The sequence below is a fragment of the Dryobates pubescens genome, chromosome Z (assembly GCF_014839835.1).
Source record: "Dryobates pubescens isolate bDryPub1 chromosome Z, bDryPub1.pri, whole genome shotgun sequence".
Classification (NCBI taxonomy): Eukaryota; Metazoa; Chordata; class Aves; order Piciformes; family Picidae; genus Dryobates; species Dryobates pubescens.
In genome coordinates, this window is record NC_071657.1 from 20,545,120 (window position 1) to 20,608,353 (window position 63,234).

The window sequence follows — 63,234 nt, forward strand, 5'->3', positions numbered from 1 at the left end:
ACAAGGCAAACAGCTGGGAATACACAGGGAGGAGTTATGGGTAAAGCAGGTCTCAATGGGACCACCAGCAGTTCTGGCATTCAGCCAGCAGCAGGGGGAGTAAATGCAGCCCACAACAGCAGCACCTAAGATGGTGGCCACAGCATCAGCAGCCATTAGAGAGGCAAAACCATTTCCTCCCACAGCAGCAGGACCAGAGGTGACCTTAGCAACAGCTGCTGGATCTCAAAGCCTGACTGCTGACACTGCTTCCTTGCAAATCTCCCACTGCTTCTGCTAAGCCTGCTGAAAATTCAAATGCAGTGCCAGTTAAATAAATTGCAGGTTTGGTTAAAAGGGACTGGGTCAGGGCAGAGGAGCAACAAGACCAACAGGAACAGCAAGATCTGCTGGTGAGGGACCTTTTGCTGTTAAAAAGGATCCCTCTGAGGATGGTGAGAAAATTGGCATTAAAGGTATAGCTGAATTACTGAGACTATCACTGGATGGTAGAGATGCAGGACAAGATACAGGTTCTGGTAGGTCAGGAGCTAGTGAAGGTGCTTCTGAACTTAAAGAGGTCCTTAAGTGAGTAGCATTGGGATTATGGGGACAGCCTCAAGAAGAGGAAACAGATGAGGAAGACGATGACATTCAAGCAGCAAATGCCCCCAGGCAAGAGATTAGACATGTGAGAAGGTATTGCATTAGAGCAGAGAATGAGCCAATTCTAGCATGGCTTGGCAGGTGTTTTGATACAGGTGCACCAGCTTTGATAGTGGGAGACAAGTCAGCCTGTCAGCTTGGAACCCTCTCAAAGGATAGTGGAATAGCTAGACATCTAGACAGGTGTCTTGGTAAAGTTTCTCTGTGGACATGCCTTTTACTGTCAGATATTATGAGATACGCATCCAGAGATGACCTTCCATGGAACCCCAAGCCTTGGAACACCATGGATGAGGAAATTAAGCATTTGAGAGAATTTGCTGTGAGAGAGGTGATGTATGGAGACCATGGTACTCTGAATCCTGATGAAATTCCTGTGGGAACAGGTCTTCCTAAAAAGCTCATCAAATTTGCTCCTCCTAATTATGCTACTATTTCGACAAGCAGAATTGTGGCAAGAAATTATGGGGGAACACCTTCTACAGTTGGCCATTTCACTGATCAAATGAGACAACTGGAGGATAGTCTCACACGTGTTTCTTTGGTTTCAGCCATTGCAACTCTCTCTGAAAGAGCTGAAGGAGGAACTTAAAAACTTCTAGGCCTCTTTCAGATACTACAAGGCCACAATAAGGTCTTCTCGGAGCCTTTTCTTCCCCAGACTGAACAGCCCCAACTCCCTCACTCTATCCTTATAGGAGAGGTGTTCTAGCCCTCTAATCATCCTCATGGCCCTTCTCTGGACATGTTCCAGCATGTCCAGGTCCTTCCAGTAATAGGGGGTCCAGAATTAGACACAGTACTCGAGGTGGAGTCTCACCAGAGCAGCATAGATGGGGAGAATCACCTCCCTCAACCTGCTGGCTATGCTTCTCTTGATGCAGCCCAGGATGTGATTGGCTTTCTGGGCTGCAAGTGCACACTAGTGGCTCATGTTGAGCTTCTCATCCACCAGCACCCCCAGGTACCTTCTCTTCAGGACTGCTCTCAAGCCAGTCACTGCCCAGCCTGTATTGGTGCTTGGGATTGCCCCAAGCCAGATGCAGGACCTTGCACTTAGTCTTGTTGGACCTCATGAGGTTGTCATGGGCCTACCTCTCCAGTCTGTCAAGGTCCCTCTGGATGCTGTCCCTTCCCTCTAGCATGTCTGCTGCACCACACAGCTTGGTGTCATCAGCAAACTTGCTGAGGATCCACTCAATGCCACTGTCCATGTCAACAACAGAGATGTTAAACAAGACTGGACCCAGTAATGATCCCTGAGGGGCTCCCCTTGTCACTTGCCTTCACTTGCACATGGACCCATTGACAGCCACCCTTTGGGTGCAGCTGTCAAGCTAGCTCTTTATCCACTGAATGGTCCATCCATCAAACCCATACTGCACCAGCTTGGAGACCAGGATGTGGTGTGGTGCAGTGTCGAAGGCTTTGCTCAGGTCCAGGTAAATGTGTGGTAGGTTGACAGAGGGCCTAGCTCTCCCTCCCCAACAGAGTAGGTAACCACGGCTAAACTCAGTCAGAGAAAGCAGACCATATTTAAAAGCATATATGGAAAGCAGGTCATATATAACACAATATATGTAGGTATTTACAATATATATACAGAAATATACAGCAAAGAGAGAAATAACACAACAAAATTCCCTCCCCGAGGAGGGTTTCCCTCCCTGTAACTCCCTCTTTCCCCCCCCCCGCCCTTTTTTTTCCCCAAAAAGGCGTTAGAGAGAAAGAAAGGCAAGTTATTAAGGAAAAGAGTTGTTAGTAAGCTTCAAAAGCCCATGCAGGATTAGTTTTTGCTTATCTCAAGGTCAGCTCCAGCTAGTTCGCGGAGAAGCAGACAGGGAGAACAGGCTGAAACCCAAACTCCCGAACTCCAAACTGAGAAAAATTCCAACTGCTCTACAATTTAAAGTTGCATTTTGTTCATCCACCAATGAAATTCGTTTAGAATATCAGAATGTTTTTGTTCTAGTACCAAAAACGTTTAGCCAGTGTCCCAGTACTGTCTGTTTCTTAAAGGCACAGCCTCAAATGGTCACAAAATGACATCAGTAAATGACACGATGCCCTTCAAGGTGAAGGCCAATAATAGAAACTGTCTGCATTATTATCTTATTTTTCCTGGCATTCTTTCAGAATCAGCCCTTCCAAAATCAGAATAGGGATTGTATCACATTAAATGAAAATTTCACTACTGGGGGAGGAAGTTTATAAATTAACATCTCCTTGTAAAATAAAATGTTGCATACTTTTGGATTTTTTGTATACTCATGAACACCTGAGTACTTTGGAGTTGCTGGATCTTGCCCTCTTTCTTCTTCTTCATAATTAACAAGAACTTTGCATCTTTTAGAAAGCCTCCTTGAGTATATGCTGCTCGTACCAAATGCACTGCACCAACAAGGTTTTTCTGCCAGCTGGTAGAGGGGGTGGGCTCCCACAGGCCCCGCCAGGCACAAGTCTCCCAGTTCTGGCCTGCCCCAAGGTCCCGTGCACTGGTCGTCAGCTCCACGCTCCCAACAGGGTGTTTCCTGGCACTGCTGGTGCTGGGGAATGTCTCAGAGCTTTCCGTCATCTGTGGGCTCTTTTAGACGTGTTTGCTGGAGCGAGGATAAGCTTCTCCCCTTCACTCGCAGTTGGCAGCGACACTCATGCCCAGCCCCACGCCCCACACCTGCTGCCACTAAACACCGACTGCCCCCATCCTGCAGGGGTCGAGCTGGCGCACCCGCTCCAGCCATGCTGCACTGGTGCGGCACCACCTGCCAGCCAGTCAGGGAAGATAAGGCAAGTGCATGTGATAGTGCTGGGGAACCAGGAGCTTGCCCTCACTTCCTCTATCAGTTCAGTTCACTAACTGCCAGTGTGGAACTGCTGCCTGCATGCCCAAGGGTTCTTCTCCTTTCCTCACTAAATTTCCCTCACGAGGTGGAACACATCCCTTCCACACCTGGGGCCTTGGGCTCCTGGCGTTGGTCACCTCACCAGCCCAGTGCCAAGGTCTCCTGTCCCCATTTGGTGTTCTGGCAGCTGTTTGGGGACAGGATTTCCAAAGTACTTGGCAGGATGGAACTCAGAGGGGCACAAACAGCTTTGGAAGCTGAGACACTAAAGCTGGTTGTAAATTTGCCTGCTCAGGCCCTGGCTACAGGCAAGGCTTGGTTCACCTCACACAAACAGCTTGCTCTACCCACTGGCCAGCCTCATGAGGCTAGATCCATATGATGCTGTCCAGAGTTGGAGAGTTTCTTCTGGAGTGGACTTTTACATTGGCAACAGCTGCCTTCTCTAAGTATTGATTTTGGTGGCAGTCAATAGATGTCACCCTCACACCTCTGCAGCTCAAGTCCTAAGACCCAGACCTGCTACTAAACATCTCCATTTTTGATCAAAACTTCCCAGTTCTGTTGCATTTATTATGATAGCTCAAATGCCCCATGAGATAATTAGAGTTACCTTTTCATATTAGTTTTCCATCTTGTAAGTGGGAGGCCTAAAGTACACATGGAGGCTCTGTTAGAAACCTTGACATAGCTAGCTAACAGGCCTATTAGATGGTAATGCAATTCACCCTTTGATCCTCTACAGATTTACAGTCTAAGCAAGTCAGGGGACAATTTAGGGGGGGTTAGTTGGGGGAAGTCTTTCAGCATAACTGTCGGCTATGATTTGAAATGAAGTCCACAGGAGGCTAGCTGGCCATTTAGTGACAAGTGGTAGGAATATATTGCATACTGAATTCTTTGAAAAATATCCTTGCATTGCTAAAAACTATTTTGAGTGCATGTGGCTAGTCACCAGTCAACGTTCTTCTCCTATACTGAGAGAATTCTCTTCTCTTGTCTTAGTACCTTTCCTCAGCAAGATCTTCAGGGCTGGGACAAACATTTATGCTTTGTTTGTCTGAAACAATATAAATCATAAACCAGATAACAACAGATAGCAAGTATTGACATTGTGCAATGATGTCTGCACATTTAGACAGGTTAAAGAAGTAATCCATGACAGCATGTGTCTACAAGTCAGAGAAGCTTTAAACTTATTTCTGTTTTAAAAATATCAAATATACCTTAACACCTCCACAGAACTGTCTTCATTCAGGAAAAAGTCAATTTGCAAATTAATTGCTGAGGTTTGCAAATGCTGTGAAAGACAAAATTTTATTCTACCTTTTTTTGTAATCACATGCTTTTTTTTCTATTTTTACTTTGAATGTGTATCTTATGTACACATAATAATGTTGCAATGCTTTCTATTATTCTAGTGTAACACATAATACTTGGGAAATTCTGAAAGCCAAGCCTCTCTGCTTTTATTGGTTAATTTCTCCCTAAAGGCTTTTTTTTCTGGGTGTAGACAGCCAGACTAGTACCACCATATTTATTTTCTGTCCTGATTTACACATGAACAGGATTATTGTATCTCACTCCTTACTATTATCTCTGGGGTATGCAGGACTGAATGCTGTCTCTTCAAACCTGTCCTGTGGCACAGCATTTTAAGTGCCACTGACTGGTAGCTTTTCCATTCCTGTATTTATGGTAGGTGGAACATATCTGCATTTAAATGCTTATAAAGGTAGAATGGCTCTTTATAGGATTTTTTCATTAGAAATTAAATGATGTGTTGCTGCAGTGGAAGCATTGCTTCACTATTTATTTTCTGGATGATACATGAAAATTGATAAAATCAACACATTTTATTTGAAAGGGTACAGAAGCAGTGAAAAAACAGAAAAAAATAAGGTTGAGTACAATTTTTGAACTTACAGCAATTGTTTAGAGTGAGATAATTATAGTTTGTATCCTTATTAATGATAGTTTGAACAAGTGATCTCACTGGCCAAGGAGCATTATGAACTCAATAAAGAAAATTCAGACTGTGTAAATATTTCACTTTCTTTGCTAGGAAACAAATTAGCTTGAAACATGTAATAGAATAAACAAAATAGATTTGGTTTTCACACTATGATCTACAAGGATTGCTGAAACTATGCAGAACTCTCAAATTCTGCCATGATCTCCCGACATTATGCACAGAAAAGACATGAACAAAACCAGAAGTTCCTGTTTCAGTAGTACAGTAAATTACCAGCAAATATGAGAAGATGGGTTGATTTGAAGTAGGTCAATATACATATCCAACTTCGTATTTTCAAGTTGTCTTACACAGTAACTGTAAAAATCAATAACCTTTTTTTTTCTTCCAAGATTTAGCAAAATTACTATCTGGTTTTCTAGTTACACCAATAAACTCTTACAGGTGCTCTTACCAAAACAGAATAAACATAAGTAGCAACTCCTAGACAGACTTTGGCTGGTGAAAAACCCAACCCATCAACCAATCCAACACCACCTAATCAACTAAACCATGCAACCAAGCACCCTATCAAGTCTCCTCCTGAACACCTCCAATGACGGCGACTCCACCACCTCCCCAGGCAGCCCATTCCAATGGGCAATCACTCTCTCTGTGTAGAATTTCTTCCTAACATCCAGTCTGAACCTCCCCTGGCACAGCTTGAGACTGTGTCCTCTTGTTCTGGTGCTGGCTGCCTGGGAGAAGAGACCAACTCCTACCTGTCTACAACCTCCCTTCAGGTAGTTGTAGAGAGTAATAAGGTCGCCCCTGAGCCTCCTTTTCTCCAGGCTAAGCAACCCCAGCCTCTCCTCATAGGGCTTGTATTCCAAACCCCTCACCAACTTTGTTGCCCTTCTCTGGACACATTCCAGCAACTCAACATCCTTCCTAAACTGAGGGGCACAGAACTGGACACAGTACTCGAGGTGTGGCCTAACCAGTGCAGTGTACAGGGGCAGAATGACCTGCCTGTTCCTGCTGGCCACACTGTTCCTGATGCAGGCCAGGATGCCATTGGCCCTTTTGGCTGCCTGGGCACACTGCAGGCTCATTGACCAGTACCCCCAGGTCCCTCCCCGCTTGGCCGCTCTCCAGCCACTCTGACCCCAGCCTGTAGCACTGCGTGGGCTTGCTGTGGCCAATGTGCAGAACCCGGCACTTGGACTTGTTAAATGCCATGCTGTTGGATTCTGCCCATCTGTCCAGCCTGTCAAGGTCCCTCTGCAAAGCCTCTCTACCCTCCAGCAGATCAAATCCTGCCCCCAGCTTGGTGTCATCTGCAAATTTACTGATGATGGACTCAATGCCCTCATCTAGATCATCAATAAAGATGTTAAAGAGCACAGGGCCCAGCACTGGTCTTTGGGGCACACCACTAGTGACTGGCTGCCAGCTGGATGTGGCACCATTCACCACCACTCTCTGGGCTCGGCCCTCCAGCCAGTTCCTAACCCAACGCAGTGTGCTCCCATCCAAGCCATCGGCTGACAGCTTGGCCAGGAGTTTGCTGTGGGGGACAGCATCAAAGGCCTTGCTCCAGTCCAGGTAGAATACATCCACAGCCTTCCCCACATCCACCAGGCGTGTCACCTGATCATAGAAGGAGATCAGGTTGGTCAGGCAGGACCTGCCCTTCCTAAATCCATGTTGGCTGGGCCTGAACCCTTGGCCAGATCCCTTGGAAATCCTGTAAGTGCTGTGTGATTGCACTCAAGATGACCTGTTCCGTAATCTTGCCTGGCATTGAGGTCAGGATAACAGGCCTGTAATTCCCTGGCTCTTCCAACCAGCCCTTCTTGTGGATGGGCACCATGTTGGCCAGCTTCCAGTTATCTGGGACCTCTCAAATGAGCCAGGACTGCTGAAAAATGATAGAGAGCAGTAGGCAGCATCAGTTTTTGGGTCAGTTAACTTTTAGATGAAGCTGTATCTGAGAACTGTCAGATTTTACTCTTTTCATAAACTAGTTTTTTTTTACAACAGTTTTTGCCTTTCTTAGACTTATTACAAATAAAGGGATAAAATATTCTGCCTCCAAAATGAACACAGACTTTGTCTATAACTTCAGAGTACCCAACATGTTTCTCCTACATAGTGCTAAGGAGGGAGAATCCTGTGGTATTTTCTGTGCAGCAACATTATGTGTAGGCAGCTGTCCTATTTTTTCTAGGGTGCTAAGAGCAGAGGCTGATTATTTATGTGGAGATGTCTGACTTGCTCCTTACCCGTTCACATGAAGACTTGATATAGATCTGCATAGAACAATTTTTAAAGATTCAGGCATTGTTTATTTTGAAAAACATTGTACTTTACTGAAAGGTATGAGACACCAGAATCTATTAAATATAAGATGCCTATTCTTGTGGTGAACAGAAGATAGCTTAAGCCTGTTTCAAAATCTGTATCTACAGGTAAGATCGCCATTTTTGTAATTATTGTCTAAAATAGGTTTATCTCCCCTTGTTAAGCCAGTATATATTTTGGTACAAATTATTGTGGACATACTTAAAAAAGTTCTTTACAGTACACAGATTCAATAAGGAAAAGAATGCTGAAGTAGTGAAAAATAGATTCAAAACATACAGACTGATGTCACTGTAGTGGCTAAGGATTCTCGAACTTCAGGAGCTAAAGACAGGGAAAAAAGAGCTTAGTTCACTATATCAAGAGAAAAAAAAAATCAGTCTTCCATTGACACAAATGCATATATCCTCACCAAAAAAAAATGGGGTTTTTTTGGTGGTAATTTCTGGACTGCTCCACACAGGCAGGAAACCGTGTGTAGCAGCTATACAACTTATACAGGTAGGGGTTTTTTCCATTTAATGAGCAAGTCTTCACCCATCTTCATCATTTTACTGTCTTAAGACACCACACTGACACTTGAGAAATTTGGTAGAAGGGGATCAGCACTGCCAGTTACAAGATTTTCCCTCACCCTTTTCGTTGGATCATTCATGCCTAGTTTAAAGCACATTGCATGCCCATGATGTACCAAGATCAAAACAACAGCTATAACTGCTACAGTAGATGTAGAGTAAATGTAAGAATAATCAATGGCTTTTCATTTTCAAGACAGAAAAAGTTGATTGCTTCTGTTTAAACATGCTGTAATTTAGGAAGAACATACATTGTAAGAAGTACTGGAATCTAGGGATATAGCAGCTTTTGCCCTGTTTGTGCATAGGCCTTCATGAATCTGAATTCTTTCCTGACAAAGAATGTTTTCTTGACTAAAGTCCCTCAAATTTCAACCCTAGTGTGTGTTGTATTGATGAATAAACAGAAATATGTTTCTGTATTGATTAGAAGTCTCAGGGCTGTAGCCATAGCTAGTAAAGTCCCTGTTTGTGTAGTAGCTTTTTGTAGAATTTCATGGGGTTTTGGAGGGGTATTATTGTTGCTGGGGTTTTTTGTTTGTTTGTTGCTGTTGTTAATTTGTTTTAAATACAGAGCCCTTGCTGCTGAATGAATGGAATTAATCAGACACTTTGTTAGGAACTTAAATGATTGCTTTTAGTTTTGTTTTTGTATTTTAACTTACAGTACTTCAGTATTTAGAAAGACTGCATACAGTACGTTTTATACTTTGTAGCCTGTGTACATCTTCGTATATGTAGCATGCATTCAGTATTCAGTCTTTTAAATGAAACTTTAATTTGCTCTCATTGCACAGGGAGGTTTTTGGTAATAATGATTTAATTTACTTTTCTGAGTTATTCTGCAAAGCTCAGTTTTTGCTAACTGTGGTAGTTTTAGGCTCTGCCTAGAAATTTTTCCACAGATCTTGAGCAGAAAGTAGCAGAATGTAAATAAATCACTATTGGATGTGAAAAGAAAAATAATGATAAATTCTAAATAATCCCATTGGACAGAGATCTTCCATAAAACTTAGACAGGTAAACTAACTCTCTTTTTTCGCTTCCTCTTCTCTGGCTGGTGCTCCTCCTGGCTTTGCTGACCTTGGATGTGTTCTTTGTTGTGGCTAAGTAGTAACAAAATCTCTGCTCCTTCTCTTGTACATTGTGTACAGGAGGGTAGGGAGAAGGGGACAGAGAGTGGGGAAGCTATTATTAGCCACCTGGCTTTGTCCTGGGGGGTTCTTGTGCTGTTTATAAATTTTAAATACCTTTAAATATATGTAAATATTGCATATTTGGTATATATTAATTGCATTTCATTTTAGATTGTTGTTCTGCTTGTAAATACAGCTTCATTTGTTTCCAGCCAGGCTAGCCTGGCAATTTTATGTTAGGGGGAATTTTCAACCCACCACACTAACCCATAACAAGAATTATCTTAGGAGGCCTGGGTAATAAGAACACGGATGATTCACTAGTACATAGTATACAAGTGATGCAAATTCCCATGTAGCATAACCCTGGAACAAGTTCCATAAAGTGGTGGTCAATGCACCAAGCCTGTAAGTGTCTAAAAGGCATTTGGACAATGCCCTGCATAACGTGCTTTATTACGGTCAGCCCTAAATTGCTGAGGCATTTGGACTACATGATCTTATAGGTTCCTTCCAACTAAAATATGTTCTATTCTATTCTATTCTATTCTATTCTATTCTATTCTATTCTATTCTATTCTATTCTATCCCATCCCATCCCATTCCATTCCATTCCATTCCATTCCATCCCATCCATTCCAGTCTAAAGTAATTACAATATAAAGGATATATTTACTAACTAGTTATTGCTGTAAACCCCATGTCTTACCAATAAAACAACCCCCATATTTGATTAGTCTTTAATAACTAGTTTAATTATTCACCCCAATTTCAGACTACAAAAGCATTTTTTAAATATCAATGTCGAGGTTTAACATCTGAGTAGCTTATCTAAACAATGTGACTTTGAACAAAATCATCCTCCATTTCCCATCTATTTTTATTTTGTTTTGTTTCAGAGGTGCAAAAAGGCCTGAAATAGTCAATAGCTTGTGCAGAAGTGTAGTCTGGGTCATAATGCCAACCAAAGAACACTAAGTGATGTTAACTATAAGAGAAAATCAGCTAGTTTAAAATCTTTTTTATATGAAGAACTATTTAATTAATTTTAAGAATGTTGTGAAAAAATGTTTTGCTGCATAGAAATTGCCATACTGAACCAAGACAAAACTTAATTAAATCTTAATGAATTTTCTTTGTAATGGAGGCAGCAATCAAAATACCTAGGGGAAGTACTCTGTACAAGCAATGCTGAAATAATCTGGTTAATCAATTAAAAATACCTTAAAGTCCCAAATTCTGAACATGGATTTTAAATCCTTCTTTCAACAATTGTTGATACAGATTTGTTATTTATACTATTGCACACCTATATATTGACATTATCTATATAAAGCATATCTATGTAAAGCATATCTTATATTTTGCTAAACACCTGTTCTTAACAGTGTATATAACAAATAATATGCTACCTTGCAGAAATACCCCTTAGCTAATGCTACAATGTGTCAGCAAAATTATTTTAGCTGATTTAAAATATTCTGCCTTCATTTTATTAAACCTTTTCTTCAGTGGCAGGTGAAGTTCAGTGTGATGGGATTATATTAACATTTTGTGTTTTAAAGAGGAATACACCACGCTTTCCCAAATTTATAGCCATCTGGATTATTGAGAGATTTAATTTGCAATTCTGTGTTGTTATTGGTGTTTTTATAGCTCTTATTAATATGACGTGATTTATTAATACGGAAAATATGATATTAATATTAATATGGAAAATTGCCCCAAAAATATCAATAGGTTCGGTGCACGCCTGTAGTATATTTACAATGGATACCTAAAGTATATAGGCAATACACTGAACCTACTGATAATCAGTGAGCCGCCGGCCTCCGGTGTCTGCAGGTACACAACCTCTGCTGATGCCAGGCACCCCGTTGGCGACAGTAAGGCCAGACGGCCCTCCTGCAGGGACAGGTCCTGCCGGTCCACGCTGGTGAAATAGCACCACTTGCCGAGTCTCCGGTGGAAACACTCCCCTACGGATACACCGACCCCGGCACCGCACCCCTCTAGGGCACGGCGGCAGCGGCGAGCCCACTGACTCGGTACTAGCCCCACAGGCCGGCATTGGTCGCTGTTTCTTCACCCCGACCAAGTATTGGCCGCGGCTGGTGCGAAAAGCAACAGGATTGGATGTAGTGGCGGACGCGGGCCAGGGAGGCAGAGGGCGGCTGCGGAAAGGCGGGCGAGCCGAGCTCGGGAGGGGTGAGTGCGGGCCCCCGAGGGGGCCGGCGTGGCTTAGTCGGGCCCTGTGGTTGAGGGTCGAGGCCGGGCCAGCCTCGGCTGAAGGCCGGGTATCCTCCGACTCGGGAAGGTAGGCAGTAGTGGAGCCTCAGCAAGGCCGCGCCGTGACCGCCTTCAGTCCCTGGCGCAGTCGCGGGGACGGACCCCTCAGGGACTGGCTTGAGGTGTCCGGCCTGGCCTGGCGCAGAGGCAGCCGGGGAAGTGGTGTGGCCACGGCCGCAGGCCGCAGTAGGTGAACTGAGGAAAAGGCCAACAGTGCACCGGGGCCGCCTCCGTGCAGCAGTGCAGGCCGTCGTAGTCTGACGTGTGCGTGAAGGACCGAAACTGGCCGACCGCAGGGAAGAGTTGCCCTTACGTTCAAAGTTCTCTGGGTTTGCATTTTTGTTTTGCTTTTCGCCCCACAACGTGACGGTAGGTCGGTATCCCGAGGCTGAACGGGGAGCCTGGTGCGTATTGCTGCCGCTGGAGAGTTGTGCGCGATGGTGGGAGGGGACTGCCAGTCCTCTGCAGCAAGCTTTTGAGAGCAGTGGTGCCTATCTCTCCGTGTCTCTGTGCGTGTGTTCAATTCTCACTGAATGGGTGGGAGCAGGCTCATTTCTAAACTAAGCCATTTGATATTGTTTGAATTCAGTTCTGAAGCACTCGTGCTATGTGTTTGTTGAGCTGACTGAGCAGAACCATCTCCAGATTCAGGGACACAATTACAGAATGTGTCTTGGGACTAGAATCCAGTGGATATTTGTTAATGTTCATCAGCTAAAATCCTACATTGTCATGCACACAGTAAAACGTATTAGCCTGTAATTACACAGAGCAGGATGGGGTTAGATCTAGGTAAGAGCCTCGTTTAGATGCACCTTGTGTGTGCCTTGGTACTGCATCTTTAGTAGATTCACTTGAACAGCTTCAGCTGAGCTGAGTTCTCCCAGCATGCTGCAGGTATGCTTGGCTGGACACTGCTGGTGGATTAACCCCTTTTATGACCAACGTGTCAGTTGCATAATCTGACATGAGGGACAAAGACACAAAACCGTATAAAAAGCTGGTATTTTAACTGATGCTGAGTACAGGACATTTAAAAACTGAGGCACTACGTGTAGCTCCTTTTTCTATATTCTGATGTGTTCAGATGCTTCATTCTGTCAGTGCAGTTCTTGGTTTGCACTTTTCTGTGTACAGTTAAGAGATGTAGAGGAATGATTTTTAGTTAGACTCCTGTTACACTGTATTTAGAAAAAAATAAATTATGTCTGTAGCAATAATGAGTGCTGTCAGACTGTTACTACACTCTGGTAAAGCACATGTCATGAAGAATACATACTTTATAGATGACAATTTTATGTGGGAGAAGTTGAATTTGTGTAAGCAAATATATGTAACAAAATAAGTTTCTTTGCGATCAGGCTTGCACGGAATTGTTTTCCTGCTTATTCTCACCCATTAGAGAAAGGAAAACAGGAAAAGTTCAGAAAAATAAGTATTTTGAAGTTGCATTAAAATGTAGGATCAGGCAAATTCTGTGAAATATGTGTGGATTTTATCTCCTTTTCAACTCTGAATTGCAATGCAGAGTAAGTGGAGTGCAAAGGTTCTTGACAAATCAAAGCCTCATCAAAATAAGGACATAACAAGCCCTGCATTTTTACAAATAGGGCTGTAAGTCTCGTTCAGAGCCTACTGCAGAGCTATAATGACACTTCATCAGTCTTTTATCTGTATGTTTAGTGGTATGTTTGGATAGGTCCCAGAGGTCTACTTTGCTTTCATTTCAGTTGGAGATGTATTTAGAAAGTTTAATTAATACTTTGAAATAATGTTTGATTTACGAAACCAATTTTGAATGTGGGATAAATACAGGTAAGTCCAAACTACTGAATGCTCATCATTCTGTTCAAAGCATCTGTAGGAAAAGTGATGTTTTGAATGTCCTTAGAAGACACACTAAGTTTAGGTCTGTACTTTCTGTCAGTGTTTGGAACTTCACCTTCTGTGGTTTTGATAGAACTTGAACGAAACATGCTTCATGCTGTTTATCAGAGAAATATCCTGAAGTGCTTGGAGTAATACTGTACATGTTTAATATAGGGCAAGCTATTTGAGTTATCCAAGTGTAAAATACATTAGGTCTTGCAAGAATCTTAGTTCTCTTACAGGTCATACCTGGCTGGCTGGTTTTGTGGGACCTGTGGAACAGGGCTGTAACTTATTTATGTGGGACACAGAAGGAATTATCAATGAGTTTTTAGTAATATGTAAGGATGACAGAATGGATGGACATGTAAATTCCTAAATGGTCGTGTGCCACAGTGAAAGAACATAGTGAGAAATTCTGCCAGTTATGTTGATAATTCTGAATAGCTCTAAAATGCTTCTCCAATTAATTCCAAGTGTAATGTTTTGATACGAGACCCTTATACAGCATTTTAGGTAACTGAATATGCAGCTATGGAAGCAGAGAGAATTCCAGCTGACAGTTAAGTGAGTGTCTTTTTGTATGTGATTACAATTATTAAAACATGGCCTGAAAAGTTTGTGATGGTTCAGATGTTACAGTCCCCTGTGGCTTTTTGGTATTCCTGTAACATTGGCAGTATCTGTTCGTCGGGAAGCCCTCTCGGGACAGCACCAAGACCAGCAGCCGCCGGGGACCAGCCGCTGCTCTCCTTCTCGGGCTGCGGGAATCGCCAGCACCGTGGAGATTCCTGCTCACGCTGCGAGGCTAGGAGGAGCCGTCTTTTCACGTGGTCAGACTCATGATCCCAGCGGCAGGAGTGGCTTAATTTAAAAGGGGTTGCTGCGGCTCGGGGGGACTCTGTTCGTCAGGAAGCCCATATTCTCTTGTACTCTCACGTGCGGCCGCACTTTTTCTAATTTTTTTTGGTTTGTTTGTTTGGGTTTTTTGTGTGTGTGTGTGTGTGCAGTAGGTGCTGTGGCCAGGGACAGGCATGGTTGTAACTCGCAGCAAAAACTCTCTAAAAAAATCAGTGTCAACCCAGACTGAGGTAGAACACAAGCAGGTAGCTGTCCAGGTATCTGGCTGTAGAGAGTGTGGAGCCTGGCTCTTGAGATGCAGGGTAGTGGGGGTAACTCTTGCATAAGGTGTGAGCAGATTGACTATCTGCTTAATCTGGTGGCCAGACTGAAGGACGAGGTTGCCAGACTTAGAGATGTAAGGGAATGTAGGAGAGGAACCAAAGGAGGAAAGAGATGAACCAGAGGAGGAAAGAGTTGAATCAGAGTAAGCAGGCTCTGCAGGCTCCCCCAGCAGAGGCTGGTTATCCAAAAAGCAGAGGGGAATGGACGCAGGTTCCTCTCAAAAGACACAAACTAAAATCTCCTTGCCTCCCCTCACCTTCCCTGCTGCTCTTGGAAAACAGGTATGGGGCACTAGAGATTGAGGGTGAGGTGATCCTGATGCCAGAGGACACACCATCTGGGGTTCTCCCTGAGGCTAAACAGCCTAAGGCAAAGCAATCTAAGGTTAAACATCCTTCCCCTGGCATCAGGACCTGTTCCCTCAAAAAAAAGAGGAGGGTAATTGTTATTGGTGATTCCCTTCTGAGGGGAACAGAGGGCCCCATATGTTGGCCAGACCCATCTCATAGGGAACTCTGTTGTCTCCGTGGAGCCCAAATTAATGATGTTACCAGAAGGCTGCCTAGCCTGGTGCAGCCCTCTGACTACTATACTTTACTAGTTATGCAGTTAGGGAATGATGATGTTGCAACCAGAACTCCCAGGGCTATCAAAAATGACTTCAGGGCCCAGGGAGATCTGGTTGAGGGGTCAGGTGCACAAATAATTTTTTCATCAATACCCTTAGTTGCAGGAGGGAATACCATAAGGAACAGGTCAGCAGCTATAGTTAGCAAGTGGTTTAGAGGCTGGTGCAGTCAAAAGAATTTTGTTTTTTTTGATCTTGGAAAACTTTCTACTGCACCAGGCCAGCTGGCAACAGATGGAGTACATCTGTCCCAGAGAAGGGGAGAGGTGACAGTATATGAGAACGGCCTGTCCCCCAAAGGTAAAAAGATCCTGGGAAGGGAATTGGCAGGTCTCATCGACAGGGCTTTAAACTCGTTTCGAAGGGGGAAGGGGCTGAAACTAGGCCCCTCAGGCAAGAGTCTGGCTGCAGTGTATGTACACTAATGCACGAAGCATGGGTAACAAACGAGGAGCTGGAAGCCTTGTTGCAGCAGGAAAGTTATGATGTAGTTGCTATCACAGAGACCTGGTGGGACGACTCACATGACTGGAGCGCTGCAATTGACCGCAACAGGCTCTTCAGGAGAGACAGGCAAGGAAGAAGGGGTGGAGGGGTGGCCCTGTACATCAGGGAGACACTAGGTGCCATTGAGATGGAGATTAGGGACTATCAGGTTGAGTGCTTGTGGGTAAGAATTAGAGGGAAGACCAGCAGGGCAGACATCCTGGTTGGAGTCTGTTATAGACCATGCAACCAGGAGGGAGATGTTGATGAGTCATTCTATAGGCAGCTTAAGGCTGTCTCAAGGTCTCCGGACCTTGTTCTCGTGGGCGACTTCAACCTGCCTGACATCTGCTGGGATCTCAACACAGCAGAGAGGAGGCAGTCTAGGAGGTTCTTAGAGTGCATGGAGGACAGCTTCTTATCCCAGGTGCTGCGTGAGCCTACCAGGGGCAAGGCTATGCTTGACCTCCTCTTCACCAACAGGGAAGGGCTGGTGGGTGATGTGGTGGTCGGAGGGTGTTTAGGGGCCAGTGACCACGAGATAATTGAATTTTCAGTATTCAGTCAAGCTAAGAGGGGCAGCAAGAAGACCTCCACTCTGGGCTTCCAGAGGGCGGACTTCAGGTTACTCAAGGAACTAATTCAGAGGGTTCCTTGGGAAACAGCCCTTAAAAATAAAGGGGTCCAGGAGATCTGGACCTGCTTCAAGGAAGAACTCTTGAAGGCACAGGCACAGGCTGTGCCAGTGAGCCGGAAGATGAGCCGCCAGGGCAGACGGCCAGCCGGGATGGGTAATGAACTTCTAAAAGATCTAAGGGAAAAAAAGAGGGTGTATCATCTTTGGAAGAAAGGGGAGGCAACCCATGGAATGTTTAAGGATGTTGGTATAGAATACATAGAATACATAGAATAAACCAGGTTGGAAGAGACCTTCAAGATCATCGCGTCCAACCCATCAACCAGTCCAACACCGCCCAAACAACCAACCCACGGCACCAAGCACCCCGTCAAGTCTTCTCCTAAAAACCTCCAGTGATGACGACTCCACCACCTCCCCAGGCAGCCCATTTCAATGGGCAATCACTCTTTCTGTATAGAACTTTTTTCTAACATCCAGCCTGAACCTCCCCTGGCACAGCCTGAGACTGTGTCCTCTTGTTCTGGTACTGCTTGCCTGGGAGAAGAGACCAACATCCGTCTGTCTACAACCTCCCTTCAGGTAGTTGTAGAGAGTAGTAAGGTCACCCCTGAGTCTCCTCTTCTCCAGGCTAAGCAACCCCAGCTCCCTCAGCCTCTCCTCGTAGGGCTTATGTTCCAAACCCCTCAACAACTTTGTTGCTCTTCTCTGGACTCGTTCCAGCAAGTCAACATCCTTCCTAAACTGAGGGGCCCAGAACTGGACACAGTACTCGAGGTGCTGCCTAACCAGTGCAGTGTACAGGGGCAGAATGACCTCCCTGCTCCTGCTGGCCACACTGTTCCTGATGCAGGCCAGGATGCCATTGGCCCTCTTAGCTGCCTGGGCACACTGCAGGCTCATGTTCAGTCTACCGTCGACCAGCACCCCCAGGTCCCTCTCAGCCTGACTGCTCTCCAGCCACTCTGACCCCAGCCTGTAGCTCTGCATGGGGTTGCTGTGGCCAATGTGCAGAACCCGGCACTTGGATGTGTTAAAGCTCATGCCGTTGGACTCTGCCCATCTGCCCAGCCTTTTGAGGTCCCTCTGCAGAGCCTCTCTACCCTCCAGCAGATCAACTCCTGCCCCCAGCTTGGTGTCGTCAGCAAATTTACTGATGATGGACTCGATGCCCTCGTCCAGATCATCAATAAAGTTGTTAAAGAGCATGGTAGATCATGTAGGAAGAAAATTAGGAAGGCAAAAGCACATTTGGAGCTTAAACTGGCCTCTGCTGTGAAGGACAACAAAAAGTCCTTCTATAAATATATTAATAGCAAGAGAAAGGGCAAGGACAACCTCCACTCCTTGGTTGACATGGAGGGAAATGTTGTATCAAAGGGTGAGGAAAAGGCAGAGGTACTTAACACCTTCTGTGCCTCAATTTTTACTAGAAGGACAGAATGTCTTCCAGACATCTGGCCTGCAGAGCTGGCAAAAGGAGCCAGGGAGCTGCATAGTTTCCCTGTGTTCCATGCACAAGTGATAGGAGCTCTCCTCAGCAGCTAAACCCCCACAAGTCCATGGGAGGACCAGATGGGATCCATCCTAGGGTGCTGAGAGAGCTGGCAGATGAGCTGGCCAAGCCACTCTCCATGATTTTTCATCAGTCCTGGCTCACTGGAGTGGTCCCAGATGACTGGAAGCTGGCCAAAGTTGTACCCATCCACAAGAAGGGCCGGTTGGATGATCCAGGGAATTATAGGCCTATCAGCATGACCTCAGTGCCAGGAAAGATTATGGAAGAGGTCATCCTGAGTGCAATCACACAGCACTTCCAGGATGGCCAAGGGATCAGGCCCAGCCAGCATGGATTTAGGAAGAGCAGGTCCTGCCTGACCAACCTGATCTCCTTCTATGATCAGGTGACCCGCCTCGTGGATATGGGGAGGCCTGTGGATGTGGTCTACCTGGACCTCAGCAAGGCCTTTGACACCGTTCTCCATAGCAAACTCCTGGCCAAGCTGTCAGCCGATGGCTTGGATGGGAGCACACTGCGTTGGGTTAGGAACTGGCTGGAGGGCCGAGCCCAGAGAGTGGTGGTGAATGGTGCCACATCCAGCTGGCAGCCAGTCACTAGTGGTGTGCCCCGAAGATCAGTGCTGGGCCCTATGGTCTTTAACATATTTATTGATGATCTAGATGAGGGCATTGAGTCCATCATCAGTAAATTACGAGATGACAGCAAACTGGGAGTAGTTGTTGATCTGCTAGAGGGTAGAAGGGCTCTGAGGAGGGACCTTGACAGGCTGGACAGATGGGCTGAGTCCAACATGATAGCATTCAACACGTCCAAGTGCTGGGTGCTGCACTTTGGTCACAACAAGCCCGGGCAGTGCTATAGGCTGGGGTCGGAGTGGCTGGAGAGCTGCCAAACAGAAAGGGACCTGAGGGCACTGTGCCTAGGTGGCCAAGAAGGACTATGGCATCCTAGCCTGCATCAGAAATAGTGTGGACAGCAGGAGCAGGGAAGTCATTGTGACCCTGTACTCAGCACTGGTTAGGCCACACCTTGAGTACTGTGTCCAGTTCTGGGCCCCTCAGTTTAAGAAGAGAGGCTGAGGGAGCTGGGATTGTTTAGCCTGGAAAAGAGGGGGTTCAGGGGAGACCTCCTTGCTCTCTACAACTGCCGGAAATCTGGTTGTAGCCAGGAAGGGGTTGGTCTCTTTCTAGCAACCAGCACCAGAACAAGGGGTCACACTCAAGCTGCACCAGGGGAAGTTTAGGCTTGAGGTGTGGAGAAAGTTCTTCACTGAGAGAGTCATTTGTCATTGGAATGGGCTGCCCAGGGAAGTGGTGGAGTCACCGTCCCTGGAGGTGTTCAAGAGGGGCTTGGACATGGCACTTGGTGCCATGGTCTAGTCATGAGGTCTGTGGTGACAGGTTGGACTCGATGATCTTTGAGGTCTCTTCCAACCTTGGTGATACTGTGATACTGTGTCCAGAGAAGGGCAATGAGGCTGGTGAGAGGTCTCGAGCACAAGCCCTGTGAGGAGCGGTTGAGGGAGCTGGCGTGGTTTAGCCTGGAGGAGGCTCAAAGGAGATGTTATTGCTGTCTACAACTACCTGAAGGGAAGTTGTAGACAGGTGAGGGTTGGTCTCTTCTCCCAGGCAACCAGCTCCAGAACAAGAGGACACAGTCTCAAGCTGCACCAGGGGAGGTTTAGGCTTGAGGTGAGGAGAAAGTTCATCACAGAAAGAGTTGTTTGCCTTTGGAATGGGCTGCCCAGAGGTGGTGGATTCACCATCCCTGGAGGTGTTCAAGAGGGGATTGGATGTGGCACTTGAAGGCCCTAAGTAAGTCATGAGGTCTTGGATGACAGGTTGGACTTGATGATCTCTCAGTTCTTTTCCAACCTTACTATTCTGTGACTCAGAGGTGAGATTTCTGAAACAAATCAAGGGGAGTTTCCATGACCCAAATTGTTTTTAAACAGTACCAAAACATTCCTTCTCTTTTACAGTGACTCTGTAATTGACTTTGTATCTTAAACAGATGTGTTTTCATCATGTTTGGTGAACAAGATATTTGTAGCTTAAAAAATGTGATTTAAGGTTTTGAGCTGTTCTCAGTCAGGGATCTGCAACAATTATTTTAAGGCCTTAAAATTACCTTCTAGGTAAGGAATCTGTAATATGTTTTTAAGATTGTAATAAGGTGCTTTAGGTGAAAAGTGGTTGTTTTTTTAAAAAAAGATTACAATAACTAAGTGAAGTATTTATACCACACTCTGTAAAATTGGTGCAATTTCATACAGCATTTCAATTGTGTAATGTTTAAAAAATATGTAAACCTGAAAAAAAAAACACAACAAAAAAGTAATACAAAAAGTGATTTATTATCTAGGTGATATGAAAGCAATCATGGGCCCATTGGCAGCCACTCTTTGGGTACGGCCCTCAAGCCAGTTCTTTATCCATCTAGTGGTCCACCCATCAAATCCATGTTTCACCAGTTTGGAGACCAGGATGTGGTGCAGGACAGTGTCAAAGGCTTTGCTCAGGTCCAGGTAAACAACATCAGTTGCTCGCCCCTCATCTATTAGTGTTGTGACCTGTTCATAGAAGGCCACCAGGTTGGCCAGGCAGGATTTTCCCTTGGTGAAGCCATGCTGACTGCTCCAAATCACCTCTTCACTATTCTTCTGAGTCAGTAGTGCCTCCAGGAGGATCTGCTCCATGTTCTTTCTGGGCACAGAGGTGAGACTGACTGGCCTGGAGTTCCCTGGTTTCTCCTTCTTACCCTTTTGAAAATGGGGGTAGTGTTTCCCCTTTTCCAGTCTGTGGGGACTTCGTCAGACTCCCATGACTTTTGGAATATAATAGAGAGGGGTTTAGCAACCTCATCTGCCAGTTCTCTCAGTACCCGTGGGTGTATCCTGTCGGGTCCCATGGACTTGAACACTTTCAAGTTCTTAAGGTGATCACAAACCTGATGTTCACTTATGATGGGCAGTTCTTCCTGCCAGTCCCTGGCATTGTCTTCCATGACATCAGGAGTGTGGCTGGAGGCCCTTGCAGTGAAGACTGAGGTAAAGAAGTTACTGAGTACCTCAGCCTTTTCCTCATCACTTGTGACCGTTCCACCATTTTCCATTCTGAGGGGGCCCACACCTTCCCTAGTCGTCTTCTTCCCATTAACATACCTGTAGAAGTTCTTAGTGTTCCTTCTAACCTCCCTGGCTAGATTCAATTCAAATTCTGCTTTGGCTTTCCTAACCAGGTCTCTTGCTGCTCGGGCAGCTTCCTTATATACCCCTTGTTCTAGCTGTCCTTCCCTCCACTTCTTGTAGAGTTTCTTTTTAAGTAATAGTGTGTCCAGTAGTTCCTTGTTCATCCAGGCAGGCCTCCTAGCATTCTTTCCTGCTTTTCTCTTTGTTGGTATACATAGCTCCTGGACACAGAGGAGGTGGTCCTTGAATACTGACCAGCTGTCCTGGGTCCCTCTTCCCTCCAGGGCTTTGTCCCATGACACTTTGGCTGTCAGATCCCTGAAGCGATCAAAGTCTGCACACCAAAAGTCTAGGGTCGTAAGTTTAGAATACTTCCTCCTGATTGCCCTGAGGATATTAAATTCAACTGCTTCATGGTCACTGCAGCCAAGGCTGTCTCTGAGTCTCACATTGGTTACCAGCCCTTCCCTGTTGGTGAGAACAAGGTCCAGCATAGCACCTTTTCTTGTTGGTTCCTGTACCATTTGGAGGAGGAAGTTGTCTTCTGTGCAGTCCTGGAACATCCTGGATTGATGGTGCCTTGCTGTGTTGTCTCTCCAGCAGATGTCAGATTTACTTATCTTCCCTCTCTTTTGAGATTTAACATGGAACTTCTGCTGAAGTTACTCATTGGGATAAGAATTGGAAAAGCAATTGTTATGGTAAGTCAGAGCTGGCAGTTGGTAGACACTTTGGCATGTCATACCAAAGTCAGGGTTGAGTCAAAGAGAAGGAAGAAAGTGGTTCATTCAAACTACTTAGTTATGTGTAAGGAAGTGCAGAGAGCTGTGCTAAAATCAGAACAAGTCAGCACAAATACCCTGAAAATTGTGCAGGAATGGAGTGTAATGTCTCTCTAAGTCGTCAGAGAACAGTGAAATATCAGGACTGGAATGTTTACAGTTGAGTGCTCAGTGAAGAGTCAAGGATGCAGGGGCTTTGGCAGCAGTGTTTGTGTAGGGATTCCTGCATCAAGTTGCTTGCATGTGGCCTGGTTCTCCTGCCTCAGCCACGTTAATCAAACTATCTGCTAAGCTTCAGAAAAGCAAAGACAGAATTAGACTCTCAAAGAAGGGGATTTGGCAAAGCTCAGCAAGTTCACACAATTTACAGCTTGACAGCCAACTGTTCTAACCACAGATGAAACTACAACAGTAAAACAGCCTAACCTTGGCTCCTTGGTTGATGTGAACAGGTATCAGAAAGCTCAGTAGAGAGAGTCTGTACACCCATGCAGGGTGGAAGAGTCTGGATGAAGGGAAAGGAACTGTGTAAGATCATGGAGGATGTATATGAATTTAAAGGGAACTGTATCAAGATGGTGGTTTATAGTGATTCACCATTTCAGACACCATTCAGCATAAGAGGTGATGACTTGTCTCCACTTGTAAAATAAATTCTGGACTTGAAGCAATTTTATGTCCCTATTCTTCATGACTTTACTAAATAAAATTGTAGATTGTTGGAAAAGACATTTGAGATCCTTGAGCCCAACCACTTAACTCTACCAAGCCTGGAGCAGTTTTCAATTAGTGGTAGAGAGTGAGATTTCTCCTGAGCCTTCTTTTCTCCAGACTAAACAATGTCAGTTCCCACAGCTACTTCTCAGAAGACCTGTTCTTCACAGCCTTCACCAGCTTCGTTACCCTTGTCTGGATACATTCCAACAGCTCAGTCTCTTTCTTGTAGGGAGGGCCCCCAAACTGAACACAGTACTCAAGGTGTGGTCTCAGCAGTGCTGAGTACAGGGGCACAGTCATTTCCCTGGTCCTGCTGGTCACACTATTCCTGATGCAGGCAGGCTTGATTTTGGTTAATTGTAATTTTTCTGTCACAGTGATAAGCTAGCTAGAATTGGCTGAATTGTGCTACATTACCTGGAGGCTTTTTCATTATAGTGCTTTTTGCAAACTGATATATGTGTCATGTTAGAGGTATGTGCAAAAGTGTATCGCATTAAAAAAATGATCATGTGGCAGCTGGACTTGATTTTTTTTATCTGTTATTTACTACAAACATGTTAAGATCAGGGAAGATGGGTGTGTGTCAGTATTCTCTTATGTGCTTTCATAACATATGTGCCCAGAACACATCAGGTTCTTATAACCATGTAGTTTTTGAAGCTCAAGACTTTAGACAAATGGGAAATTACTTGCTAAAAATGTTAATATCAAAGTGTTGGGGAAGGGGAAAATTACAAAGACACACTGTTTTCTAATGCGTCTCTCTGTCTTTTCCTTTTCTCCATGATCTCACATAGCAACGGGTCAAGAAGCTGGCAAACCTGCCTTACCCAAGCCACCAAGAGGGTATTGGACTATTACAGGTAGAAGATACGGAAGAAGACATGCCTATGTTAGTTTTGGACCATCTTTGAATAGCCAAGACAGAGATGAACATCAGCACAATGAAGACTGTACAAGATTAGAATTGGAGGATATTCAGAAAGAGAATTTTTTATGTATGTGCATATCTTTATATGTGTGCTATTCAACTACTAACTGAGATGCTTTGGGGTGGAGGAGAAATGCACATATGGAAATGTGAAGGGAATAGAGTAGCCACTTCGATAACATATGTAAAGTACATTTCATATGGCTTAATAGTATGAAACTTAGCATGAAGGCAAATTCAACTATATCTTAGGTTATTTCTTTTCACCTGAAAGAGGGCATTCCTGAACCAAGTAAATAACCATGACATTATGTAGTTAAAATTATTTTGTTTTCAAACGAAATTGCAAATTATATTTGGAATAAAATACCTGTTCTAACCTGTTTGGAAATAGGCTGTGAAATACTTGACATATTACAGACTGGGTTGTTCTGTCTTGGTCAGCTATAGTGTAGTTAGAGTGGAAATTAGTTTAAGCTTACAAAGCCTCTTGAGAGATTCTCTTTTTATTTGTTTATACCAGTCAGACTGTTTCCCTTTCTTGTATAATAAGTACTGAGCACACCAATATGTTCTAAAATGTCTTTTATGACTTCAGCATCTGAATAATTATCATATAATCATTCAGGTTGGAAAAGACCTTTAAGATCATCAAATTTGATCAAGTGTACAACTAAAACAACCATAAGCACCTACATGTCTTTTAAATCCCTCCAGGGATGGTGATATAATCACTTCACTGAGTGCCAGCCTGTGACTGACAACCTTTTTGGTGAAGAATCTTTTCCTAAGATTGAATCTAAACTTTCCATGGCACAATTTCAGACTCATTCCTCTCATCCTGTCTCTTGTTACTTGGAAGAAGATACTGACCCCCACCTTTCTACAACCTCTTTTCAGGTAGTTGTAGAGAGTGACTTACTGATATACTTACTAATTATTCTCACTAATAACAAAATGTCTTGGTGAATTAGAAACATAAATTCATCTTCTTGAGGCAATGAGGTTTTCTGCTAAAAAATCATTTGTTATAGCTTCAGGATCCAGTGTGCTGGGTCCTGCACTTTGTTCACAACATCCTTGTGCAATGCTACAGGCTTGAGGAACAGTGGCTGGAACGCTGCCATGTGGAAAATGTTAATTTGCAGCCACTGGATTTGAGTGTGATTGTACCCACCTGGCCAAGAAGGCTGGCAGCATCATAGTTTGTATCAGAAAGTGTGGCCAGTGGAGCTATAGAGGTGGTCATTCCCCTGTACACACTACTAGTGAGATTGTACCTCAAATACTGTGTTCAGTTTTGGGTCCATCACTATGAGAAAGATTCTGAGATGCCAGAGTATGTCCAAGGAAGTGGACTGGCTAAGGAACTGGGGTTGTTGTGGTAGGTTGAGAGAGGGCCTAGCTCTCCCTCCTCCACAGAGTAAGAAACCATGGCTAAACTCAGTTGGAGAAAGCAGACTATACTTACAAGCATATATAGGAAGCAGATTATATATAACACAATATATATAGGTATTTACAATATATATGCAGAAATATACAGCAAAGGAAAATAATACAACAAAATTCCCTCCCCGAGGAGGGTTTCCCTCCCTGTAACTCACTCGCTCCCCTCCTTACCTCCCTTTTTTCCCAAAAAGGGGTTAGAGAGAAAGAAAGGCAAGTTATTAAGGAAAAGAGTTGTTATTAAGCTTCAAAAAAGCCCATGCAGGATTAGTTTTTGCTTATCTCAAGGTCAGCTCCACCTATTTCTCGGAGAAGCAGGCAGGGAGAACAGGCTGAAACCCAAACTCCCAAAACTCCCAAACTGAGAAAAAATTCCAACTGCCCTACAATTTAAAGTTGCATTTTGTCCATCCACCAATGAAATTAATTTAGAATATCAGAGTGTTTTTGTTCTAGTACCAAAAACACTTAGCCAGTGTCCCAGTACTGTCCCTTTTCTTAAAGGCACAGCCTCAAACAGTCACAGTTGTTTATCCTGGAGAAAAGGAAGTGGAGGGAAGATATTGCTCTTTACAAGTACCTGAAAAGAGGCTGTAGTGACGTGGGGTTCAGTCTCTTTTCCCAAGTAACAAGCAATAGGATGAGAGGAAATGGCCTCAGATTGTGCCAGGGAAGGTTTAGATTAGATATTGGGTAAAATTGATTCACAGAAAGGCTTGTGAGATGCTGGAATAGGCTTCTCAGGAAGGTGGTTGTAAATACATCCTGGAGGTGTTTAAAAGATGTGTAGATGTGCCAGTTAGGAGTATGATTTAGCAGAGGGTATGGTATTTTAGGTTTATGGTTGGATTCAATCTTAAACATCAACCTAAACAATTCTAGAATTCTATAAAAGAACATTTTATTTCCTTACTTTATAGACTATTTTGTAACTTTTAAAACTTTGTAATATGCCATTGTTCTTAGAGACTGCTACATGATGTAGATCATCTTGGGACAGTTTTAATTTTTTGTAGTAGTTTTGTATTTGTCTATGCTTCATACATTTTCTTCACTTTTATCTAGTGAAAAGTTCATTTCCTGTAAGGCAGCATTGACATTTGTGGAGATCTTCCTAATATCTCTATAACTCTTCCACCTTTATTGTTTCAGTCAGAAATGAGCATTTTAAGGGTCGTAAGAAATACACAGTTTAGATTGTGTTATCTCCTTGTTCTCAATACAGTTACTTCATATAGTTGAATTTGCCTTCATGCTAAGTTTCATACTATTAAGCCATATGAAATGTACTTTACAAGTACTTTTTGCTGAAGACCGAGATATACCGAAAAGGAACCCAACTGTTGCCAATTAGGAAACACAGCAGATAAAATACATAGTTGATGTTGGGATTAGAAGTCCTGTAGCAATTGCTAATAATTTCAATGTCAATAACGGAAAGATTGACCAAGGAAATTCACCTGAGCTAGTAGTGAGACCTAAAATAAAAACCCAAAATACTACAAACCAGTTGGAGAGAGAGAAGCTTCTCCCTAATGATGATGAAGAGGGAAGTGATTCCTGGACAAGAATTGAAATTGCTGGGGTCCAGCAGGGCCATGCTGAATGTGTCTTGAGAAACAGCAAAGAGGAGTTGATTTCTAGTATATTTTTTAACTCAGGAGTGTGTGAAGGTCATCAAAAGAACATGGAAATAGACGTGAAGAAAAATGTATCAGCTCAAGAACAAAAAAATATTCTAGACAATAGTGCTTTTGAGGATGAGTTTGAAGACTGCAGCACACACTTCCAAATGTCCCACAAAGATGAAAACAGGTAAAATTTCATTTTTAGAACTGTATTAGTATTGCATCTTTTATATAAACAATATGCAAATCTGAATAATTTGTAAATCAGATGTAAAAACTAAAGCAATTTCAGAATATGATCAGGTAACAAAATGCTAACTTTTCCTTTCAGTTTTCCTTCACCCTTCCTCAAGTCCACCTAAAGAATGGTAATACACATCTTCTGGTAAAGTAAAAAGCCTTTCATTGTGCCTAGGGTCAAAGTGTCTAACCACTAAGGAAGGCTGCTTGTTTATTTTTATTTTGGTTTTACTAAGTGAATGGAGGGTAGAGAGAGAAAACCTGGTTTAGCATGTTTTTTGGCAAATTACGGGTCATTGAAGTACCATTCAAGACTTGTTATTGTCAGAATTTATTTTTCTTGCCATCAAACCTGAATCTTCTGCATGACAGCCTATGTATGTTCTTGGCTCCAGTCTTTTGAAAGAAATTCTTCCTCCTTGTAATATCTGATTAATAGCTTGATAGGATTCCTTATAGTGCTTTTTTAACAAAAGTTCTTTAGATCAGTAAGTGTTTCCATAGCAACTATTAATGAGTAGGTTCAAATCTATAAATGGCTCTAACCTGGACACCAGGAGCTGTATTCCCTGTATTTTTGAGCTCTTCACCTAGAAGACAGACTAATTTGGATAAGCCTTATTTTGATTAATGTATTTATATAATAATGGTTAAGAACTTTGAACTTTTTACTGTAGAGTTATGTAACTGAGCTATTTGAAGTAAAGAACCCCCAAACATTTCTAACCTTCTGTTCATTTATGGTATATGCAGTGACTTTTATTTTTCTTTCCTATTTTTCTTTGTTTGCTTTCATATTGTAGATTCTGTTCCCGCTGCATTTTTTGCAAGACATATCTTCTAGATGTTGATGTGGCTTTTTTCTGTGTGTGCCTGCTGTTAGGCTTCATAAGCTTAGTAGGCTGTGTTTCCACTGCTTTTATGGAGAGGACAGCATGTAAATTAATACACACGTAAACTCTTGTCCTTAAAATATCACAAAGTCTTAGTTATGAAAGAACAAAATTGTTAAGATATTTTAAAGCACATTAGCAGACTTAGTTTTGTTTTTTCTTATTATAGGTGGACTTGCAAATTAATCCTTTTGTTCCCTGTAAGGTTTACTTTTAAAGAAGTTTTGTTACTGCTTGTCCTAGTTCAGCTGGGACAGTTTTCTTCCTAGCAGCTGCTACATAACATTGATGAATAACATTGATGACTAACATTGATGACACTGTTTTAGTTGTCTCTAAGTAATGCTTATCCAAAGTCAGGGATTTATCAGTTTCCCATGCTCTGCCAGTGGACTGTGTGGTGCTTAGTTTCTGGCTGGGGTTAAACCACAACACTGCATAATCCTTTCTTTCCTACTTCTGAAATGCTGCTTTTAGAAGATTAAAGTGCACTGGAGGAAATGGACTGTGTTTTACAATTACAACATTGACTTCTATGATGCAAAGTGATGAATTATTGTAGCATGACAAGATGAAATACAGATTGTTTATCTAAAAGTGACTATGTCATGACGATAGTACCTGAAATACTAAACAGGAGGCACAATCACCTTAGTGATTTCTGCAGCCTGGGCCTTCACCTTGCATTTTTGCTTCATGGAAGTGCCCAGCTATTATGGCATTAACATGTACAAGCTGTGTGGGAATGAAAAAGTCTTGCCTATTTGTTAGAACCACATATGCTCAAAGTTGGGAGGGTCTTGGTAGTCCATGGAGGGAAGGGGTAGTGGGGTAAGAGTCATACCTGTTAGGTCCCTCCATTGAGTTTTGGATTGGATGTCAACAATAGGCCAGTTCAGGTAGGGGAGTAACTACTCTCAAAATATGCATGTGCAGCTGCTCATTTCAAATAGGACTATTATTATAAACTGTTGGAAATAATTCTTGGATTGTAAAATAGAGAAAACTAAAATAAGATATTTGAATTTTGGGGCTATTTTTACTGTTAAAATATTATGCAAACACATTACATTAAAAACCCAAAACAACAAAAAGCCAACAAGAACAACAAAAATAAACCACATACAACAAATCCCAAACCAGCCAAAACCACCGACAAAAACAAACCACAAAACAACCTTCACAAACAAACAGAAGGTTCTAAAATGTTAGTATTCATCTTTACTTGCTGTTGCATTAGACTGCATGTCAGAATTTCTTAATAGATATGATTTCTATTGTAAAGTAATCCTTTAAAATAGCCAAAGTTAATTAATATTCTCATTCCATCCCTTTCTCTAGTCATAAAAATGTTGATTAAAAAATATATTCCTCTTTCAAATTAAAATGCTTTCATATCATTTGTGTCTTGCAGTGAATAATGTACAGTTTTTCAAAGATACATTTTATATTAAACAGCCAAGTTTTATTGGATTGTACCTTTAATTTTAGATAAAAGGAGAGTTTCTTTAAACTCTGTTTGTAGATGGGGACATAACATTTGTACACATACTGGTTTAGCAGACTGAAAACTGAGCTGCAGATGTTGCGGACTGCTATGTAAGATGTGCTCTATTAAGCATGTTTCCTGTTCACATACTATTGGTTATGCTCTGAAGTGACCTAGCTGGGTGACTATAATTTGAATTTTGGTAGATGTCTGCTGTCACTGATAGTACTGAGTGAACCTTCTAAGTGGCATTACCAACGATGTCAGTAAATATGTTCATCCTTCTTGAGATTCTGCTAAAATCATTCTTTTGCCCACACCTCATTATTTTCTATACCCTTTTATTTGTTGTATCTGAACAAATTGTTCTAGGAAAACTCCCCGCCACTCACCTGTTCAGGTTGGTGAATTATGTAATTTGCAGTAAATAATCCATTTTATTTTTATACAGTTAAAAAAAAGACCATTATATAGGGCTTAGAGGATATAAGAACTCTTATTTCAAGTCTTGTTTTGCTGAAAGATAAGGATGACATTGCTTATTGTTTTTTTTTAAGCAAGCTTTGGTGTTCTCAGTGTCATTGCTGCTGTTTTCTGTTTGTGTGTTTAGAAAAAGATGTGCATAGTGGATCTGAATTTATGTTCTTCAGTTGTTTCTTGCACACTGCAAATGTGGAGAGGGAAGAACAAAGCATATGTGTTAAGTGGGATGGACAGAATTCTTTATTGGAAACTGATGTTTTAGTCAGCTCTTTATGTATACTTGGCCTTGTAAAACATCTATAAACAGTACACAATTAATTTCTCCTAGAAAAAAAGGTCTATATTGAGAGCAATGTTCATTTAAAAAGTAGGAAATTGGAGGATAAAATTGTAGAGATTTTTGACCAGGAAGTTTGTGTTTGTTTTTTTCCCTCTAAAACAGCATTTAAATTCACACCCTGTTGCCTTGTTTACATTGCAGCTCGGAATGCAGTGATGGAGAATGGTCTACAGCTCTGCCTATCTGTTTTACTGCTCCAGAAAAGGACCAGTCCTCGAGTGATGAGAGCTGGGAGACAGTCCCAGGCAGGGAAGAGCATGAGCCTGAAGTTCAGAGCAGCAGCAGTGATGTAGAAGAGAACACAGACATCTCTTGCCAAGGAGGGTATGGGTTTATTTTACTAGCTAACTTCCTGAAGCAGTAGTAACAGGTATCCACATGGCACTACACAGAATAACAGAAATTCTAGAAGTAGTTAGTATGCTAGCAGCAGTCATTTGCTTACATCAGACATCAGAATAATCTGAGTAGTTGTATGTATTTCCAATCAGGAAAAAAATGGGAAATTATGCAAACAACTATGTTTAATTAAAGATGCAGAAACAACGAGATGACATTGACATGTAGTGTCAGTAGGGATGATAGGCTCAATATACCGACTTTAAAAAGCCAGACTGGGCAAGTTATTTGTGAAGATACGTAAGTTACATGCACATCTTCTAGTACTGCTTAGCAGTCCTTGCAAAGCAATTGTTTATCTCTTTGTTTTATTGCTGCTTATATTTTGTTGCTATTCTTTATTTCGACAGCTCTAATAGTGATTAAAGTAATCTTGGAACTATGTGCTTGCTGAGAATTTACTTAATTTTCCAGTCATTAAATATATCTGGCTTTGTTGCAAGGCAAAATGTGTAGCTAGAAATGGCCAAGGAAAATTTGGGGGTTTGTCCTAAGTGTCTAATATTGGCATTATACTTTTAGTTTGAGTCTTTATAAAGCAGCAAGCCATGCATAAGTGTTCATCCACTTTTAGACAATAGTATTACCAAGCAGTCTAAACTGCTATTACTGCTTTTTCAGTATCACTAAAATGTCTTCAGGTTTGGAGAATTGGTGTAGCTTTATGAAAATACCGTGGAAACTAATCTGAGACAAAAACAATGGGTCTCTCTAGCTTATTTTGATGTGCACAGCCTACAAATGTACCCATGTCTGACATGATTCCTGTTTATTTTCCCTTTGATAAGTAAAGTGGGACTCATGACCCTGTGTTTCTAAGCAACCTGCATTCAGGCTAAGCTTCCACAAGAAGGCCATTGCAGGATGTCAGAAGAGCCTTTCTTCCTAGTGAAATTAGGAATTTATAGATTTAAAAAAATAATAATAAATCTATAGTACCAAATTTACTAGCCCTGTCAGGCATATTGCTATACTAGAGGAAATGCAAAGCAAGCTACTTAATAGTGCTGGCCTTGAGTGTTAGAGAAGTAATTTTGCCTCAGAACTTGAGTGTAAATATATTCTGAATCTAGAGCTGATACTACTAGGAGTTTCTTGGGGTTTTTTTACAACAAACTGCATCTGGGAAACATGCATCTTTAACCTTTGTAATATGTGTAGCTTTTGTTGCTTGCATGTGTTTATAAATTCTCCTAGCTTTTTAGATTTACCTCTTCATTTATTTATTTGAAGAGAACAAATATTATTGGAGGAAGGAGAGATTCCTTGGTTACAGTACCAAGAAGAAGTGGAAAGTAGCAGTGATGAGGAAGATGATCCAGTTAATGATTTTGTGCATCCTGGATTCTTCCTGTTGGATGGGAATAACAACCTTGAGGATGACTCCAGTGTGAGTGAAGACCTGGATGTGGAGTGGAGGTATGCCTTTGATCATTTTCTGCATTAATCTGAGAGACTTTACAGTTACTGTTTTGCTTTTGATGCAAGCTGTCAAAAATACTCATGGCTATCAGCATGTACATGTTTCAAAGGCTGAATTTTAAGGCCTAGGGTGTTTCAAATGCTGTGTGTCTTCTAACAAGAGAAAAAGGATGTAGATTTACTGAATCAGGCTGTAATCTGAGAAGATTCTAGTACACTAAATATTCAATGAATGGATGTACTTTTGCAATGAATTTTCAACGTAGTAATTAGAGCAGAATTACAACAAAAGTCAAGTAATATGTATGTATTCAGCTTTCAAGTCAGTCATAGGTTCACAGAATCAGCCAGGTTGGAAAAGACCTCAGAGATCGAGTCCAACATATTACTCAGCACCACCTGACAACCAAACCAGGGCTCCAAGTGCCGTATCCAATCTATTTTTGAACACCTCCAGGGATGGTGATTCTACCACTTCCCTGGGTAGCCTATTCCAATGGCCAGTTATTCATTCTGTGCACCAAGTCCATGTGATGAAGAGGTTATTTATTTATATTATTTCTGAATATGAAATATAAATTATATAAATATATTTTTATTATCAAAATTATTAACTGATGAATCACTATTTTATATACATGTTCTAGTGCACGATTGTGAAATACATCCTATAAGTGGTTTAGTATTTATAATTAGAACTCAATTGGAATATTTGCAGAATCACTTTCTATTTATATAACAAAGGGTGCAATTCCACCACTTGTCCACCAGAAGGCAACTCGACAGGACATGGGTGGCTGATAACTATATACAGTGATATCACTATGTGTCAGAGGTTACTCTGCTAGACGTGGGTGCTTTGAACTGAATGTTAGTGAATGGAAAGCACGTGGAAGATGCACTGTGTCCTTTGTCTGTAGTAAGGTTAGGTTCCAGCAGACTACTGTCACTGGACTAGTTCCTAGGCTGGTCTGGATGGTGACGCTGGGTGGCAATCCTCTCTCCATGGCCGTGGAGAGGAGATGGAACCTAGGCTAGCTGGTAGGCAGGTTCCCTTCGCAGGACTCGGACAGGTCCTTCCGGACGACAGGGAGCAGTCCTGCGAGGTCAGCCCAGCAGGGCTGGTAGGGCTGGTTCTGGGATAGGGTCAGCCATGCGGCAACAGGCTTCAGGGCTGGCATGCACAGCCCCAGGGAAGAAGCGCGGCTGCGTGGAGCGGCAGCTTCCTCTTTACTTGGCTTGAAGGAGCAGCAGGACTCTCTCAGGGCAGTCCCGGCTTTGGAGCACAGGCACGGACAGTGCTCTGGATGTCCCTGAGGTGGCAGAAGTGGCAACTCCTCTCCCACGATAGCGGGGTTACACAGGTATGCGATCCTGCTTTCCGATCTGACACACAGGGTTGTGTTTGCTCATCAGTCTGCTGCTTAAGGCTAACACAGACGTATGGACTGCTGGACTTGGCTTAGTCCCTTTTCCCCAACAACTGGGCAGGTCTTACCCTCAGGGGTCCAGTCCTCTTGAGACATGGTGGGCTTTCCTGGTTGTTGAGCGTTCTTGTAAATAACTGGCTTCAGCCTATAGAAAGCGTGAAGCTAGAATTATGCCCATTCTTGGTAGTAGCACGAGCATCCCATGCGATGGGTGCATGCAGTGGTCTGTGCCAGCCTGGCTAATGCCTTGGCCTTTGTTTCCCTCATGACAGAGGGGGAACTTATCCATATGCTGGGACAAGATTCAATATCTGGGCATAATGTGCCTTTGCCACAGTCCATTAAAGAGTGGAGATTCTTCTTGCCCCTGGCAAGAGGCAAACTGAGCTTTTGCCTCTCTAATTTTTCTCTTACGTGATCTAACAACATTTTTAAATGTATCTTGAGTTACCTCCCTCCCTTTTCCAAAGGCAATACACCCTCTTCCTTTCCCGTCAAAAGATGCCTGCCCATCCAGGTTGGTCGCCTGCCTCATCAGCTCATCTTTTGGCACACTGGGACAGCCAGTTCCTGTGCCTTCAGGAGTTCCTGTTTGAAGTAGGTCCAACCATCCTGGACCCCTTTGTTCTTACGGGCTGCTTCCTGAGGTACTCTCTGGGTTAGTTGCTTAAATAGGCTGAAATCTGCCCTCTGGAAGTCCAAAGTAAGGGTTTTGTGGTTGTTCTTTCTTGTTTCCCTGCATACTGAAAACTCCACTATTTTATGATTGCTGCACCAAGTAGGAATTGCACTTTGTGAACCCATGCTGACTGGGCCTGATGACCTGTTTGCTCTCCACATGGCGCTCATGATGATCTGCTCCATGACCATCTCCAGCACTTAGGTGAGACTGACAAGCCTGTAGTTACTCAAGTAATCCTTCCAGCCCTTCCTGTAGATGGGTGTTACATTTGCTAACTTCCAGCCAACTGGGACCTCCCCATTTATCCAGGACTGCTGATAAATGAGTGGCTTGGGGAACACCAGTTCTCTTAGCACCCCTGGTTGTATGCCATCTGGCCCTGTATACTTGTGTATATCTAAGTGATGCAGCAAATCACTAACCATTTCCTCTTGGATTATAGGATCCCATTTCTATGTCCCAGCTCAGTGGACTGGATATCCAGCAAACAACTGATCCTACCACTGAAGACTGAGGCAAAGAAAGTGTTGAGAGCCTCAGTCTTTTCCTCATACCTGACCACTATGTTCCACTCTGCATCCAACAAAGGACAGAGATTCACCTCAGACTTCCTTTTGTTGCTAATATATTTGCAGAATGTTTCCTGTTTTCTTCAACAGCTGAAGCCAGATTAATTTTCACTTGGGCCTTAGCCCTCCTAATTTTCTCCCTGCAGAGGTTCACTACAACTTCACAGTCCTCCTGAGTGGCCTCCCCCTTCTTCTAGCAACTATAAACTGTCCTTTTTTTTCCTGTGAGTTGCAGCAAAATTTCTGTGTTCAGCCAGGTTGGCCTTCTTCCCTGCTGACTCATCTTTGGGTACATGGGGACAACCTGTTCCTGCACCTTTAAGAATTTCTTCTTGATGAATGTCCAGCCTTCCTGATCCTTCACAACTGCTTCCTAAGAGGCTCTATAGACCAGTCTCTGAAACAGGCCAAGATCCACTCATTGGAAGTCCAGAGTGGCAATATATAAAAAGAGGTGATCCTTCTCTTTAATTCTCCAACAATCCAGAACACTCTCATTTTGTGATCGTTGCCCAACATTGCCCCCAACTGTCGCCTCACACCTAAGTCTTTTTCACAGAGAGCAGGATCAGCAGGATGCACTCCCCAGCTAGCTCACTGACCAGCTGTGTTGGGAGGTTGTCCTCCACATACTCTGGGATCCTCCAGGACTGTTAAATTTTCAGCAGAAATCCGGGAAACTGGAGTCTCCCACAAGAACAAGAGCTAGCAATTTTGAGACTTCTTCCAGATGCTGAAAGAATATTTTATCTGTCTCTCCATCCTATTTGGGTTGTCTACAATAGAATCCCACCAGGACATCTGCCTTATTGGCCATGCCTTTAATTCTTACCCAGAAACACTCCAGCATTTTTTTCACTATCATTAAGCATAAGACAATCAAAACACTTGCTCACATACCCCACTGCCTCTCCTTCCTTGCCTACTTCTTCTGCAGAGTTTGTAACTATTGATTGTGGCATTCCAGTCATGTTCCCATTATGGCCACTACATCATAGTTTTCCTGATGCACTGTGATTTCCAGCTACTCCTGTTTGTCTCCCATGCTTTCTCTGTTAGTGTAAATGTGCCTCAGCTGGTCTAATGCTCCCATGATCTATTTGCAGGGAGAAGTGCCAGTTGCCATCTGACTCTTCTCAGGTGCTCCTATGGTTACTAACCCATCAGTAACCCTTGCGTTAAGACACCTGGGTCTCCATTCCCTACCTTGGCTGATATATCCGATTGCATGTCTTGCATGGGGATGTTGTGCAGGACCCAGCATTTGTCCTTGTTGAGCCTTACACACCTGGCCTCAGAATGGACACAATCCCCTTGTCCAGGTTATTGATTGAGATATTGAAAAGAACTGGGCCTCAGTCCTGAACCTTGGGGAACACCATAGTAGATTGTGATATCATAGAATATCTTCTTCATAGTGAGTTTGTTTGTGGCAGTTTTAGGCAGATGGCTAGGAAATTTTCCACAAACCTTGAATAGAAAGTGGTAGAATGTAATTAAATTACAATTGAATGTAAAAGAAAAATTGTGATGATGTCTAAATAATCCCATTGGTCTGATAACTAATACAAAATTGATTGTACAAATGAACTTTTTTCTGACTGTTCACTCTAGCAGATACTAGCTGGCTGCTTCTGCTTCTGGCTTGCTGACCTTGGCTGCATTTCTTTGTTGTGGCTAAGTACTAACAAACTGCTCCTTGCTTTTCCTTCTTGTTTTCCTTTCCCTTGTACAGAGTGGCGAGGGGGAAGAGGATAGAGAGAGGGAAACTATTGGTAGTCTCCTGGTTTTGTCCAGGGGTGTTCTTGTGTTGTTTATAAATTGTAAATACATGTAAATAATGTATATTTTGTACATATTAATTGCATTTCATATTTCTAGATTTTAGTAAATATAGCTTCATTTGCCTACATCCCACTGAGCTGGTCTGGCAATTTTATTTTTGGGGAGTAATTCTCTCAAATTAGTTGGAGGGTAATTTCAACCCACCACATTGTTTTAAAGTAAGAATGAGCTAGACAGGCTGCTTCCCAGGGAGAGACTTAACACTTGCTTATTAAAAATATTACAAGCTACAGCATAGACATGCTAAAACCAGTGATACTTTCTCCTTGTGAGGTTATATTGTGAAAAAACACTACAGGGTCTAATGCATGGTAGTCCAACCTAGAAGTCATGCACATGTTCTTACAATGCCAGGTGGCAATCCAGCAAATGACTTGTAGGATGTGGGCAAAGCCTAGTTTTAAATGCTGAAGGTTAGCATTGGTAAGCTTTCTAATTACTTGTAACAGGAAGGAAGATGCTTCTCTAATAGCACATTAAGTTTTGTCTGTTGAGTGTGCAGATCTCTGTGTGATTTAGCTTGTGCCCATTTTAATATTTGATCGCTGGATGCTGAAAGCTGAGCTTGAAGCATCTGCCAAGCTATGGAACTGTGACACACAATGCAATCAAAATCTAAATGCTAGTTGTGAAATTAGCTTAATGGCATATATCCAAAATTTATTAGCCAACTCATATGCCCTTTTACATAGTAGAAGCAGTAGTTAATAGAAAAGGCTGCCATCATATTCTCCTGAGGTCTGTGTTGTCCCAATATGCTCTACCACCATACTGGAAGCACATGCTGGCAGAGAGTCCTGCAGCTTTGGGGAGGCTAAGGTGCCATGTGTGGGACAGCCAGCTACTCTGGGGAAGTTTTTAAGCAGTGTGTGAGAGAGAGGTCTTCAACCCCTAGAGAGACCAAGGTCAAAGAAACAGGCAGAAGAGCTGCTCCATATGCTATAAGTCATATTCCTTTGCAGCTCGTGGAGAAGACTATGACAGATCCAGCAGGTTATTTGCTGAGGGAGCTATGCCTTGTGGGGAGCCCATATTGGAGCATGTGGTAAGCTTAAGCTTGTGGGAAAGCTCCTTGCAGGAGCAGGTCTTGAAAGGCTATAGGCCATGGAGAGACCTCATGCTGGAGCAGGGAAACAATGTGAAGAGGAAGGAGTGACAGAGAGGAACTGCTCTGGGCTGATTACAGCCTCAATTCCGTGCCCCTCTGCACTTTGAAATGAAGATTGTTTCCTAACTCATTTTTTTCAGGCTACTTGATGAGTTTGGTGATGGGCTAGGACTTGTTCAAGCTATTCATTATGTGGATCTTCAGTTTCTCACATTCATGGCAATAGAGGGACACTTGCAACAAGCTATGGAGGTATTAACATATTCTTGGTGGCATTATATTGGTGACACTTTTTTACTATTTTTTTTACACAGTTTTTACTATTTGATTATTTTTCACTATAATCTGAAAATCAGGAGAATCAGGGAAAAAATGCTTTTCTGTTTCAGCTTGAACTTTCCAGTCTGCAAGCTTGAAAATAAATGTTGTATGTTCTTCTAAATGATGTAGTGCAAGAAGTTCTAGTTCTTCCACAATATGTATTTCTTTAATATTAAAGGAAAAAAAGATGATGATTTCTACCAGTATAAACATATGCTTCCTAATAATAAGTGTTTTTTCATTAGACCTTTTGTACTAGAGAACTCTGAGCTTTGACTAGCTTTAAGTATTATTCTGGTTTGATGAAGAGATTGGCCTGAGTTTAATTGTTGCCTCATTAATAGTCTGCCTAATGACTGTGACTTTATTAAACCTTTACTGATTTGAGTTACTTAGTCCACCTCCTTAAGTTTCCCAAAATTTACTTATCTAAAATAGTAGATTCATTAACCAGACCTTTTTCACCTGAAAAAATGTAATTTATTAAAAGAGCCTCTTATAGCTCAGAAAATTTTCAGAAATTATCCAGCAAACAAATTCACTGTAGCTATGAAACACTTGAAAGGGATGTGGCATGATAAAACATCTGAAATTCAAGTATATCTTAGGGTGGGGATGGGAAGGACAGGGCAGGGGAGGGGGCAGGATGGGAGGCCTGTCCCAATTAATTATTATATTTGAAGGGGAGTAGTAAAGAATATATTTAATTATTTAAAAAAATAAAATAAAAAGCTGTGTTCCATAAGGCTCTGGGATCCTAAATTGTAATAACCTGCATGTGTAAATTTTGATGTTGTTTTGCTGTTCACTTTGGTTTGTTTTAAAGAAATTACTTCACTGGGAGTGTTTGGTTTATTTCATTACCAGTATAGAGCAGGTTGAGTGTCTCTGCAGTGTCAGTGATTTCTTTTATGCACATTTCTGCTTTGGATTCCCATGTGGAAGGAGTTTAAAGCCCTGTAGACTGCAGCAATCCTATTTTAAGCAGTGTACAGCATTTGGTTTATGGTACATGGAACAGTAAGCAGTCACATAAGTAATAATAGGAAGGAAATAAAGGTGTCTTTGAAGTTATGAAGGTATCTTACCAAAGCTGTGAAATAGACACTTTGATTGGTTTTGAATATGCAGTCTTAAGCCTCAGAGTAATTATGAGGTGCTCTGTCTGTGATGTTTCTCCTGTGCGGCTTTCAAAAGAAAACAATACAGTGTTTTTGTAAATTGTCTTCTGTTTGAGAGCAATAACCCTGCATATAGACAGAGGAGTTTGACACATAAGTAATAGAGTGTCCTGTTGTCTGCCTGGGTAATTACCTAATTTTTCCAGTTAACCTAAAGGCTTAATATTTTTACATCAAATTTTACTCAGACCATTGCAGCTGTAGCAACATACTACTGTAAATGCTAGGATCACCTCAGCATCAGCAAGGCCAATTGTTGTAGCAGAACTGCTTTTAAGCTGTTAAATGGAGGAGCGTACCTGTTTTGCAGGTGGCTTGCATACTGCACTAGGGATAATTGTCCCAAGATTTCCTTTAAATTAGCAGACAGCTAGATGAGGATCCACGTGGCTATAGGGACTGTTAATATTTGTCTGTTGGCTCATGTTAATATTTCTGCTGCTACAAGCATTTGACTGTAGGTGTCAACTTGCTGGTTTAGATCTGTAGTGGGATGGTTTCCTAAGCAACCTTACAACTGTGATAAAAGTACGGGCATGTTTTCAGGCTGCTGTGTTAGTAACTTTCACTAAAATTTAAGAAGAAATAATGTTGAAAATGTTGGTGTATAATCCAATATTTCTGTAGTGTGTTTCTGGATAAATACACCATTGATATTGCAAAAACACCATGTTATTTTAAACTTACCAAGAGAGTTGTTGCTCGCTTTGTTTTGTTTTGATTTGTTTTTGTTCTCTGCTGGAGAACTTTTCAGTGTCTTGTGGGGTTGAATGTATGAAGTAAACAAAAAAAATGCCTGCTGTCTTTAAGTCTCTGAATGAAATGCTATGGTGAAAATTTTAAGTTTCAGATGAGATGACTATGCCATTATGTAGATGACAAACATCTCTGTGGGTCCCTCTCTCCCCCCCTTTTCTTTTATCTGAAAGTTTACGCAGGCAGGCTAGCCAAGGTACTTAGTATTTTTGGTTTCACTTGAGTTATTCATTAGTTGAAGCTGGAAAATACATTAATGAGGCTTTTATTTTCAGAAAGCAAAATGTGATGACAGTTTTCTGTTCTCAAGTTTTATTACATTTTGATTTGCTGGCTTTTGTGAAACTACATTAAATGTACAAATCTTCATCAGAGAACAAATTGTAACTCTGTCCTGATACTTCAAGAAAGCTTAAAACCCAAAATGTTACTGTTTTGAACTTCAGTTTTATCCCAGCCGTTGTGAAAACAAAAATCATGTAATGAATAGCCTGACAGACATAACTTCCATTTAAGACAGTTTGAATGCTTTTCTTGCTTATTTGTTTTTATATGGAATGTCATTCATGAGTACGAGAACTTGGTCTCTCTCACACTTCAGGCTGATCTGGAGCAGTTGGAGGCTCTTGAATTTGAAGCTGAACAGCCTCATCCACCAGCTACTAAAGAAACCATAGACAGTCTACCAGAGATTGTGGTTATGGATGACCACAATGGTATGAAAAAAGAATTAATAATCAATTTCCACAAAGTTTGTAAGAACAAATTTAGTTTTCTGTAATACCAGAGGTGCAATATTTGAACATACTTACTGTGCAGCTGGCAGTGCTACTCTAAGAGCTGTTGGATCTTGAATTGGACCAAATATCAGATTTTAGAAAATGAATCTTTACTGGACTGTGTGTGATTATATTTTGAAATCATTAGTGTAACTACTGATAAGATGTGTGTTTTAATTTTAGCTCTTAGATGTGAAACAAAATTAAAATAATAATGTGTGGGTGTTTTTTGTTTGTTGGGGTGTTTTTGTGTGTCTGTGGATTTTTTCTTTTTAATTGTGTGTAGGCCAAGACCAGTGCTGTATTATCTGTTGCAATGAATATGTGGAGGGTGAAATCATAACACAGCTACCCTGTCATCATGTGTTTCACAGATATTGTGTAACTCTGTGGCTACAGGAAGTAAGTACTACAGGATTAATGAAGTTTTGTGGTCTTTTTTGTTCAGTTTCATTAGTTGTTTGTCTTGGTTTTATTTGTTTTGTTTTTTCTGAATATTTGCATTCTGCTGAGTAGGGCATTTTGTAACTTTTTCAAAACATGGGATGAAATACCAGGAAATAACTGGCTTTTAATTTTATGCAAAGTCTAGTGCAAGTGAGGAAGGGCATTTATATCTGTACTCATGTGAATAGCATAGCATAGGATAGAAAGGGTATTTTTGTGAGGAAAAACATGATCTGCTTTTAGTAAGAAAGAAAGAGAAGGGCGAGTTATGACTAATGTTGGTATGAGAAAATCAATCCCAAAACAACCTTCTACACAGAAAATCAATTCTTTGAATAAGACTTTGCAGAAAGCATCAGATACCTGCTGTGTAACCAGTGTAAAGGAAAAAACATCTTTTTTTCTGAGATTGTTATGGCTCCAGGTAGCCATCAAATTTGACTTTGAGACAGTGCTGTTGTGAAGACATTAATATTTTAAAAATAGCAACATTTAGCCTTTCAATAGAGTTGAATGCAAAATGTGCCTGTGACCTGGTGTTTTTCTCTTTTTATAGTCAGGAACATGCCCAGTTTGCCGTCATGTGCTCTCACCTGTGCTTCCTGAAGCTGCAGTGGCCATTGATCCCTATGTCTGATAACGACACAGCACCTTCTGTTAATGCACGACATTCAAACCAGGGTCTGAAATTAAGTCTCTGCTGCCAAAATTAAATGTCTACTTAGCCTGTTTAATTACAATGTGAAAACAACTATATATAAACTTCTACATGTAAAATGCTGTCTGTGGTATATTTTTTAGTTTAGAAGGAGAACAGAAGACTTTCTAAACTCTCTAGGTTTACAATTGTACCTTAAATTTTTAAATTTCGAATTAGAAGATTATTCAGGCTCTTTTCTAGGCATAACATTGCTGGTAGCTGTGATGTCTAAGCTTGTATTACAATTATTTTATTTTTCCCCAAGGAGATTATTAATGGGGCACTTTGTTCAAGTTTTTTGCAGCTGAAGTGAAGTTGCAGCATACTGAAGTTACTCTTATCACCTGGTTTTCAATAATATAACTCTTTGGTTTTTTCAAAGTGCCACTGAGGATTTTTCTAATATTTGCATCAAATATGAAGATGTTCTGCGATGCCAGCAATGGTAGCATTGGATTCCACTGAAAACAGACTGTGTAATGGAAGAATATTTCTTTCCTGTTTACTGTAAAATAAACTTTTTTCCTAATGTCTTAAGTGCTATTAAATTGCTGCTCTCTGGCTGTTTTGTTTTGTTTTTAAAAATGCTAGCACCATTTTAAAGGCTTTGTCTTGAATAAGTTGCTAACTATGGAACTTCAGAAATTGAAGTTCTAACTTTCTAAGAAGCTGTACTGCTATTACCTGGGCACACTAATCTTCCAACTAGTGTTTCGATTCTATTTTACTAATTTGGCCTCCTGTACTCTCTCCTGTGTTTGTGAATGCTCTGTTTTCAAGATGTCTGAGAACTACCCTAGATGATAAAATAGTAATGCACCTTTAAACTTACCTAAGTGAAATTGTTTTGATTTGGGGTTTTTTTGGTTGGAAAAGATTGTTAAGATCTTCGGGGAGCACTTCCACCAGTTCTCTCAGCACCCTTAGCTGAATGCCATAGACTTGTTCATGTGTAAGTGTTGCAGCAGGTCACTAGCCATCTCCTCAAGGACTATCACAGAATCACACAATGCCAGGTTAGACGAATAGAATAGAATAGAATAGAATAGAATAGAATAGAATAGAATAGAATAGAATAGAATAGAATAGAATAGAATACAATACAATACAATACAATACAATACAATACAATACAATACAATACAATACAATACAATAGAAGGGACCCTAAGGATAGGTTGGTCCATTTGTTCCAGGTAATAGTCTAGTTTAAATGAGATATTGGATACATCAGTGTGGTGGTTTGAAAGGAAAGGCTCTGCTTTCCCTCCCCCACTGAGAAAGAGACCACGGCTAAACCCAGTCGGAGAAATGAGATTATATTTTACAAGGAAACAGATTCTATGTAACACAACAAACACAGGTATTTTACAATATATACAGGAATATACAGCAAATGAACTCAACCAGAAACCAGACCCCCCACAGAGGGGGCTTCCCCCTGTGCCCTCTTCACCCCCTACCTCCCTTCTCCCCCAAAGAGGTAGAAGAAGAGACGAGGATGGTTAGCAGGACAGGGGAAGAAGCGGACAGGCCTGTTACAGGGAGTGAGTTAGTTCTTATCTCTTGGCAAGAAGCCCAGAAGCAGATCCAGCCGAAAGGGACAGCGAAGGAAGGAAGACTGAGAGAAAGTTCCCAGCTCCCCCGGGTCCAATCTGACCTCCCACAATCCTTGGCCAATGAAATTCATTTAGAATACCAAAATATTTTACAAACATTTAGCCAGTGTGTCCCTTTCTTAAAGGCACAGCGTCAAACGGCCACAATCCACCCCTTCTAAACAATTTCATTGGTCGTTCGCACTGTCCATCCAATCGGAAACAATATTTACAGTTCGTGAGCAAAGTTCATAGTCCATTCCAGCTATACTCAGATGTAGATGATTCAGAAGTCCAAAAAAGTCAGGAAATAAGAAAATGGAAACCAGCTTGTCTCTCTGCAGACGAGGTGAAGAAAAGGCAAACAGGAACACAGGGACTCTCAGTTGACTCAGGGCTCTCAGGGTTCTCAGGGTTCGTGCACTGTAGATTCCTCAGGGATTCTTCCTTTGGGCGCATTGTAGCTGTACAACAGTCTGAAATTAAACTCTTTCAGCTAAAGTTAAATTTCTTTGTGGAATACACTGAATTTGACCATTCTCCTGCATTACCCAATAAGTGTGACCCGGACCTTCTGCTGAAACCACCCCTCGGACAGGTTTAGCCTCTCCTGAGGGCGAAAATACCCAAACAGTTTTACCTAACAGGTTCTTTTCTCTAACAACAGGAACTCTATCACCTTCTACTCTCCGTAGCAGATCTGAATGTGCCGGTCCAGCTCGGTTTGGCCTGTTTTGGAATGACCTCCTTGGAGGACGTCTATTCCTCACAGCTGAAACCTGCACCCACCTGGAGGAAGAATTGGAATCATCTCTTTGTGCCAATTGGCATATGGAATCTTTGATTTCATCCTTCAGCTCTCTCATGCAATCCTTTATCTCACTAGACAGAGCTTTAATGGCTGAAACCAAAGAAACACGTGTCATGCTATCATCCAATTGTCTTAGTTGATCAGTGAATTGGCCAACCGTAGGAGGATCTCCACCATAATTTCTTGCCACAATTCTACTTGCCAGAATGTTTGCATAATTGGAAGGAGCAAGTTTGATGAGCTTTTTAGCAAGACCAGCTGCCACAGGAATGTCATCAGGATTCAGAGTATCATGGTCACCATAGAGTATCTTTCTAATGGCAAACTCTCTCAGACGCTTAATTCCCTCATCTATGGTAGTCCAGGGCTTAGGATTCCATGGAAGATCATCTCGGGAAGGGTATCTCAGGGAAACCGCCATTAAAAGGCGTATCCACAGATTAACCTTACCGAGAATCCTGGCTAGATGTCTATCTATTCCATTATCCTTTGAGAGAGTTCCTAGCTGAGCTGCTGACTTGTCTCCAACTATTAGAGTTGGAGCACCTGTATCATAACACCTAGCAAGCCAAGATAGGATGGGTTCCTTATCTGCTCTGAGGTAATCTTTGCGGACATTGCGAATCTCCTCCCTTGGTGACGAGCAGCTCTGCAGGTCATCCTCCTCTTCATCTATCACATCTTCCTGAACGTTTTGTCCCCATAATCCTGCTGTCACTCTCCTAAGGATCTCTTTAAGCTGAGAAGCACCACTGCCAGCTGCTGTCTTAGCTGCATCTCCATCCTGTGATGATCTCAATAACTCAGCTATATCTCTAAGACAAATCTTCTCCTCATCTTCAGCAGGCCCTTTCCCAGCAGAGGTTCCCTCACCAGGATCGGTCTCCTGCTCTTCTCCTCCATTAGCTCCACTAGCTCCTGGATCAGCTTTGGCCTTTCCACCTCTGGTCTTTAAGACTGCTACTTGTTTAACTGGAGCTGTGTTTGAATTTACAGCCATCCTGATAGAAGCTGACAGGTCCTGATCTAAACCAGCCGCCGTGGGGGCCCCTTCCGGTCCTGTCATGGCGGACGGAAATGACCTTGCCTCACTACAGGTCGCCATCTTGGGAATGGGAGCTGCCCCTGGCTGCTTGCCAAAGTCATAGAGTGGAGCATTTAACGCAGCTTTGCCAATAGGTTTTGCTATTTTTCTGACTGACGCAGCCCCTTCCTCGTCACTCGAGGACTCTGGGGCAGATTTAGAGGAACGCCTACGCTTCCTAGATTTTTGCTTAATCACAAAACATGGTCGAGAAACCTTTTTCTCTCTATGTAGAGCCCATAGCAGATAGACATTAATTATCAGCAACAGCAGGATTACACCCGTCAAATAAATCACCTTAAGACCCCAGCCAGCACTTAAAGTTACTCTTTGACCTCCTGAAGCCTTAAACTCCCTTATCTCGATCGGCAAACTGGAAGACGTTCTATTGCCGTAATTAGTGAGCCGAAGAAAACCCAAACAGTGTTTATACAACAGCTGGATCCTATGCATAAACCACAAATAGATTTTACGCATTAAATATTTACCTGTCTGGTCTAACATCAACCTGATGCAGTACCGGTAGACCAACATGCCACAGACCGAGAAGAATAAACGTTCTAAAACCCAGAGCACCTTCATTTTGTTTCTCCGGCTGAGACAAGCAATAAATCAACTTAATTACTTAATTGCCCGGCCCCACGTTGGGCGCCAAAAAAAAAAGGAGTGTGGTGGTTTGAAAGGAAAGGCTCTGCTTTCCCTCCCCCACTGAGAAAGAGACCACGGCTAAACCCAGTCGGAGAAATGAGATTATATTTTACAAGGAAACAGATTCTATGTAACACAACAAACACAGGTATTTTACAATATATACAGGAATATACAGCAAATGAACTCAACCAGAAACCAGACCCCCCACAGAGGGGGCTTCCCCCTGTGCCCTCTTCACCCCCTACCTCCCTTCTCCCCCAAAGAGGTAGAAGAAGAGACGAGGATGGTTAGCAGGACAGGGGAAGAAGCGGACAGGCCTGTTACAGGGAGTGAGTTAGTTCTTATCTCTTGGCAAGAAGCCCAGAAGCAGATCCAGCCGAAAGGGACAGCGAAGGAAGGAAGACTGAGAGAAAGTTCCCAGCTCCCCCGGGTCCAATCTGACCTCCCACAATCCTTGGCCAATGAAATTCGTTTAGAATACCAAAATATTTTACAAACATTTAGCCAGTGTGCCCCTTTCTTAAAGGCACAGTGTCAAACGGCCACAATCAGCCTTTTCCTCATTCCTGACCACTGTGTTCCACCCTGCATCCAACAAAGCACAGAGATTCTCCTTAGTCCTCCTTTTGTTGCTAATATATTCGCAGAAGTGTTTCCTGTTCCCTTTAACAGCTTAGGCCAGATAAGCTTCCAGTTGGGCTTTGGCCCTTGTGTTTTTCTCCCTACATAGATTCATGACAACTTTGTAGTCCTCCTGAGTGACCTCCCCCTTCTTATGGCAACCATAAACTTTCCTTTTCTCTGAGTTGCAACCAAATCTCTCTGTTCAGCCAGGCTGAATGACAGAGCACAGAAAGTTGTGATCAACAGCATAGGGTCTAGCTGGAGACCTGTGGCTAGTGGTGTTCCCCAGGGGTCTGTATTGGGTCCAGTGTTGTTCCACATATTCATCAGCAACCTAGATGAAAGAACAGAGTATACTCTCAGCAAATTTACTGATGAAACAAAACTGGGAGGAGTGGCTGACACACCAGAATGCTGTCCTGCCATTCAGCAAGACCTGGAAAGGTTGGAGAGTTGGGCAGAGGGAACCTCATGTAGAATCTTGTACCTGGGGATGAATAACTCTGCTTTGCTGGAAAGCAGCACTGTGGTGAAGGACCTGGGAATGCTGGAGGACAAGTTCACCCATAAGCCAACAACAGGCCCTTGTAGCCAGCAAGGCCAGAAGTATTCCGGGGTGTGTAAAGAAGACTGTGGCCAGCAGATTGTCAGAGATCTTCTGCCCTGGTGAGGCCGCACCTGGCATGTTGTATCCATTCAGGCTCTCCAGTACAAGAAAAATAGGGAACAACTGGACAGAGTACAACAGAGAGCTATGATGATGATTAGGAAATAGGAGCACCCATTTTATAAGGAGAGGCTGAGAGACCTGTAGCTCTTTAGCTTGGAATAGAGAAGATTGAGAGGGGATGTTATCAATGTCGATAAATATCTAAAAGGTGGAGATCATGAGCATGGAGCTGATCTCTCTTCATAGAATACATAGAATACATAGAATAAACCAGGTTGGAAGAGACCTTCAAGATCATCGCGGCCGACCCATCAATCAATCCAACACCACCTAAATAACTAACCCACGGCACCAAGCACCCCATCAAGTCTTCTCCTGAAAACCTCCAGTGATAGCAACTCCACCACCTCCCCAGGCAGCCCATTCCAATGGGCAATCACTCTTTCTGTATAGAACTTTTTCCTAACATCTAGCCTGAACCTCCCCTGGTGCAGCCTGAGACTGTGTCCTCTTGTTCTGGTGCTGGCCCCCGGGGAGAAGAGACCAACATCCATCTGTCTACAACCTCCCTTCAGGTAGTTGTAGAGAGTAATAAGGTCACCCCTGAGTCTCCTCTTCTCCAGGCTAAGCAACCCCAGCTCCCTCAGCCTCTCCTTGTAGGGCTTATGTTCCAAACCCTTCACCACCTTTGTTGCTCTTCTCTGGACTCGTTCCAGCAAGTCAACATCCTTCCTAAACTGAGGAGCCCAGAACTGGACACAGTACTCGAGATGCGGCCTAACCAGTGCAGTGTACAGGGGCAGAATGACCTCCCTGCTCCTGCTGGCCACACTGTTCCTGATGCAGGCCAGGATGCCATTGGCCCTCTTAGCTGCCTGGGCACACTGCAGGCTCATGTTCAGTCTACCGTCAACCAGTACCCCCAGGTCCCTCTCAGCCTGACTGCTCTCCAGCCACTCTGACCCCAGCTTGTAGCTCTGCATGGCGTTGTTGTGGCCAATGTGCAGAACCTGGCACTTGGATGTGTTAAATCTCATGCCGTTGGATTCTGCCCATCTGTCCAGCCTGTCGAGGTCCCTCTGCAGAGCCTCTCTATCCTCCAGCAGATCAACTCCTGCCCCCAGCTTGGTGTTGTCAGCAAATTTACTGATGATGGACTCAATGTCCTCGTCCAGATCATCAATAAAGATGTTAAGAGCATGGGGCCCAGTACTGATCCCTGGGGCACACCACTAGTGACTGGCTGCCAGCTGGATGTGGCACCATTCACCACCACTCTCTGGGCTCAGCCCTCCAGCTAGTTCCTAACCCAATGCAGTGTGCTCCCATCCAAGCCATGGGATGACATCTTGGCCAGGAGTTTGCTATGGGGAACAGTGTCAAAGGCCTTGCTGAGGTCCAGGTAGACTACATCCACAGGCCTCCCCACATCCACAGGGCGGGTCACCTGATCATAGAAGGAGATCAGGTTGGTCAGGCAGGACCTGCCCTTCCTAAATCCATGCTGGCTGGGCCTGATCCCTTGGCCATCCTCTAAGTGTTGTGTGATTGCACTCAGGATGACCTGTTCCATAATCTTTCCTGGCACTGAGGTCAGGCTGACAGGCCTGTAATTCCCTGGCTCATCCAACCGGCCCTTTTTGTGAATGGGTACCACGTTGGCCAGCTTCCAGTCATCTGGGATCTCTCCAGTGAGCCAGGACTGATGAAAAATGATGGAGAGTGGCTTGGCCAGCTCATCTGCCAGCTCTCTCAGCACCCTAGGATGGATCCCATCTGGTCCCATGGACTTGTGGGGGTCTAAGCTGCTGAGGAGGGCTCCTTATCACTTGCGCATGGAACACAGGGAAACTATGCAGCTCCCTGGCTCCTTCTGCCAGCTCTGCAGGCCAGCTGTCTGGTAGACGTTCTTTCCCGCTAGTAAAAATTGAGGCAAAGAAGGTGTTAAGTACCTCTGCCTTTTCCTCATCCTGTGATACAACATTTCCCTCCATGTCAACCAAGGAGTGGAGGTTGTCCTTGACCTTCCTCTTGCTATTAATATATTTATGGAAGGACTTTTTGTTGTCCTTCACATCAGAGGCCAGTTTAAGTTCCAAATGTGCTTTTGCCTCCCTAATTTTCCTCCTGCATGCCCTAGCAACATCTTTAAACATTCCATGGGTTGCCTCCCCTTTCTTCCAAAGATGATACACCCTCTTTTTTTCCCTTAGTTCTGTTAAAAGTTCATTACACAACCAGGCTGGCCGTCTGCCCCGGCGGCTCCTCTTCCGGCACATTGGCACAGCCTGCTCCTGAGCCTTCATCAGTTCTTTTTTGAAGCAGGTCCAGCCCTCCTGGACCCCTTTATTTTTAAGGGCTTTCTCCCAAGGAACCCTCTGAATTACTTCCTTGAGCAACCTGAAGTCCACCCTCCGGAAGTCCAGAGTGGAGGTCTTCTTGCTGCCCCTCTTAGTTTGACCAAATACCGAAAATTCAATTATTTCATGGTCGCTGGCCCCTAAACACCCTCCGACCACCACATCACCCACCAGCCCTTCCCTGTTGGTGAAGAGGAGGTCAAGCATAGCCTTGCCCCTGGTAGGCTCACGCAGCACCTGGGATAAGAAGCTGTCCTCCATGCAGTCTAAGAACCTCCTAGACTGTCTCCTCTCTGCTGTGTTGAGATCCCAGCAGATGTCAGGCAAGTTGAAGTCGCCCATGAGGACAAGGTCAGGAGATCTTGAGACAGCCTTAAGCTGTCTATAGAATGCTTCATCAACATCATCCTCCTGGTTTGGTGGTCTATAACATACTCCAACCAGGATGTCTGCCCTACCGGTCTTCCCTCTAATTCTTGCCCACAAGCATTCAACCTGATCGTCCCTAATCTCAAGCTCAATGGCATCTAGTGCCCCGCTGATGTACAGGGCCACCCCTCCACCCCTTCTTCCTTGCCTATGTCTCCTGAAGAGCCTGTAGCCATCAATTGCAGCACTCCAGTCATGTGAGCTATCCCACCACGTCTCTGTGATGGCAACTACGTCACAACTTTCCTGCTGTAACAAGGCTTCCAGCTCCTAGTTTGTTTCCCATGCTTCGTGCATTAGTGTACATGCACCTCAGCTGGGCTGCTGATTTGGCCTCTGACCCTAGCTTACTGCCCCCAGACTCTTGCCTGAGGGGACTAGTTTCAGCCCCTTCCCCCTTCGAAACTAGTTTAAAGCCCTGTCAATGAGAGCTGCCAGTTCCCTCCCCAGCATCTTTTTACCTTTGGGGGACAGGCCATTCTCATATACTGTGACCTTTCCCCTTCTTTGGGATAGATGTACTCCATCTGTTGCCAGCTGGCCTGGTGCAGTAGAAAGTTTACCAAGATCATAAAACCCAAAATTCTTTTGTCTGCACCAGCCTCTAAGCCACTTGTTGATTATGGCTGCTGTCCTGTTCCTTGTGGTATTCCCTCCTGCAACTAAGGGTATTGAGGAAAAAATTATTTGAGCACCTGACCCCTCAACCAGATCTCCCAGGGCCCTGAAACCATTTTTGATAGCCCTGGGAGTTCTGATTACAACATCATCATTCCCTATCTGCATAAGTAGCAAAGGATAATAGTCAGAAGGCTGTACCAGCCTGGGCAGCCTTCTGGTAACATCATTAATTTGGGCTCCAGGGAGACAACAGAGTTCCCGATGAGATGGGTCTGGCCGACAAATGGGGCCCTCCATTCCCCTCAGAAGTGAATCGCCAATAACAATTACCCTCCTCTTTTTTTTGAGGGAGCCGGTCCTGATGCCACGGGAGGGTTGTTTAACCTTAGGCTGCTTTGCCTTAGGCCGTTTAACCTGAGGTTGTTTACCCTTAGGCTCTTTAGCCTCAGGGAGAACCCCAGATGGTGTGTCCTCTGGCAACAGGACCACCTCACCCTCGATCTCCAGTGCCCCATACCTGTTTTTCAAGAGCAGCGGGGAAGGTGTGGGAAGGCAAGGAGGTTTAACCTTGTGTCTTTTGAGAGGAACCTGTGTCCATTCCCCTCTGCTTTTTGAGTAACCAGCCTCTGCTGTGGGAGCCTGCAGAGCCTGCTTACTCTTGTTCATATCTTTCCCCCTCTGGTTTATCTCTTTCCTCTTCTGGTTCATCTCTTCCCTACATTCCCTTACACTTTTAATACTAGCAACCTCATCCTTTAGTCTGGCCACCAGATTAAGTAGGTAGTCAATCTGCTCACACCTTATGCAAGAGTTACCCCTACTACTCTGCATCTCAAGAGCCAGGCTCCAGCAGTCTCTACAGCCAGATACCTGGACAGCTACCTGCTTGTGTTCTGTCATGGCCAGCGATAGGACAAGAGGAAACAGGCATAAACTAGAACACAGGAGGTGTCATTCGAACTTGAGGAGAAAGTTCCTTACTTTGAGGTGATAGAATCATAGAATTGTTAGGGTTGGAAAGTACCTCAAGAATCATCTAGTTCCAACTCCCCTGCCATGGACAGGGTCACCTCACACTAGATCAGGTTGCTCAGAGCCACATCCGGCCTGGCATTAAAAACCTCCAGGGATGGGGATTCTACTACCTCCCTGGGCGATCTGTTCCAGTGTCTCACCACCCTCATGGTGAAGAACTTCTGCCTAACATCCAATCCTAATCTACCCATTTCTATACTTTTTCCATTCCCCCTAGTCCTATTACTACCTGAGACCCTAAAAAGTCCCTCCCCAGCTTTCTTGTAGGCCCCCTTCAGATACTGGAAGGCCACAATTTGGTCTCCTCAAAGCCTTCTCTTCTCCAGACTGAATAGCCCCAACTCACTGTAGTGAAGGATGCTTATGATCAGGATTGTGCCCCAAACATTTCTGGAACATACTCTTCTGAGTGTTAACCCTCCTTTGTTTCCCCCTCCTTTCTGGGGGCAGCAGGGGGGATCCTGGTGCCACTGAGTCCAGGTAAACAGCCTGCCTGGGTATAGCATATACTTACACCATATTTGGTAGGTGTTAGTCCATTGGTTAATCTTGCATTAGCAACAGCATGCTCATTGGGCCAGTATTCACTGGGGCAAATGGTAAATAGGGGTCATTTGGTAAATGAGCCCCCCACATCGTGTTGGAGCCTGTGAGTGTATGCGTGCCAGTGCTGCCGTGGTCCACCTTGCCCGGGACTCAAGCCAGTGCCCCAAGAGGCCTCACGCTGCTTTGCCACTGTCACCCAGCTGCGTGTGGTGCTGTGGACAGTATCCCATGGGATCAACCACAGCGTGATCCATTGCTGCAGGAGGAACGCCAGCAGCCCGTGTGAGCCAGCGTTGCTGACCTGCCACAGCCCCACCTCGAGCAGGGAACCTTTGTGTCCTGGGAGAAGCAGCAGCCACGCGGCGCAGCCACGCGGCCAGCTCCATTTCCTGTCTCCGTCTTACGGCACATCCGAGCAACGTTTCTGGACTATAAATGTTATTAAGAGGAGACTTCACGAAGTTCTCAGCTTGTAAGTCAAACCTTTCTTTATAGAGTTTCCAGTTAGGGTAGCGTTTGGATTGCTCCGGGTGGAGGGTTGCCGGTCACTGCCCAACCCCTCCCCTGCCGCTTTCTGAATTAGTTTAGATTCTAAGTTCTGTGAATTGTTTGATTCAATTGCCCATACATAAACATTCTGTAAAGATAGCGTCACTAACCGAATATCGATACCTGTGAAGGGTGACTGTAAATACCCTGTTGCAGAGTTTGTATATATATATAAAAAATAAATTTGACATATATTTTCATTGATATATCTGCCGCTCATTTCTGAGGGCATATTCACAACACTCACTCAGTCTGTCCTCATAGGAGAGGTGCTCCAGCCCTCTGATCATCCTCGTGGCCCTTCTCTGGACACATTCCAGCACCTCCACATCCTTCCTGTAATAGGGCCTCCAGAGCTGGACACAGTACTTCAGGTGGGGTCTCACCAGGTTGGAGTAGATGGGGACAATCACCTCCCTCAACCTGCTGGCTCTGCTTCTCTTGATGCATCCCTGGATGTGATTGGCTTTCTGGGCTGCAAGTGCACACTGGTGGCTCAACAGCACCCTCAAGTCCTTTTCTTCAGGGCCACCGTCAAGCCAGTTGCTTCTCAGCCTATATCAGTACCTGGGATTGCCCTGACCCAGTTGCAGGACGTTGCATGTGGTCTTGTTGAACCTCATGAGGTTGTCATGGGCCCACCTCTCCAGCTTGTCAGGGTCCCTCTGGGTGACTTCCCTTCCCTCCAGCATGTCTGCTGCCCCACACAGCTTGGTGTCATCAGCAAACTTGCCGAGGATGCACTCAATGCCTCTGTCCATGTCACCAACAAAGATGTTAAACAAGACTCGTCCCAGTACTGACCCCTGAGGGACTCTACTTGTCACTGGCCTCCACTTGGACATGGACCCACTGACTGCCACCCTTTGGGTGTGGCCCTCAAACCAGTTCTTTATCCACTGAATGGTCCATCCATCAAATCCATACTGCACCAGCTTGGAGACCGGGATGTGGTGCGGGACAGTGTCGAAAGCTTTGCTCAGGTCCAGGTAAATGACCTTACTGGGCACAGAGGACTGGCCTGTAGTTCCCTGGGTCATCCCTCTTTCCCTTCTTGAAAATGGGAGTTATGTTTCTCCTTTTCCAGTCAGTGGGGACTTCCCTGGACTGCCATGACTTTTGGAATATAAGAGAGAGCAGCCTAGCAACCTCATCTGTCAGTTCCCTCAGCACCTGTGGGTATATGCCATCAGGTCCCACAGACTTGAACACTTTCAGGTTCTTCAGATGGTCAAGAACCTGATCTTCACTCACAATTGGCAGTCCTTCCTCCAGCCCCTGCCATTATCTTCTGTTATTCTGGGAGTGTGGCGGGAGCCCTTGCCAGTGAAGGCTGAGGTAAAGGAGTAATTGAGAACCTCAGCTTTCTCAATGCCATTTGTCACCAGATCACCTGTTTCTTTTCTGAGGGGGCCCATACCTTCCCTTGTCTTCTTTTTATCATTAATATATCTATAGAAATTTTTACTGTTCCCCTTGATCTCCCTGGATCCTGAACAGGCTGCTCAGGGAGATTGTGGAGTCTCCTTCCCTGGAGACTTTCAAAGCCTGCCTGGACGCATTCCTGTGCAACCTGATCTATGCATACCTGCATGATGTAGTTATGCAGTTATTAATAAGCAACAAAGATATTAATAAAAATATTAATACATTAATATTGAAAATTACCAGTAATTTACTTATGGTATTTTACAGGTACAGGTGTATGGTTATTTTCAGTCATCCCCACAAAAGTGTACAGGCAGCAATTTAAGCAAAACCAGAAAAATGCAAACAGTCAAACTAGGAAAGAGAATCCGTGGTGCAGTATGCTGCTTGCCCACTAGATAAAGACTTGACAGGCTCCTTGCTGCCAAACAGCAGCAGTTAGGCGCAGAGAACCTTTCACAAAGAGACTTTACAGAAATAAACCAATTACTCGGTTGGCTTTTGCAGTGTGTTGCTGTAGTGCAGTCTCAGGGAAAGCTTTATCTCCAAGGGCTTTGTAGCTAAGGAGAAAGTGGTTGCTGCTGAGGCTTGCAGAGTTTGATGGTGCCACTGCTAGACTCCAGGGCGGTCTCTCCTTGGGGCATGAGGAGGCAGCTCTCTTCTGTGGGTCACAGGCAACTTGAATTCACTGCTAGGCGAACAGGGTTCTGGGGCTGTGCTGAATGGTGCTGGAGGCAAGTGCACCTGGTGCAGGCTATGGGTGTGATTTTCCTGGTGCTGGCGGCTGGCACATCCCGGCTCTAGGCTCACTGCTATACTGGTTCACCACTGGGGCAGTGGTTCCTTTGTGGACACAGTTCTGGATGAGTGGAACTTTCCCGGTTTGGCTTTCTCCTGGGTCTCAGACTGTGCTGGCTGCAGTTTGCAACAGGTGCAACTTGGCTCGCTTGGGTCTCTGAATAAGACTATTACAGTGCATTGATGTGAAGGACTCTTGGCTGGTTCCGGTAGCAAGGCTGGTTCTGGGTTTTGCAGGCAAGGCTCGAGGCTTGGCACGAGGCTTTTTTCCAGATAACAGACAAGGAAAGTTGTTTACAATTTTGGCTTGTATTTAACATTTGCTGGAGGAATGATTTGCCCAATGCTAAAACTTGGTAAACAGGGCAGTTAACCTATAGCAAGGCAATTAGGTAAAATTATTCCGTACATGGAAGAAGCATATGCACAAACATAAGCACAACACAAGTGTCTCATGAGCTGAATGTGTGATTTGTTTACCCCAACCCAGCAGAGAGGAGAGCAAGTAATTTCTTGACCCACACTAGGTGAAACCTGGCCTTTTGTTTTCAGCTCTGTGCTGAAGATTCCCACTCCAGGGAGATAAAAAGGAGTGGCTTGAGCCTGAACATGTTGGAACATGTTTTGAGCTTATTTTGGGGCATAATTCTGGGCGTATGCACCCTTCCACCACACTGCATTAGCTGGAGGGTTGGATTAGGTGATCTCCAGAGGTCCCTTCCAACTCCTGTGTTCTGTATGCTCCCCTAAGGCTTATTTCTATAAGCCCAGTTTTGTGCCTTTCCCTCTTCAAATCTACTTTAAAGCTCTTACAGTGAGCTCCTGTGGTGGATTCTGTCCTGCATATGGGATGCAGGTAGATTAAGAAAAAGTGAAAATAAAGACATCTGTATTGCTTGCAGGGTAAAAAACCACCAGAATTATGAATTTCATGACATCAAAAGTGTCCTATTTTACAGCTTACTGCTCCCTGTGCAGCAGCAAAGGCTGTGGGCTTTAATTACAGACCTGAAACACTGGTAGAGGTGAGTGGCCAGGTAAATGCTCCAGAGCTTGTCCTGTGTTGCTGGAGATATGCGGTGGGCTATGCCCATCCTGGGAAAAAATACAGGGCGGGGAGGGCTTGTGAGAGATTTTTGCCCTCCTTGGGGGTGTTTTCTCCCCTGGGAAACTGACTTGGTCTGTTCCACTTCCCCCCTCCTTGTCCAGCAGGGGTATAAGAGGGAAGAGAATTGCAGCCATTGCTCTCTTTCCTACCGCTTCCACACTTTGCAAAGGACTGGTTCTGTATCTGATTTTTTTTTTCTTTTCTTTTCCTTGTCCCATCCATCCTTGTTCCTTACCCTTGTGAACCCTACCCGTCATTGTTACGTATATACTGTTTAAAGAAAAATTCTTTCCCTCTCTACTTCCAAGCCAAACCCAAATTATTTCTTGGTGGATTTGCTTCCCTCCCTTTTCTCTCTCTATTGGGGAAGAGGAGGAGGGAAACAAGGGAAGGATTCTCAGCCTTGCCCCCATTTGAGCTTTTAAGCCCCAGTTAAGGCTCAAACCACCACAAGATAGGAGTAGTGAAGAATTCCAGCAGGACAAGTAGCCTTTGTATCTTCTCTTCTGCAGGGAGATGCTGTGGAGATTGCTCCAACTTCACTCTGCCTTGCCTCAGTACAACCAGATGAGCTGCCTCTTTTTTTGCCTATGTGTGAGCCAGCTATAGCAGGGTATCTGAATAATCATGAAACCAGTTCTGGCAAAGCCTTCATTCAATACTTGCAATGGCATTGTAACAGTAATCCCTTGCTTGCTTAATAGGAAACTCATCAGATTTTGTGGAAATGCCTATGTCACAATTCAAGTAAAAAGATCACAATATCACAGTATCACAGTGTAACTAAGGTTGGAAGAGACCCCAAGGATCATCAAGTCCAACCTGCCTCGACAGACCTCATGACTAGACCATGGCACCAAGTGCCATGTCTGATCTCCTCTTGAACACCTGCAGGGACAGTGGCTCCACCACCTCCCTGGGCAGCACATCCAATGACAAACGACTCGCTCAGTGAAGAACTTTCTCCTCACTTCGAGTCTAAACCTCCCTTGGCACAGCTTGAGACTGTGTCCCCTTGTTCTGGTGCTGGTTGCCTAGGAGAAGAGACCAACCCCTTCCTGTCTACAACCACCTTTCAGGTAGTTGTAGAGGGCAAAGAGGTCAACCCTGATCCTTCTCTTCTCCAGGCTAAACAATCCCAGCTCCCTCAGCCTCTCCTCATAGGGCTTGTGCTCAAGGCCTCTCACTAGCCTTGTTGCCCTTCTCTGGACATGTTCAAGTGTCTCGATGTCCTTCTTAAACTGAGGGGCCCAGAACTGGACACAGTACTCAAGGTGTGGTCTAACCAATGCAGAGTACAGGGGCACAATGCCCTCCCTGCTCCTGCTGGCCACTCTATTCCTAATACAGGCCAGGATGCCATTGGCCTTCTTGGCCACCTGGGCACACTGCTGGCTCATGTTTAGGCAGGTGTCAATCATCACCTCCAGGTCCCTCTCTGTTTGGGAGCTCTCCAGCCACTCCGACCCCAGCCTGTAGCTCTGCATGGGGTTGATGTGGCCAAAGTGCAGCACCCGGCGCTTGGACTTGTTAAATGCCATGCCATTGGACTCCGCCCATCTGTCCAGTCGGTCGAGGTCCCTCTGCAGAGCCTTTCTGCCCTCTGACTGACCAACATCTGCTCCCAACTTGTGTCATCTGCAAACTTGCTGATGACTGACTCAACCCCCTCATCCAGATCATCAATGAAGATGTTAAAGAGGATGGGGCCCAGCACAGATCCCTGGGGGATGCCACTGGTGACTGGCCGCCAGCTGGATGTGGCACCATTCACCACCACTCTCTGGGCTCGGCCCTCCAGACGCTTCCTAACCCAGCACAGAGTGTTGCTGTCCAAGCCACGAGCTGACAGCTTAGCCAGCAGTTTACTGTGGGGGACGGTGTCAAAGGCCTTGCTGAAGTCCAGGTAGACCACATCCACAGGCCTCCCCACGTCCACCAGACAAGTCACTTGATCATAGGAGGAGATCAGGTTGGAGAGGAAGGACTTGCCCTTCCTAAATCCATGTTGGCTGGACCTGAGCCCTTGGCCATCCTTCAGGTGCGCAGTTATTGCCACCAGGATAACCTGTTCCATCACTTTCCCTGGCACTGAGGTCAGGCTGACTGGTCTGTAGTTTCCAGGTTCCTCCATCCGTCCCTTCTTGTGGATGGGGACCACACTGGCCAGTTTCCAGTCATCTGGGACCTCTCCAGTGAGCCAGGACTGGAGGAAAATGATGGAGAGCGGCTTGGCCAGCTCATCTTCCAGCTCTCTCAGCACCCTAGGATGGATTCCATCCGGTCCCATGGACTTGTGGGTGTCCAAGTGGCTCAGCAGGTCCCGAACTAATTCCTCATGGATTTCTGGGGCATTACACTGCTCCCCTACCCTATTACCCAGCTCAGGAGGCCACTCATCCTGAACTCCTGCCTTGCTGTTAAACATTGAGGCAAAGAAGGTGTTCAGGACCTCAGCCTTTTCCTCATCTTCAGTCACCCTGTTCCCCTCCAGGTCCAGTAAGGAGTGGAGGTTCTTCTTGCCCTTCTTTTTAGTGTTGATATATTTGTAAAAATGCTTTTTATTGTCTTTCACAGAGGTGGCCAGCTTCAGTTCCAGCTGGGCCTTTGCCTCTCTAATTTTATTCCTACATAATCTAACCACTGCCTTGAATATACCTCAAGAAGCCTTCCCCTCCTTCCAAAGGTGATACAGCCTCTTTTTTTCCCTTAAATCCTTCAGGAGCTGCTTGCTCATCCAGGCCGGTCGCCTTCCCCGCCGGCTCATCTTTCGGCACATGGGAACTGCCAGTTCCTGTGCCTTCAAGAGCTCCTGTTTGAAGTAGGTCCAACCCTCCTGGACCCCTCGGTTCATGAGGGTTGGTACCCAGGGAACTTTGCAAATAAGTTTCTTAAAGAGGCTGAAGTTTGCCCTCTAGAAGTCCAAGGTGAAGGTTCTGTTGGTACGCCTTCCTATCTCCCTGCATATTGAAAACTTCACTATCTCGTGATCACTGCACCCTAGGCAGCCTCCCACAGTCACATCTCCCACCAGACCTTCCCTATTGGAGAACAGCAGGTCAAGCAGAGCCTGTCCCCTGGTAGGCTCGCTTAACAGCTGCGTCAGGAAGCTGTCCTCCAATCGCTCCAGGAATCTTCTGGACTGCCTTCTCTCTGCTGAATTAAGTTCCCATCAGATATCTGGCAGGTTGAAGTCACCCACAAGGACAAGATCTGATGATCTTGAGACAGCCTCCAGTTGTTTGTAGAATAATTCATCAACCTCCTCATCCTGGTTGGGTGGTCTATAACAGACTCCAATCAGGATGTCAGATTTGTTGGGCTGCCCTCTGACTTTAACCCACAGGCTCTCAATTCCCTCATCTTCCACCTCATGTTCTGTTGCAGAAAGTATCTCCCTCCTATGATCAAGTGACTTGTCTGGTGGACGTGGGGAGGCCTGTGGATGTGGTCTACCTGGACTTCAGCAAGGCCTTTGACACCGTCAAACATGCAAAATCTGTATTTAAGGATCTTTGTTTTCCCAGAATTCCACAGAATTTTCCTATTTTTCCAGTGTTAAGCCTCTCTCTAGGTACACAATTTCCTCACTCTGAACCTTATAACTAATGATAAATGAAACAACTAAGGGTGGTTATTAATGAATAAATTTAAGGATTAAATGGTGTCTTAATGCCAAAATGTAAAGAGAATGATTTGTCCTCTTAAGAAGTGGGAAAGGTTTTCAAGAAGAAGTAAAAGAGAATTCAGTTACCGAATGGAAAGATAGTGTAAAAAAGGATTCAATGGGCTTTAAATCACAGTAAAAACAAGCTGTTGGTTTAGCTGTGATGCAGAAGTTTTTTCAACTTGCCAGACAGGATCCTTTGAAAAGACCTCAAGGAAATTAATCTGGTTGTTGTAGTTTGAGCTGGGTGCCCCCCCTGGTGCATTCACTTCCTGTGTCCAGAAGTCCAGCCCAGAGGGATGGACACAGGAAATTGTGTATTTCCTACCATAATTCTTTGCACCACTATAAGATCCAGTGCGGAGTCTGGCACTTCCTCTTTCCTTCCCTCTCCGAGACTTGGTAACTGGGGGAGAGATCTCCCGGCCATGGGCCTGATTAGGCCCAAGGCCACAGGGGGATGGGCAGTCTCAGGCCTGGCCAGCTGAGACTAGCCCAGCAGAGGGAGGGGGAAGAAGGAGCCCTGGGGGTTTTGGATGCGCCCTCAGGTGGGGATGGGATCTTTCTTTGTCACTGCGCTTTGGGTGTTCTGTAACATTCACTGCTTTCTATTTAAACTTTCATCACCTTTGCAATCCGTTTGCCTGAGTCGTTATTTCTGCCTGTGGTGGGGAGGGGATCTGCCCCAACCCATTACACTGGTGGTGAGAACTGTATTTTCCAAGTCAGGTTAGATATTTTATGTCAGATTTTCTAATTTAAAAGAAGCAAGGGTTGCAATGTTATTGTAACAGTGGCAGTACTGATTAATAGCAGCTAGGATCTGGTACTTCTTTGGTAGCTTTGCAATTAGAAAACTTGCTGACATTAAAAATTTCAGTGAAATCATGTGTTCTATACTGAGCGCCATTACCTGCTAATATGGAATATCATCTCTATCAATGGGTAGAAGAACTTACTTGTGTATGAGTGGATTTCCCTCCTCTTACTAAAACCAGAAATACAAAACCATCTTTCTGTCACTGTTGTAATGCTGCAGTAGGAACCTGTCCACTGCGGAAGCACTGACATAGATTTGAAAATGTTGTTTCCATATTCTAGCCAGTTTTGTAGTAGTAGAATCCTATTTTAAGATTTTATTTGCAAGTCAAGGAATGTATTCTTGTTATTGATACTATAGTAGGCTGTTCTAAAGCTCTTGTACTTAAATGCATTGGAGCCTGCATAGAACCAGTTCTTTTCATACATACATCCTTATCTTGTTTGTTGTTTTACATGCCTGAATCACAAGTCATGTAAGAAAGGAGAATTTTTTTCTTTAAAGAAGAGATTTTATTTCTCATTATTTATTTTGAAGCTGTGTTGTTCCATGAGACTTTTAGAAGTTTTTTTTCTTACAGTACAAAAAGAAAACTAAAAAAATCACATGCAAAACCAGCAGAGGCTAAACAGTGAATTTGCTACTGAACAGTGAGCATTTGGGACATAAATGAATAGAATCATTTAAGCAGAAAAGCAATGAAACAGAACAGGTGAGATTCAGTAGTGTTTGTTGGCAGCATGATAACCACAGGCAATCCACATTTAAGTCTCTTTCTGCCTGTGACAGTAAGGATTTTGATTGAGCTTTTTAAAAAAAGGTTTCAAATTCAGGTTTTTTTGAACTTTGAGTAAAAAAAAAACCTACCACAATGTCCTTCAGATCCTTTCATTTCATGCAGTTTTCTTTGCTAAGTGGACATCAGGAAGACAAGAAATAGGAGCAACAGAAGTGTGGTCTTCACAGTGAATCTGAGTGACCTACTTTACAAACCAAGATTAAATTTAGGTGTGAATGAGGGGGAAAGAAGCTGAAAAAGGAGTTCACATCACGATCATGTTTTTGGCAACCCTGTCCCACATCACAAAGCATGCAAGCTCCTCAGGCACTGTTGTGTGGCCCACAGCATACCTCTAGATCTTCAGGAAATGTGAAGTCTGATCACTACAACATATTCAGCATTTACTGGATCTAATCTTATATGGCCCATGAGAAGTTCTTCTTTCTGATTGAGAAGAATAACTTGCATGTATTTGGCATTGATGACACAGAAAGGATGCCTATATGCCTTGCTATGCCCTGTAAGTTTTTTATACTGACATATACATGAAATATTACAGCTCCTAGAGGCTGTTCCACTGTATGCTCTCCTGGTGTGCCTGGGTTAGCATATATAATCAAAAGAAAGAAACATAATTTCATTTGTTGTAAAATTAGTTTCTGTTCTGTAACTGAAAATTGTTTCACGCATGACAGTAAATAGAGGCATGTTATTACTAGTATAGCCAATGGATGTTAGTGGGAAAGTGTCTGAAGATACTATTTTCTCCTTCCATATATTGCAGAGGGAAGATATCTCTCTATGTGTATGATTCAAGCACAGGGAATCAGGACCAGCTTCTGGGTATTTCATTGTGAGAATTAACAGATATCCAAATAATAACTTGTATCTCTGAACAAATACAATTTTTTTTGGTCTATATTTTAGCATTTGCACTTGGGATGGTGGTATCTTTAGCAAGTGTTCATCTTATGTCCTTTGTAATGCATGACATCACTCATCTGAGGCAGATAGTTATGTTCTTTTACATTCACCAGCTTTATTTTGTAGTTATCATCAATGTATTAACTTACATTAACATTCTGGTTACCCTGGAATGCTGCAGTTTGAGGCACACTGGAGAGTGTGATTGAGTCCCACCTCCTCTAGACTACCAGAAGGACAGATGCATTCAGGAAATATATTCCAATGCAAGGCTGCAGCTTGTCAGAAAGATTTTTTACATTATTTCCTAAAAGAAAAAAAAAAAGGAAAAAAAAGAGGAGCATGCCTGTACTAATAATTTCTAGGCATCCATTTTGTTGCATAATTTCAATACTCACTGCATAATCATGTGAATACTAAGAGATAATACCACAAGTCTAGATTTAAGTACAGTATCTGAGCAAAGGGATTTTTAACATAATAATCTGCCTCCAAAACTGAGATCACACATATGTACAACATACAGAGAATCCTTAATTCATATTAAGGCTCAGGAGATGATTAGAAACCCTTTCAGAATTTTCATTATCCAAGTGAAAATGTATCAAACATTGATTTGTGCTGTAGGTGATCCTGCTTTAGCAGGAAGGTTGGACTTGATCTCTGGAGGTTCCTTCCAACCTCTAACATTCTGTGATTTACATCCCCAAATGCAAAAGCCCATCACTGTTATATGACACACAGCTGTGTTTTGTCTTCCAAAATGTTTGATTACAAAAGTCACATTGTTTTAAATCAATTCTGCTTTAA

At 43.7% G+C, this 63,234-nt stretch overlaps 1 protein-coding gene across 1 annotated transcript; it reads left to right on the forward strand.

Annotated features, from left to right (window-relative positions):
• Positions 1-23,754: 23,754 nt before the first annotated feature.
• On the forward strand, positions 23,755-42,254 carry PJA2 (praja ring finger ubiquitin ligase 2). The gene is made up of 8 exons (XM_054178206.1): positions 23,755-23,826; positions 26,870-27,023; positions 30,423-30,605; positions 31,914-32,099; positions 37,877-37,988; positions 40,596-40,710; positions 41,060-41,175; positions 41,777-42,254. Exons 2-8 carry the CDS (start codon positions 26,896-26,898, stop codon positions 41,855-41,857), a joined length of 921 nt encoding a protein of 306 aa, XP_054034181.1. The 5' UTR covers positions 23,755-23,826; positions 26,870-26,895; the 3' UTR covers positions 41,858-42,254.
• The last annotated feature ends 20,980 nt before the right edge of the window (positions 42,255-63,234 follow it).

Bases quoted from the DNA above. Each gene is read 5' to 3' on its own strand.
- PJA2 (XM_054178206.1), top strand. From the start codon at position 26,896: ATGGAAATAGACGTGAAGAAAAATGTATCAGCTCAAGAACAAAAAAAT. The intron at 27,024-30,422 runs GTAAAATTTCAT...TTTACATTGCAG, and splicing joins TCCCACAAAGATGAAAACAG to CTCGGAATGCAGTGATGGAG. The intron at 30,606-31,913 runs GTATGGGTTTAT...ATTTATTTGAAG, and splicing joins GACATCTCTTGCCAAGGAGG to AGAACAAATATTATTGGAGG.